The sequence below is a fragment of the Rattus norvegicus genome, chromosome 19 (assembly GCF_036323735.1).
Source record: "Rattus norvegicus strain BN/NHsdMcwi chromosome 19, GRCr8, whole genome shotgun sequence".
Classification (NCBI taxonomy): Eukaryota; Metazoa; Chordata; class Mammalia; order Rodentia; family Muridae; genus Rattus; species Rattus norvegicus.
In genome coordinates this window covers 49,780,746-49,842,711 of record NC_086037.1, presented here as the reverse complement: position 1 = coordinate 49,842,711, position 61,966 = coordinate 49,780,746, and the positions used below count along the sequence as shown (strand labels likewise).

The 61,966-nt window shown below is 40.3% G+C and overlaps 1 protein-coding gene and 2 pseudogenes across 1 annotated transcript; 2 read left to right on the top strand and 1 right to left on the bottom strand.

Annotated features, from left to right (window-relative positions):
- Positions 1-9,702: 9,702 nt before the first annotated feature.
- Positions 9,703-10,332, bottom strand: Rasd2-ps1 (RASD family, member 2, pseudogene 1; annotated as a pseudogene).
- Positions 10,333-10,407: 75 nt separating this feature from the next.
- H3f3al2 (H3.3 histone A like 2) lies at positions 10,408-21,954 on the top strand. The gene is made up of 3 exons (XM_039098334.2): positions 10,408-10,518; positions 20,994-21,108; positions 21,508-21,954. The coding sequence occupies exons 1-3, from the start codon at positions 10,408-10,410 to the stop codon at positions 21,927-21,929; spliced, it is 648 nt and encodes a 215-aa protein (XP_038954262.1). The 3' UTR covers positions 21,930-21,954.
- A 20,961-nt stretch (positions 21,955-42,915) lies between these two features.
- LOC120098734 (small nucleolar RNA U3) lies at positions 42,916-42,990 on the top strand (annotated as a pseudogene).
- Positions 42,991-61,966: the final 18,976 nt, after the last annotated feature.

Genomic DNA, 61,966 nt, shown 5'->3' with positions numbered 1-61,966 from the left:
ACCATCCTTTGGGCTCTCTGCTGGAAAAGTAGAATCAAGTCTCAAATAATGCCTTTTAAATTGTATCCTCTAGTATTATAGATGTAGGACAGTACTGTATCATACCTCTGTGGATGTAAAATAGCTTGTACCTGCTTTATGATACGTAGTAGTGACCGTGCTTTATCAGAGCTGTTTTTAATGATGTTGCTCAGAATGTTTTCTTTCCAGATGATGATTGAGAAGCTAATTAAAAAAAAATGGTGCCAGGTACCACAAGAGTAACAGAACTGTGCTGTTTTCTCGGGTTTTGTTTTTTTACTTTTTTTTTTTAATGGAGTGTGCTGGATGTCTCTACAGTTTTGTTCAGATGACTGCAGAACCTGGAAAAGCTGTTGCTGCTGTTGATGCATAACACACTGCTATTATTGGTCTTTTTATATAAATATAAATATATATATACAGATATATAATTTGAATTTTTTGAAACTTTACCTGTGCTGTCAACTTTCGAAAAAAGTATCCCCGTTTACTGTGTTGAGTTGGCACTGTACAGAAATTAACAGCCATATTGGTCTAGAAATGTTGAACTTAAGTTTTTTCCATTTGTACAGGGGTAACACACTGTATTAAATATGTAAGGTCTTATATACGTGGGTTTGATTACAAAAACTAATAAAGTATTCTCTAAATAAAAAAAAAAGAAGTTAAAAAAAAGATATAGCATCATTTTAACGAACGGAATGTAAGTATCATGGTGAATTCAGTAGGTTCCCAATAGGATTCGCATGTAATACAGGTACTATTCAAGATACAGCAAAATTTTAACGAACTGAAACACAGTTTCTTTGTTAATTCAGGTAGTTCCCATTAGCAGGCTCTAGTAATATGTGTACTTTTAAAGATTTATCAAAATTTCGCGAGCTGAATCTAAGTTACTCGGTGAATTACATTAGTTCCCAGTAGGCCGCAGTAGTAATAAGTGGACTTTTCGGGATATAGAAAAATTTTCACGAATGGAATCAGAATGTCTAGGTGTATTCAGTGAGTTCCCAATGGGACATGCTTGTATAAGTGTACTCTTCAAGATATAGCAACATTTTCACGAAAGGAATCTAAGTATCATGGTGAATTCAGGAGGTTCCCAATAGAATTCGCATGTAATAAGGGTACTAATCAAGATAGAGCAAAATTTTAAGGAATTGAAACACAGTTTCTTTGTTAATTCAGGTAGTTCCCATTAGCAGGCTCTAGTAATATGTGTACTTTTAAAGATTTATCAAAATTTCGGGAGCCGAATCTAAGTAACTTGGTGAATTGAGTTAGTTCCCAATAGGCCGCAATAGTAATAAGTGGACTTTTCAGGATATAGAAAAATTTTCACGAATGGAATCAAAAATTCTAGGTGAATTCAGTGAGTTCCCAATGGGACATGCTTGTATAAGTGTACTCTTCAAGATATAGCAACAGTTTCACGCATTGAACCTAAGTATCATGGTGAATTCAGTAGGTTCTCAATAGGATTCGCATTTAATAAGGGTACTATTCAAGATACAGAAAATTTTAACGAACTGAAACAGTTTCTTTGTTAATTCAGGTAGTTCCCATTAGCAGGCTCTAGTAATATGTGTACTTTTAAAGATTTATCAAAATTTCGCGAGCCGAATCTAAGTAACTTGTTGAATTACGTTAGTTCCCAATAGGCTGTAATAGTAATAAGTGGACTTTTCGGGATATAGAATTATTTTCACGAATGGAATCAAAATTTCTAGGTGAATATAGTGAGTTCCCAATGGGACATGCTTGTATAAGTGTACTTTTCAAGATATAGCATCATTTTAACGAACGGAATCTTTTAAGTATCATGGTGAATTCAGTAGGTTCCCAATAGGATTTGCATGGAATAAGGGTACTATTCAAGATACAGCAAAATTTGAAGGAACTGAAACACAGTTTCTTTGTTAATTCAGGTAGTTCCCATTAGCAGGCTCTAGTAATATGTGTACTTTTAAAGATTTATCAAAATTTCGCGAACCGAATCTAAGTAACTTGGTGAATTATGTTAGTTCCCAGTAGGCCGCAATAGTAATAAGTGGAGTTTTCGGGATATAGATAATTTTCAAGAATGGAATCAAAATTTCTAGGTGAATATAGTGAGGTCCCAATGGGACATGCTTGTATAAGTGTACTTTTCAAGATATAGCATCATTTTAACGAACGGAATCTAAGTATCATGGTGAATTCAGTAGGTTCCCAATAGGATTCGCATGTAATACGGGTACTATTCAAGATACAGCAAAATTTTACGAAGTGAAATACAGTTTCTTTGTGATTGCAGATAGTTCCCTTTAGCAGGCTCCAATATTAAGTGTACTTTTAAAGATTTATCAAGTTTTCACAAGCCGAATCTCAGTAACTTTGCAAAATCAGTTAGTTCCCAATAGTCCGCCATAGGAATAAGTGGACGTTTCGTGATATAGGAAAATTTTCACAAATTGAATGAAAATTTTTAGGCGAATTCACCTAGTTCCCAATAGGCCATGCTTGTATAAGTGTACTTTATAAGATATAGCATCATTTTCACGACCCGAATCTAAGTATCATGTTGAATTCAGTACAGTCTCATTGGATGCGCTTGTAATACAGTAATCTTCACGATACTGCAAAATTTTAACGAACTGAAACACAGTTTCTTTGTGAATTCAGGTAGTTCCCATTAGCAGGCTCCAGTAATAAGTGTACTTTTAAAGATTTATCAAATTTTCACGAGCCGAATCTCAGTAACTTGGCGTAATCAGTTAATTCCCAATAGTCCGCCAAAGGAATAGGGACGTTTCGTGATATAGAAAAAAAATTGCACTAATGGAATGAAAATTTCTATGCGAATTCAGTGAATTCCCAAGGACTTGCTTGTATAAGTGTACTTTTCAAGATATAGCATCATTTTCACAAACCGAATCTAAGTATCATGTTGAATTCAGTAAGTTCCTAATAGGATGCGCTTGTAATACAGGTACTCTTCACGATACTGAAAATTTTAACGAACTGAAACACAGTTTCTTTGTGAAAGCAGGTAGTTCCCATTAACAGGCTCCAGTAATAAGTGTACTTTTATAGATTTATCAAATTTTTACGAGTCGAATCTCAGTTTCTTGGCGAAATCAGTTAGTTCCCAATAGTCCGCCATAGGAATAAGTGGACTTTTCGGGATATTGAAAAATTTTCACAAATGGAATCAAAATTTCTAGGCGAATTCAGTTTGTTCCTAATAGGCCATGCTTGTATAAGTGTACTCTTTAAGATATAGCATCATTTTCACGAACCGAATCTTAGTATCATGTTGAATTCAGTACGATCCCAATAGGATGCGCTTGTAATAAGGGTAGTATTCAAGATACAGCAAAATTTTAACGAACTGAAACACAGTTTCTTTGTGAATGCAGGTAGTTCCCATTAGCAGGCTCCAGTAATAAGTGTCCTTTTATAGATTTATCAAATTTTCATGAGCCGAATCTCCGTTACTTGGCGAAATCAGTTAGTTCCCAGTAGTCCGCCATAGGAATAAGTGGACTTTTCGGGATATTAAAAAATTTTCACAAATGGAATCAAAATTTCTAGGCGAAATCAGTAAGTTCCCAATAGGCTATGCTTTTTAAGTGTACTTTTCAAGATATAGCAACATTTTCTCTAGTGGAATCTTAGTTTCTTCGCGAATTCAGTTACTTCTCAATAGGAGCCCTTGTAATAATGTTCTTTGAAAGATTTAGCAAAATTTTCACTAACAGAATCTCAATTACTTGGTGAATACAGTTCATTCTCAGGTGGACATGCTGTAATTAGTGTACATTTGAATATATAGCAACATTTTCACAAACAGAAACTCAGTTTCTCCGCAGATTATGTTAGTTCCCAATACTTTATTCTTGTAATAAGTGTACTTTTTAAGATTTAGCAACATTTTCACTAATGGTATCTGAGTATCTTGTGAAATCAGTTAGTTGCCAATAATACATGCTTGTTATAAGGGTACTTTTCAAGATATAGCAACATTTTCACGAACTGAATCTAAGTATCATGGTGAATTCAGTACGATCCCAATAGGATGCGCTTGTAATAAGGGTAGTATTCAAGATACAGCAAAATTTTAACGAATTGAAACACAATTTCTTTGTGAATTCAGGTAGTTCCCATTAGTAGGATCCAGTAATAAGTGTAATTTTCAAGATTTATCAAATTTTCACGAGCCAAATCTCAGTTACTTGGCGAATTCAGTTAGTTCACAATAGGCCGCAATAGTAATAAGTGGACGTTTCAGGATATAGAAAAAATCTCACAAATGGAATGAAAATTTCTAGGCGAATTCAGTTTGTTCCCAATAGGCCATGCTTGTATAAGTGTACTTTTTAAGAAATAGCATAATTTTCACGAACCAAATCTTACTATCATGTTGAATTCAGTATGGTCTCAATAGGATGCGCTTGTAATACAGGTACTCTTCACGATACAGCAAAATTTTAACGAACTGAAACACAGTTTCTTTGTAAATGCTGGTAGTTCGCATTAGCAGGATCTAGTAATAATTGTACTTTTAAAGATTTATCCAAATTTCATGAGCCGAATCTCAGTTACTTGGCGAAATCAGTTAGTTCCCAATAGTCCGCCATAGGAATAAGTGGACGTTTCATGATATAGAAAAAAATTTCACAAATGGAATAAAAATTTCTAGGCAAATTCATTGAGTTCCCAATAGGACATGCTTGTATAAGTGTACTTTTCAAGATATGGCAACATTTTCACTAGTGGAATCTTAGTTACTTTGCGAATTAAGTTACTTCTCAATAGGAGCCCTTGTAATAATGTTCTTTGAAAGATTTAGCAAAATTTTCTCTAACGGAATCTCAGTTACTTGGTGAATTCAGTTCATTCTCAGGTGGACATGCTGTAATTAGTGTACATTTGAATATATAGCAACATTTTCACGAACATAAACTCAGTTTCTCCGCAGATTCTGTCCGTTCCCAATACTACGTTCTTAGAATAAGTGTACATTTCAAGATTTAGCAATATTTTCACTAATGGGATCTCAGTATCTTCCGAATTCAGTGAGTTCCCAATAGGACATGCTTGTATAAGGGTACTTTTCAAGATATAGCAACATTTTCACGAACCGAACCTAAGTATCATTTTGAATTCAGTACGTTTCCAATAGGATGTGCTTGTAATAAGGGTACTATTCGAGATACAGCCAAATTTTAACGAAATGAAACACAGTTTCTTTATGAATTCAGGTAGTTCCCATTAGCAGGTTCCAGTAATAAGTGTACTTTTAAAGATTTATCATAATTTTCATGAGCTGAATATTAGTTACTTGGCGAATTCAGTTAGTTCCCAATACGCCGCAATAGTTATAAGTGGACTTTTCAGGATACAGTAAAATTTTCACAAATGGAATCAAAATTTCTGGGCGAATTAAGTGAGTTCACACTAGGACAATCTTGTATAAGTGTACTTTTCAAGATATAGAAATATTTTCACTAGTGGAATATTAGTTTCTTCACCAATTCAGTTACTTCTGAATAGGAGCCCTTGTAATAAGTGCACTTTGAAAGAGATAGCAAAATTTTTGTGAATGGAATCTCAGTTACTTGGTGAATTCAGTTCATTCTCAGTTGGACATGCTTGTAATTAGTGTACATTTGAATATATAGCAATATTTTCTGAACAGAAACTCAGTTTCTCCACAGATTCTGTTAATTCCCAATACTATGTTCTTGTAATAAGTGTACTTTTCAAGATTTAGCAATATTTTCACTAATGGGATCTCTGTATCTTCTGAAATCTGTTAGTTCACAATAGGATGTGCTTGTATAAGTGTACTTTTCAAGATTTAGCAACATTTTCACTAATGGGATCTCAGTATCTTCCGAATTCTGTGAGTTCACAATAGGACATGCTTGTATACGTGTAATTTTCAAGATATAGCAACACTGTCACTAGTGGAATCTTAGTTTCTTCGCGAAATCAGTTACTTCTCAAAAGGAGCCCTTGTAATGAGTGTACTTTGAAAGATTTAGTAAAATTTTCACGAACAGTATCACAGTTACTTTGTGTATTCATTTCATTCTCAGTTGGACACGCTTGTAATTAGTGTACATTTGAATATATATCAACATTTTCAAGAAGAGAAACTCAGTTTCTCCTCAGATTCTGTTAGTTCTCAAAACTACGATCTTGGAATAAGTGTACTTTTCCAGATTAGTTATATTTTCACTAATGGGATCTCAGTATCTTCCGAATTCAGTGAGTTCCCAATAGGACATATTTGTATAAATGTACTTTTCAAGATATAGCAACATTTTCATTAACCGAATCTAAGTATCATGGTGAATTCAGTAGGTTCCCAATATGATGCGCTTGTAATAAGGGTACTATTCAAGATACTGTGTTTCAGTACGTTAAAATCTTTCTGCACTTATACAAGCATGTCCTATTGGGAACTCATTGAATTCGCCTAGAAATTTTGATTCCATTTGTGAAAATTTTACTGTATCCCGAAAAGTCCACTTATTACTATTGTGGCCTATTGGGAACTAACTGAATTCGCCAAGTAACTGAGATTGAGTTCATGAAAATTTTGGTAAATCTTTAAAAGTACACTTATTCCTAGAGCCTGCTAATGGGAACTATCTGAATTCACAAAGAAACTCTGTTTCAGTTCATTAAAATTTTGCTGTATCTTGAATAGTACCCTTATTACAAACGCATTCTTTTGGGAACCTACTGAATTCACCATGATACTTAGATTTGGTTCGTGAAAATTTTGCTCTATCTTGAAAAGAATACAAAGTGTGTGCAACCACAAGCTTACAGAGAGAGAGAGAGAGAGAGAGAGAGAGAGAGAGAGAGAGAGAGAAGAGAAGAGAAGAGAAGAGGAGAGGAGAGAGAGGGAGACTTTAAGCCTTGAAATTGCCTGTCAGTTTGTACCCAAAGAGTAAGTAATCTATGTATATTTATTATGTACCTTCTAGATATCCCTGCTTCCAGTTGAGAACTCTAATCCTGTATCAAGGCTGGACCCCAGAATTTCCCAGACAAATCATGGTTCCAGTCAGGTATGCCTCTTGGACAAGCAGTTGAGCACTGTGCCAAGTTAGAACACATGGGTCACAAGGTGTACCATGGAAATGGACAAGAGGGTGTTTGAGATGGGTTAGCAGCAGTCATCTATCTTCCCCTCTGCTCAGCAGGGGGCACCCAGGCACATGAAGTACCACTTCTGGGGTCATTCCAGCTCCAGGATCCAGTGTCCCTGCCTCAGACATCCCTGCCTCCAGGTGCTGTCCCCAACTACATCCCATCCCTTCTCATTTTGAAAGACTCTTCTTGCCATTCAGAAAGCTGCCTGCCTGTTGACGGATGCTAACCTTGTTCCAAACTGGCCTTCTAGGTGACACTGCCCACCATCCCTATGGAGTGGCTGTCCTGTGTCTTGAAAGGTGAGAGCAGAATCTCTGCCTCCTCCCAGCAAAGATTTGGCATGATCCCATCTTTTCCATTATGTAGATACAGCAGACTCATGTTGCCAGGCTGGTCACTATATATGCCTTCTGCCACAGCTGTTAAGTAGTCAGGACAACAGACACATGCCACAATGCCTGGCTCCTCAGCCAGTCTTGATGATCAATGATCATTGCAGACACTGCTGCTAATAAGCACTCTAGGCACACACACACTAACAGGTCAGGCCCAATCTCCTTATTTGGGTTTCATCCTCCAAAGTTTCCACTGTTGTATATAAGGAGGCCTTGGCTCAGGGAGAGGCCCATCCCATGGAAATACAGGAAGTAAGCATCAAAGGCATAGCTGCTAACAAACCAACTTTAACTGATAGTGTACACAGAGGTCTAGACTTGACTGGATGGGGACAGGCCAAACACCTGCCTGGACAAGTACCTGGTATACTCTCAGGGTTGAAGCTGGGGTCACTGCAGGACAGAAGCAGGCGCTAAAGCAATTGTGCTGAGCAGCAGGTGTTGAGGTATGTATGGAGTCAGGGCTGGGCCTGGGTTTGGTGTGTAGAGATGAATCTGGTGTGCATTAAGGATGGGAATGCACAGCATCCACAGATAACCTCAGTGATTGCTCTGAGGGAGGGGTGTGTAACATGATCCAAATCCCTGCCACCTGGAGCTCCAGTGCAGGGCATGACATGTTGTGTATGGAAGGCCCATGGCTGACCCAGCCTGCAGTGAGTGACCTGGGCTTTGAGAGAATGCACTAGTAGATTCCTATGTTTTCTGATAACCATCAGCATCACTACTCTGTGTGCATGCATGGAGGTCAAAGAATGACTGACAAGTTACTTCTCTCCTTCCTCCACTTGGGACCCTAGGATCAAACTCAGGTTGAAAGCTTGGCAGTAGGTGTCTTTGCCCATGGAGCCATCTCAGTTGGCCAGCTGCAGTACTATTAAGACTAAAGCACAAATGTATTAAGAGGTGGTGAACAGGACCTTTGGTTTTCATGGTCATAGTCATCCCTCACCCCTACTTCTGTGTACATAGCCTGAACACTAGAAGTCCCACCATAAGTCTTCCTTCCAACATGTCCTGGACTCAGCTCTGGCTCTCAGCTGTTCCACTTCCTCTAACAGCTGTGTGTACAGAAGGGGCACCATGGGTGGGCAGAGGCTAGAGCTGGGGACATACGGGACCCCTTGCCTTCTGTTGCCTAGCACACAAGGGACCCAGTATCCAGTAGGTGCTCAGCAGATGTTTGAAGAACTACAGCAGAAGAAAGCTGCATCTTGTCAGAGCTCTGTCCTGAACTAGTTAGAAGAGGGGTTTAGAGTCACTTTCTCAAATTCCAGCCATCCTCTCCTGAGGGCAGGAGAGTCCTGCCGTGACTATGGCACTGTGAGCCCTCTGTAAGCTGATGAACAATGGGCAGCACCCAGCTGCACAGCCTGCCTGGGAGCAGGGAGGGAGACCCAAGCCAAAGCAATGGATTTGAATTGGGAAGCCCTGTCAAAGACAAGGCACTGGACTCTTACATACTTCATGTCTACTGGAAACAGAACAAGAAACACACTTCAAAACAAAGAGAAATGTCATATGGACGAGCCTGGGAATATTGCCAAGAGGCAGTGATCTAAGGGATACAGGCACATGTCTCTCTGTCTCTGCCTCTCTCTCTCTCTCTCTCTCTCTCTCTCTCTCTCTCTCTTTCTCTATCTATCTATCTGTTGGCTGAAGGTCATAGTGGCCAGGGGCTAAGTTGGAGGGCAGGGGATACACAGCTGGGCCAGAAAGCAGGAGCTGAAAACCCAGGAGGGTGGTTTCTCCAGAGGCATAGAGGCTAAGCTGGTCAGCACAGAGGGAGCAGAGGCCACCAGGGAACCTGGCTGGGACATCTGGCTAAGATATTCTTATCCTGTGGCTTGTACTGAGCATCTTGCTTTGATGCAGGATTCCTGGCCTTTTCCCATCCCTCCCACTCTAAGGACACTGGGAGATTGTCTTGGCACGAGTGCTGACATGCCCCCAGACATGCCTCTGTCCTCCCACAAAGGAACCACATTCATAGCTCACAGGTGGTGGCCAGGAATCAAGAGAATGGGCACAATATACACATCTAAGGCCCTCCTTGTTATGTAGGCAGTGGGAATCCTCAGTCACCTCCCTTAAAGTACTGCCCAAGTCCCATCCCCAAAGTTCTTGCCTCTCATTGAATGCTACACTTGTTCCTCTCTCAGGCCTGACCCTCCCTTATGATCTTGGCTTTGATATACTTGAGATCACTGTTGACACTGGGGCAGTGTGTTAAAGGTGAGACCATGCCATAGGCACCTGCGACCTTGGTGTGGTGCATGCAGAAGTGCCGGGGATGGAAGGCGTCACTGTACTGTAGAGAGATCTTATGGTGCAGTGCAGGGCTCATCTCATGGGGCAGCTTGGCCATGCTGAACAGCACATAGAACATCTCATTCACATTAGTGTTCTTCTTGGCTGACACCTTGAAGTAGGCATAGTTTTCATCACCAGATACCAGTAGCTCTGCCTCCATGAAAGGGACCTGGCAGCACAGCTCACTGTGGTTATTCTTGTTCTCACACATCACCATGGGCAGTTCTGCTGCCTCCTTGGTCTTATTCTTCAAATAGAACTTGACCTCCAGGATCTGTTTCTGGAGGTGCTTGACCTTGTTGAAGGACTCCCGGCTATCCAGGCTAAACACTAGGATGAAGGCATCTCCTGTGAAGAGGATGAAGCAAGTGAACAAGGCACACTCAACACAGGTCCCATCAGCTTCCAGGAAGCCTGCAAACTCTAACCTGAAGGCTCTTCCAGGCATCTGCTAACATTGTCCCTACTTCTCAAAAAATGGAGCCAAGGTTCAGGGGGTTTGTGAGTAGTGAGGCATACTATGATGGACTCATCTGCGGTCAGTCCCTGTCCTGTATTCTACAGGACTGTGAAGGACCAAGTCATCCCTATGGGGATGCACAATAGCTATCAGAGAACTCCTGTGCACATGGAGGTGTGGCCATCCTTACTCAGCCACATCACCAGAGCCTTCACCAGTACCTTGTCCACAGTAGAAGTTCAGCATGTGCTGGGGTCTCAGTGTGGCAGATGATGTTGGTAAGAGGGGGCTTGGGTTTGTATCTTATCTCAGCTTACTAACCGTGTGTCCTTAAGGTCTATGGAATCTCTGAGCTCCTCAATGTCCCCTCCAACATCATGCCAATTAGACTGCCTTGCAGGAGGGTGATTAGAGCTAATGAACATAGTGCAGCATGCACTCAGCCATGTCAGGTATCAATCAATGCTCACAAGAACAGGCACCTGCTGAGAGCAGAGCACTGAGAATACTTGCTGTTTCCTGGGCACACATAATACCCCATGGGGAAGGCTTTATTAATCTCTTGTTACTCGTGAACCAGCTAAGGCCCTGGAAGGGCAAGTAACATGCCCAAGGTCACATGATTCAAATGTGGCTAGACTATGCAATCTTATGTGGTCCTCACCCAGCCCAGGTCTAGCATACAAGATTTACTCTCTGACTCTAGGACAAACCATGGGGTAAGTAGAAAACTACAGCCCATATTATATCTACTTGAGTCTAATTATTAGGCTGCACCCTGGAAGGTCTGCAGATATGTGAACCAGCTTCCAGTCACAGTCCCAAGCCAGTCACCCAAGAGAAACAATTTCATCTTCCAAAACCGTTCTCAACTTTGCTCTCAACTTTACAGCCCAGAGAGTGGGTCTGAGGTCCCTGATTTGCAGACAGAGTGCCAGGCACTGGGTCAAGCCAAACATCAGAGTTTGGAAGTCCAGAAAATTCATTGAGAAAGTTATAGTGTTTTCATGAAATTCTTCTTATATCTTTAAAAATGCACTTGAATCAAGCAACACCAATGTAGAACTTACAGAATTCATTGAGAAAGTGATATTGTTTCTTTGATATTCTTCTTATATCTTTAAAGACACAGTTGAATCAAGCAATGCCAATGTAGAACTTACAGAATTTATTGAGAAAGTGATATTGTTTCCCTGAAATTCTTATATCTTTAAAAACACACTTGAATCAACAAAACCCAATGTAGAACTTACAGAATTCATTGAGAAAGTGATATTGTTTCTGAAAAATTCTTCTTTTATCATTAAAAAAGACACTTGAATCATGTAACACCAATGTAGAATTTCCAGAATTCATTAAGAGGGTGATATTATTTCCCTGAAATTCTTCTTATATCTTTAAGATCACACTTGAATCAAACAACACCAATGTAGAACTTACAGAATTCATCGAGAAAGTGATATTGTTTCTGTGAAATTCTTCTTGGATCTTTAAAAACACACTTGAATCAACAATGCCAATGAAGAACTTACAGAATTCATTAAGAAAGTGATATTGTTTTTGTGGAATTCTTCTTGTGTCTTTAAATAGAAACTTGAATCAAGCAACTACAATGTAGATCTTACAGAATTCATTGAGAATGTGAAATTATTTCTGTAAATATCTTCTATTGTATTTAGGAACATATGTGAATCAAGCAATGCCAAAGTAGAACTTACAGAATTCATTGAGAAAGTGATATTGTTTCCTTGAAATTCTCCCTATATATTTATACAAAGCAATGCCAATGTAGAACTTACAGAATTCTTTTGGAAAGTAATATTGTTGCTGTGAAATTCTTCTATATAGTATAAAAAAACACACTTTAATCAGGCAACACCAATGTAGAACTTTCAGAATTCAATAAGATATTATTTCTGTGAAATTCTACTTATACCTTTAAAAACACACACGGATCAAGCAACTATAACGTAGAACTTAAAAAATTCTTCATGTATCTTTAAAAACACACTTGAACCAAGCAATGCCAATGTAGAACTTATAGAATTCATTGAAAAACTGAAACTGTTTCCGTGAAATTCTACCTGTATCTTTAAAAACGCATTGAATCAAGCAGTGTCAAGCTACTCCTTACAGAATTCATTGAGAAAGTGATATAGTTTCCATGAGTTCTTCTTGTATCTTTAATAACACACATGAATCATGCAACGCCACTGTAGAACTTACAGAATTCATTGAGAAAGTGATTTACTTTCCATGTATTCTTCTTGTATCTTTAAAAACGCACTTGATGGGGCACTCAACGTTGTGGTCCAGACACCACCCAGATCTGAAAGGACCCGGTCAAACAGCTCCCTGCACCCAAATCCCATGAGAGGGAGAACTAGACCTTCAGAGGGCAGACATGCCTGGGAAGCCAGATGAGACTACTCTCTGCCCACATTTCAGACCCTAGAGGAAAACACCTAGCGCCATCTGGGCCCCCTGTGCACAGGGTCCTGAGTGAAGGTGGGGCAGGCCCTTCTAGTTGCTGACCTCACAGATAGCTGAAACCCAGCTCTAAGGAGAGATTCCAGTCCGGAGACCAGAGGTAAGACCAACTTTTCTGCTCCAAGTGACCTGCCTGCTGGACTCAGGAAACCAGATCCAAAATTCCTCCAGGATGGGGCACTTCTGGTTTCTAGCTGGGGCCCAAACCTTGCTGATCCCAGCCCACAGTTCCCTACTCCCAAACCCCATGGGAGAGAGAGCCCATCCCCCAGACAGGTGTGCACTCCTGAGACTGCAGGGCAGGGGAGACCGCCAGTACTGCCCACCCTTCCCACCTCCCTGGCCCAAGAGGAAACTGTATAGGGCCTCTGGGAACAGGAAGATATGGGCACTCAACGCTGGGGTCCAGACAATGCCCGGATCTGGAGGGACCCAGTCAAACAGCTCCCTGCACCCAAATCCTGTGGGATGGATAGCTAGAACTTCAAAGAGGCAGACACGCCTGGGAAGCCAGAGGAGACTACTAACTGCCCACAGTTCTGACTCTAGAGGAAAATGCCTAGTGCTTTCTGAGCCCCATGTGCACAGGATCCCAAGAGAAAGCGGGGCAGGTCCTTCTAGTTGCTGCCCTCACGGAGAGCTGAAACCTGGCACTGAAGAGCGACTTCAGGTCCGAGACCAGAGGTAAGACAACTTTTCTGCTCCAAGTGACCTGCCTAGTGGACTCAGGACACACACCCACAGGAACACCTGAAGACAAGTAGACAGGAACCACTAAACACCTGGAAGCAGAACACTCTGTTCCTATAACTGGCTGAAAGAGAACAGGAAAACAGGTCTACAGCACTCCTGAAACACGGGCCTATAGAATGGTATAAGCACTGTCAGAAATAACAGAACAAGGTAACACCAGAGACAATGTGATAGAATGAGACAAGCACAGGAACTCAAGCAACAAAAAACAAGACTACATGGCATCATCGGAGCCCAATTCTCCCAGCAAAGCAAACACTGAATGTCCAAACACACCAGAAAAGCAAGATCTAGATTTAAAATCATATTTGATCATGATGATGTAGGACTTCAAGAAAGACATAAAGAACTCCCTTAGAGAAATGCAGGAAAACATAAATAAACAAGCAAAAGCCTCTAGAGGAGAAATGCAAAAATCCCTGAAAGAATTCCAGGAAAACACAATCAAACAGGTGAAGGAATTAAAAATGGAAAAAGAAAGCACAAAGGGAGACAACCCTGGATATAGAAAACCAAAGGAAGAGATAAGGAGTCGTAGATACAAGCATCACCAACAGAATACAAGAGATAGAAGAGAGAATCTCAGGAGCAGAAAATCCATAGAAATCATTGACTCAACTGTCAAAGATAATGTAAAGCAGAAAAAGCTACCGGTCCAAAACATACAGGAAATCCAGGACTCAATGAGAAGATCAAACCTAAGGATGATAGGTGTAGAAGAGAGTGAAGACTCCCAGCTCAAAGGACCAGTAAATATCTTCAACAAAATCATAGAAGAAAACTTCCCTAACCTAAAGAAAGAGATACCCATAAGCATACAAGAAGCCTACAGAACTCCAAATAGATTGGACCAGAAAAGAAACACCTCCCGTCACATAATAGTCAAAACACCAAATGCACAAAATAAAGAAAGAATACTAAAAACAGTAAGGGAAAAAGGTCAAGTAACATATAAAGGCAGACCTATCAGAATCACACCAGACTTTTCGCCAGAGACTATGAAAGCCAGAAGATCCTGGACAGATGTCATATAGACCCTAAGAGAACACAAATGCCAGCCCAGGTTACTGTATCCTGCAAAACTCTCAATTAACATAGATGGAGAAACCAAGATATTCCATGACAAAACCAAATTTACACAATATCTTTCTACAAATCCAGCACTACAAAGGATAATAAATGGTAAAGCCCAACATAAGGAGGCAAGCTATACCCTAGAAGAAGCAAGAAACTAATCATCTTGGCAACAAAACAAAGAGAAGAAAAGCACACAAACATAACCTCACATCCAAATATGAATATAACAGGAAGCAATAATCACTAATCCTTAATATCTCTCAACATCAATGGCCTCAACTCCCCAATAAAAAGACATAGATTAACAAACTGGATACGCAATGAGGACCCTGCATTCTGTTGCCTACAGGAAACACACCTCAGAGACAAAGACAGACACTACCTCAGAGTGAAAGGCTGGAAAACAACTTTCCAAGCAAATGGCCTGAAGAAGCAAGATGGAGTAGCCATTCTGATATCGAATAAAATCGATTTTCAACTAAAAATCATCAAAAAAGATAAGGAAGGACACTTCATATTTGTCAAAGGAAAAATCCACCAAGATGAACTCTCAGTCCTAAATATCTATGCTTCAAATACAAGGGCACCTACATACATAAAAGAAACTTTACTAAACCTCAAAGCATACAGTGCACCCCACACAATAATAGTAGGAGATTTCAACACCCCACTCTCATCAATGGACAGATCATGGAAACAGAAATTAAACAGAGACGTAGACAGACTAAGAGAAGTCATGAGCCAAATTGATTTAACAGACATTTATAGAACACTCTATCCTAAAACAAAAGGATATACCTTCTTCTCACCACCTCATGGTACTTTCTCCAAAATTGACCATATAATTAATTGGTCATAAAACAGGCCTCAACAGATACAGAAAGATAGAAATAATCCCATCCGTCCTATCAGACCACGACGGGTTATAGCTGGTCTTCAATAACAGTAAGGAAGAATGCCCACATATACATGGAAGTTGAACAATGCTCTACTCAATGATAACCTGGTCAAGGAAGAAATGAAGAAAGAAATTAAAGTTCTTAGAATTTAATCAAAATGAAGGTACAAATACCCAAACTTATGGGACACAATGAAAGCTGTGCTAAGAGGAAAACACATAGCTCTGAGTACCTGCAAAAAGAAACAGGAGAGAGCATATGTCAGCAGCTTGACAGCACAACTAAAAGCTCTAGAACAAAAAGAAGCAAATACACCCAGGAGGAGTAGAAGGCAGGAAATAATCAAACTCAGAGCTGAAATCAACCAAGTAGAAACAAAAAGGACCATAGAAAGAATCAACAGAACCAAAAGTTGGTTCTTTGAGAAAATCAACAAGATAGATAAACCCTTAGCCAGACTAAGGAGAGGACACAGAGAGTGTGTCCAAATTAACAAAATCAGAAATGAAAAGGGAGACATAACTACAGAATCAGAGGAAATTCAAAAAATCATCAGATCCTACTACAAAAGCCTATATTCAACAAAACTTGAAAATCTGCAGGAAATGGACAATTTCCTAGACAGATACCAGGTATCGAAGTTAAATCAGGAACAGATAAACCAGTTAAACAACCCCATAACTCCTAAGGAAATAGAAGCAGTCATTAAAGGTCTCCCAACCAAAAGAGCCCAGGTCCAGACGGGTTTAGTGCAGAATTATATCAGACCTTCATAGAAGACCTTATACCAATATTATCCAAACTATTCCACAAAATTGAAACAGATGGAGCACTACCGAATTCCTTCTATGAAGTCACAATTACTCTTATACCTAAACCACACAAAGACCCAACAAAGAAAGAGAACTTCAGACCAATTTCCCTTATGAATATTGACGCAAAAATACTCAATAAAATTCTGGCAAACCGAATCCAAGAGCACATCAAAACAATCATCCACCATGATCAAGTAGGCTTCATCCCAGGCATGCAGGGATGGTTTAATATACGGAAAACCATCAACGTGATCCATTATATAAACAAACTGAAAGAACAAAACCACATGATCATTTCATTAGATGCTGAGAAAGCATTTGACAAAATTCAACACCCCTTCATGATAAAAGTCCTGGAAAGAATAGGAATTCAGGCCCATACCTAAACAGTAAAAGCTATATACAGCAAACCAGTTGCTAACATTAAACTAAATGGAGAGAAACTTGAAGCAATCCCACTAAAATTGGGGACTAGACAAGGCTGCCCACTCTCTCCCTACTTATTCAATATAGGACTCAAAGTCCTAGCCAGAGCAATCAGACAGCGAAAGGAGGTTAAAGGGATACAAATTCGAAAAAGAAGTCAAAATATCACTATTTTCAGATGATATGATAGTATATTTAAGTGATCCCAAAAGTTCCACCAGAGAACTACCAAACCTGATAAACCACTTCAGCAAAGTGTCAGGGTATAAAATTAACTCAAATAAATCAGTAGCCTTCCTCTACACAAAAGAGAAACAAGCCGAGAAAGAAATTAGGGAAACGACACCCTTCATAATAGTCCCAAATAATATAAAATACCTCGGTGTGACTTTAACCAAGCAAGTAAAAGATCTGTACAATAAGAACTTCAAGCCTCTGAAGAAAGAAATTGAGGAAGACCTCAGAAGATGGAAAGATCTCCCATGCTCATGGATTGGCAGGATTAATATAGTAAAAATGGCCATTTTACCAAAAGCGATCTACAGATTCAATGCAATCCCCATCAAAATACTAATCCTATTCTTCAAAGAGTTAGATAGAACAATTTGCAAATTCATCTGGAATAACAAAAAACCCAGGATAGCTAAAACTATCCTAAAAAATAAAGGGACTTCTGGGGGAATCACTATCCCTGAACTCAAGCAGTATTACAGAGCAATAGTGATAAAAACTGCATGGTATTGGTACAGAGACAGACAGATAGACCAATGGAATAGAATTGAAGACCCAGAAATGAACCACACACCTATGGTCACTTGATTTTTGACAAAGGAGCCAAAACCATCCAATGGAAAAAAGATAGCATGTTCAGCAAATGGTGCTGGTTCAACTGGAGGTCAACATGTAGAAGAATGTAGATCGATCCATGCTTATCACCCTGTACAAAGCTTAAGTCCAAGTGGATCAAGGACCTCCACATCAAACCAGATACACTCAAACTAATAGAAGAAAAAAAAAGTGGGGAAGCATCTCGAACACATGGGCACTGGAGAAAATTTCCAGAACAAAACACCAGTGGCTTATGCTCTAAGATCAAGAATCGATAAATGGCATTTCATAAAACTGCAAAGCTTCGTAAGGCAAAGGACACTGTGGTTAGGACAAAACGGCAACCAACAGATTGGGAAAAGATCTTTACCAATCTTACAACTGATAGAGGGCTTATATCCAAAATATACAAAGAACTCACGAAGTTAGACTGCAGGGAGACAAATAATGGGGTTCAGAGCTAAACAAAGAATTCACAGCTGAGGAATGCCGAATGGCTGAGAAACACCTAAAGAAATGTTCAACATCTTTAGTCACAAGGGAAATGCAAATCAAAACAACCCTGAGATTTCACCTCACACCAGTGAGAATGGCTAAGATCATAAACTCAGGTGACAGCAAATACTGGCGAGGATGTGGAGAAAGAGGAACACTCCTCCATTGTTGGTGGGATTGCAGTCTGGTACAACCATTCTGGAAATCAGTCCGAGGTTCATCAGAAAATTGGACATTGAGCTACCTGAGGACCCAGCTATACCTCTCTTGGGCATATACCCAAAAGATGCCCCAACATGTAACAAAGACACATGCTCCACTATGTTCACAGCAGCCTTATTTACAATAGCCAAAAGCTGGAAGGGACCCAGATGCCCTTCAACAGAGTAATGGATACAGAAAATGTGGTACATCTACACAATGGCATATTACTCAGCTATCAAAACCAATGACTTTATGAAATTCATAGGCAAATGGATCGAACTGGAATATATCATCCTGTGTGAGGTAACCCAATCACAGAAAGACACACATGGTATGCACTCATTGATAAGTGGATATTACCCCAAATGCTCGAATTACCCTAGATTCACAGAACACATGACAGTCAAGAAGGATGACCAAAATGGGAATGCTTCACTCTTCTTTAAAAGGGGAACAAGAAAACCCTTGGGAGGGAATAGGGAGGCAAAATTTAGAACAGAGGCAGAAGGAACACCCATTCAGAGCCAGCCCCACATGTGGCCCATGCATATACAGCCACCAAACTAGATAAAATGGATGAAGCAAAGAAGTGCAGGCCGACAGCAACTGGATGTAGATCTCCCGTGAGAGGCACAGCCAGAATACAGCAAATACATAGGCGAATGCCATCATTAATCCACTGAACTGAGAACATGACCCCTGTTGAAGGAATCAGAGAAAGGACTGAAAGAGCTTGAAGAATCTTGAGACCCCATATGAACAACAATGTCTACCAACCAGAGCTTCCAGGACTAAGCCACTACCCAAAGATGATACATGGACCGACCTTGGGCTCCAACCTCATAGGTAGCAATAAATAGCCTAGTAAGAGCACCAGTGGAAAGGTAAGCCCTTGGTCCTGCCAAGCCTGAAACCCGCCCCCCCCCCAGTGAATGTGATTGTTGGGGGGAGGGTGGTAATGGGGAAGGATGGGGAGGGGGAGGGGTTAGGGGGATGTTTGCCCTGGAAATGGTGATAGGTTGTAACAATTGAAATGTAAATAAGAAAAACTCAAGTTAATAAAGATGAAAAAAGAGAAAAATTCCTGAGTCTAAGCTCTTTTGTTCCCTCCCTATTAAGACCATAATTATTTGAAATCATTCCTTAAAATGTCAACACATCAATAATTCATAAAGTGATGAATACCATCTACCCCAACTTTAAGGGACTGGGAGTACCAGACATCTTCTATAACTGCTTCCCAAAATACCAACTTCCAACCCTATTGCCTGGTCTGAAGTTTTCTGTGCATTTGTTTCCCTTTGGTTCAGGACTCTGCAGTAGTTTCTGATTCTTTTATTGATAGGGAGGGGCTGATTGTAGGAAAATCCCGTGACTTTTATGCTCCCGAACTGGTGTTGTCTGAAAGTAAATTTACATCACTGTGGGTATTGGTGGCCATATATCCTTCTTTCTGCTTCTGCCTTCCCACTTGCCTGGAATCAAGCTGGTTGAGAAACCACTTCCATCTTCATAAATATGTAGGAAGAAACTCCCATTTGTCTCTATTCAGAGACCCTGGCATGCTGTTTTTGTCTGTTTGTCTCTTCATGACATTAATAACTCTCTTAATAAATTCTCCAACGATCTGTCTCAGTGTTCCTCTTTTTTTAAAAAAGGATTTATTTATTTATTTTTAATCTATTTGTGCATGCAGTACGCACAGAGGCCAGAAGAGGGCACCAGATTCATTAGAACTGGAATTACAGGCATTTGTGAGGCACAGTGTGCGTGGGTATGGGCAAGAGCCGCAACTGCTCTTAAAGTGGTAAGAGTCATTTCTCTAGAGCCCCCATCTGTGACCTTCCGGTTTCTCCCCCAGTGAACTGATGTCTAGTTCTGAATTTCCCCCCTTGGGCTTCAGTGATCCACAAAGAGTAACCGACTAACTATTCTCATTAGGGTTTTCTGACTTTTGTCTGTTTATTTTTGTTTTTACTTTATCAGATATAATTTCTAGCTGTCCTGGAAGTCACTGTGTAGATCAGACTGACCTCTGCCTCCTGCCTCTGAGATGCTGAGGTTAAAGGCATGGGCCACCACAGCGGGCTGGCTTCTCCTGTCTTAACAGATATGCGATGGACTGAAAATGCTCTGCTCTCAGCTGATGTATATGGATCGTTCAGGTTCTTGTTTTGACTGAAGAGCTGAAGGTTGGCTTTAGACAACCCAACCAGTTAAGAAGGAAGGCTGTGGCTGTGTGACGCCCAATGCTAGCAGTTGCTGCTCTTTTAGCGTCCAACTTTTCACCAATAGGACTTGTCATTAAGCCTGTCTGGATCAGGCATTTTCAGGTTCTTGCTTATTCAAAGAATTGAAAAAACAGCCAGCCACGGTGTGACACATCTTTAATCCCAGAGCTAGGGAGGCAGAAACAGGAGGATCTCGGTGAGTTTGAGGCCAGCCTGCTCTACATAGGTAGGTCCAGGCAAGCCAGGGCTGCACAGTGAGACCATGTTCTAAAAAGACAAAACAAACAATTGAAAAAAGGAATTTCCCCTACCCCCCGAATTCTCAGCTCTTGATTAGCTTCCATGAGCAGGCTGCTGTTCCCTGGACCTCCACTGTCCAGTCACCTCTCTACCGACCCCACCCACTAATTCCCTTCCTCTTGTGTCCTCAGGGGCACAAACAACTGCTGGAAGACTTGCACCACTCCCTGAGTCCCTTTGTTCAGCCCAAGAATACCGACCAGAAGCCTGATCATCTTAGGCCCCCTCCTAATATCTGCTACAACGGTAACATCCAGGGACAACCAGATGGCTAAAGTCTCACAAAAAACCCCACAACCAACAAAATCTAGGGCAACACGGCGCCTTCAGAGCAGAGCTACCACAGCAAGCCCTGGTTAGTCTCAAACAACTGAAGCACATGAAAATGACCTTAAATCCAATCTTTAATGAAGACAGAAGTCTTTAAAGAGGAAATGAAGAAATCCCTTTAAAAATACAGGAAGATAAAATCAAACAGGTAAAGGCCTTTAAAGAGGAAACCTATAAATCCCTTAAGAATTACAGGGATTTTTCAATTGTGTTTGCAGCTTCTGTCGCGCTGAGGCTCTCTAATGCCAAGCACCGCCTCTCGCTTGCTGAGCTCCTGCCGAAGGAAAAGGGGAAGGGGTGGTGGTAAGTAAGGAGGTGTCCATACCGTGGCTCATACAAAGCAGACTGCCCTCAAATCCACCGGTGCTAAAGCACCCAGGAAACAACTGGCTACAAAAGCTGCTTGCAAGTGTGCGCCCTCTACTGGAGGGGTGAAGAAACCTCATCATTACAGGCCTGGTACTGTGGCACTCTGCGAAATCAGATGCTATCAGAAGTCCACCGAACTTCTGATACGCAAGCTCCCCTTTCAGCGTCTGGTGAGAAAAATTGCTCAGGACTTCAAAACAGATCTGTGCTTCCAGAGTGCAGCTACTGGTGCTTTGCAGAGGGCAAGTGAGGCCTATTTGGTTGGCCTTTTTGAAGATACCAATCTGTGTGCTATCCATGCCAAACGTGTAACAATTATGCCAAAAGATATCCAGCTAGCAAGCCGCATAGGTGGAGATCATGCTTAAGAGTCCACTATGAGGGGAAACATTTCATTCTTAAAAATTATTTTTTCTCTTCTTCCTGTTATCAGTAGTTCTGAATGTTAGATATTTTTTCTATAGGGTCAAAGGTACCTAAGTATATGATTGCCAGTGAAAACATAGAGGACAGAATCAGGAATTGGCAGTTTCTCCACGTTCATTTGTGTGTGAATTTTTAATATAAATGCAAGATGTAAAGCATTAATGCAAGCAAACTGTTTCAGTGAACACATTTTAACAGCTCAATTTTATAACAATTATAAATAAGCCTGTTAAAATTTTCTGGACAATGCCAGCATTTGGATTTTTAAAAAATAAGAAAATTTCTTACTGACAGCAACTAAATGGTATGTGTAGCATTTTATCATACAGTAGATTCCATCCATTCACTATATTTTTCTAAAGGAGTTGTTCTACTTGCAAGTACATGTTTTTAATGTTGTCTATCTTCTGTGCTGTAAACTATAAAAAGAATATAGAGGAAAATAATAAATAAATAAATAAATAAATAAATAAAAAAAACCGTTCAAGACCTGAAAATGGAAATAGAAGCACTAAAGAAAGCACAAACTGGGGGACTCCTGGAGATAGAAAACCAAGAGAAGAGAACAGAAACAACAGACACAACTATCACCAACAGGATATAGGAAATGGAAGAGAAATCCTCAGGTGTATAAGATAAGATAGAAGAAATTGATACATCAGTCAAAGAAAATGTTAAATCTAAAAAATTCCTTACACAAAACATCCAGGAAATTTAGGACGTCATGAAAAGATCTAACCTAAGGATAAGAGGAATAGAAGAATAGATAAAAAGTCCCAACTCCAAGGATCAATCAAACAAAATCATAGAAGAAAAAAACAAAAAAGAGATGCATGTAAATACACAAGAAGCTTACAGAACACTAATTAGACTGAAACAGAAAAGAAGACTTTTTTTTCTCCTACCACATAACAATCAGATCATTAAATCTAGAGAACAAAGAAAGAATATCAAAAACTGCAAGGAGAAAAGGCCAGGCAACAAAGGCAGACCCATCAGAATTATACCAACTTCTCAACAGAGACTCTAAAAACTAGAAAGGCCTGGAAAGATATCTTGCAACCTCTAAAAAAGCCTTAGATGCCAATCTAGACAACTTTATTCAGCAAAACTCTCACTTGGAGAAAACAAAATATTTCAAGACAAAACCAAATTTAAATGATATCTATCCATAAATCCATTTCTACAGAAAATACTAGAAGAAAAACTTCAACCCAAGGAGGATAAGTAACTACACCCAAGAAACATAGGAAATACATAATTCCATACCAGCAAAAACAAAATAAGGGACACGCACATACACTCACACACACACACAGGCACACGCGCGTGTGCACACACTAATATCACCAACATCAAAACAACAAGAATTAACAATTACTAGTCATTAATATCTCTTGACATGAGATGAACTCAATTCCCCAATAAAAATAACACATAAACAGAATCCACCATTCTGCTGCATACAAGAAGCACACCTCAGTCATGAACATAGTCATTACTTCACATTAAAGGAATAGAAAAATGTTTTCTAAGCAAACAGACCCAAGAACCAACCTGGAGTAGTCATTCTAATATTTAATAAGATAAATGTTCAATTTACTTTTAACTTTTAATTAAGAGAGACATGGAAGGATACTTTATACTCATCAAAGAAAAAAGCTACAAAAATGATATCTCAATTCTGAACATTTATGCTTCAAACATACACCCACATCTGTAAAAAGAAACATTGCTAAAGCTTAAATTGCACACCAAACCCCATACATTAAGAGTGGGAGACTTGAACCCCCAACTCTCACCAATCAATAGGACATCCAGACAAAAAATAAACAGTGAGATAATTAAGTGACATTATAAATCAAATGGACCTGACAGATATCTACAGAATATTTCACTCAAACACAAAAGAATATATCTTCTTTCAGCACCTCCTGGAGCCTTCTCTAAAGTTGACTATATAGTCAGTCACAAAACAAGTCACAACAGATACAAGAAAATTGAAATAACTTCTTGTTTTTATCAGACTACCATGGATTAAAGCTGGACCTTCCACAAAACAGAAACATCAGCTTCAAAGTCATGGAAAATGAACAACTCTCTACTAAATGACCACTGGGTCAGGAGAGAAGTAAAGAAAGAAGTTAAAGACTATCTAGAATTTAATGAACATGAAGGTGCAACATACTCTAATTTATGGGACACAATGAAAGCAACACTAAGAGGAAAGTTCATAACACTCAATACCTCCATAAAGAAATTAGAAACTTACCAGTGATTTAGAAGTACATTTGAAAGTTCTAGAAAAACAAAGAAGCAAACACAGTCAAGAGGAGTAAAAGGCAGGAAATAATCAAAATCAGGGCTGTAATCAATCAGTTAGAAACAAAGAGAACAATACAAAAAAAAAAATCAAGAAACCCATAGCTGGTTCTTTGAGAAAATTAGCAAGCTAGAAAAATCCTTGGCCTACCTAACTAAAAGATAGAGAGAGTATCCAAATAAATAAAATCAAAAATGAAAAGGGAGACATAACAACAAACGGGAGATTCAAAGAATCATTAGGTTTTACATCAAAAACCTGTACTCCACAAAATTGGAAAATCTTAATGAGATAGACGATTTTCTAGACAGATACCAATTACCAAAGTTAAATCAAGATCAGGGAAAGTATAAGCTCTAAGAAAATAAAAGCAGGCATTAAAAGTCTCCCAACCAGGGCTGGAGAGATGACTCAATGTTTAAGAGCAAAGTCTCATGGGAAAGTACAGTGGCCTCTAGTTGTGTCCTTATAAACTCTTGCAACATGCAATACCTGGTCATTTCAGCTGAGAAATTCTAGGGTATGGCCCTAACTAAAGTCCATCTCTTGGTCAGTACTTAATATTTAATAAGAGGTCCTGGTAAGATGGCTCAGTGGATAAGAGCACTGACTGTTCTTCCAGATGTCTTGAGTTCAATTCCCAGCAACCAAATGCTGGATCACAGCCATTTGTAATGGAATCTTATGCCCTTTTCTGGTGTGTCTAAAGACAGCTACAGTGTACTCACACATATAAAATAAATAAATTAAAAAAATGTCTCCCAATCAAAAAAACTCAGGACCAGCTGGTTTTAGTGCAGAATTCTATCAGACTTTCAAAGAAGAGGTAATACCAATACTCCTCAAACAATTCCATAGAATAGAAACAGAGGGAACACTGTCAAACTCACTTAATGAGGCTGTAGTCACCCTAACACCTAAACCACACAAAGACTCTACAAAGAAAGATAGTTTCAGACAGTTTCTCTTATGAACATAGATTCAAAAAAACCTCAATAAAATACTCTCAGGAACACACACACACACACAATCATCCACCATGACCAAGTAGGCTTCATCCTAGGGATGCAGAGAAAGCTAAATATATGAAAATCCATCAATTTAACCTACCATATAAAAACAAACTGAAAAAAAAATGATCATCTCATTAGATTTTTGAAAAAGTCTTTGAAAAAGTCCAGCACTTCTTTTAACGTGAAGTTAAAAGTCTTAGAGAGATCAGAGATACAAGGCAAATGTCTAAACATAATAAAAACAATATACAGCAGGCCAATAAACCAAATCAAATTTAATGGGAAGAAATTTAAATCAATTCCACTAAAATCAGGGACAAGAAAAGGCTGCCCACTCTCTCTGTATTTAGCCAATATATATAGCTCCTAAAGTTCTAACTACATCAAAAAACAACTAAAGGAGATCAAGAAAATATAAATTGGAAAGGAAGAAATCAAAGTATCACTATTCTTGAATGATATGATAGTATACATAAATGATTAATGGGTCAAGAAAGAATTTAGGGAAACAACACTTTTAAAATAGTTAGAATGATTTAAAATGTTTTTGTGTAACTCTAACAAGCAAGTGGAAGGCATGCATGCCTAGAACTTCAGGTCTCTGAAGACAGAAATTAAGGAAGGTATCAGAAGATAGAAAGATCTCACGCTCACAGGTCGGTAGGATTAACATAGTGAAAATGGCCATCTTAAGCAGATTCAAGGCAATTCCCATTGAAATTCCAATGCAATTCTTTACAGACCTTGAAAGAGCAATTCTCAACTTCATATGGAAAAAGAAAAAATCCAGGATGCCCAGAATAATCCTGAAAAATAAAAGAACTTCTAGAAGTATTGCCATCCCTAACCTCAAACTGTACAATAGTAATAAAAACTACATGGTATTGGTATAGGAACAGACATGGTGATCAATAGAATCAATAGAATCAAATAAAACCCCAGAAATAAATCCACACACCTACAGACACTGGATATTTGATTAAGAAGGCAAAAGCATACAATGGGAAAGAGAGAAAACATCTTCAACAAATGGTGCTGGGTTTACTGGATGTCATCATGTCATCATGTAGAAGAATGAAAATAAATCCATATCTATCACCCTGCACAAAATTCCAGTCCAAGTAGATCAAAGACCTCAACCTAAAATGGGATACACTAAATCTAATAAAACAGAAAATAAGGAATACTCCTTAGTCAGGAAGTATGTCCAGAAGAGGGAGGGAGACATCAGTCCACCCACAAAATGGGTTGAAATTCAACCCAAAATTTTCTTGCATACAAAATGTGCAGGAATAAAGATGGATCAGAGATTGAGGGAACAACTAACCAACGACTGCCCAAACTTGAGACTGATCCCATGTGGGGGAGCCAACCCCTGACGCTATTAATGATACTGTGCTATGCTTGCAGATAGGAGCCTAGCATAACTGTCTCCTGAGACAGCAGGGATGGAGGCAGATGCAGAGACCCACAAACACCAGGCTGAGCCCAGGAAGTCTTGTGGAAGAGTGGGGGATAGAAACGGACAAGACATAGGGGTCTAGGAAACGAGAAGACAGAGTCAATTAACCAGGACCATAGGAGCTCACAGAGCCTGGGCCACCAACCAGGGAGCATGCAGGAGCTGGACCCAGATCCTTTATTCATCTGTAGCAAATGTGCAGCTTGGTCCTCATGTGGTTCCTCTAACAAGTGGAATGGGGGCTGTCTCAGTCTCTGTTCCCTGCTATTGGATCCCTTCCCCCTTCCTGGACTGCCTGGTTGGGCCTCAGTGGGAGAGGAAGTGCCTAAATCTGCTGGACTAGAAGCCCCAGGGTGGGGTGGTACCCATGGAGAGTGAAAGGGTGGAGGCATTGGGAGAAGGGATTTGTAAGGGTGGGAATGTGAAGAGAGAAGGGAGGGGAGCTGTGATGTAAAGTGAATAAAACAATTAAAATAAAATAGAACTGGAAAAAACACAAATATCAAAACAATAAGAAGTCTTATTTAAAGAGACAGTACAGGACAGATTGAAAGTGAGGAGAGAGTTGCTTGAGCAAAGGTGCACAAGAGCCTCACCTGTTTGAGGCTTCCGTAAAGCCAAGCCAGGAGGATGGTTCTCTATCTTGATTGATAGACTTGTGTTACATTCGTCATATAAGCGTTTCCCAGGATACATCTGATTTTAACTATATGCATGTCCAATGATGTTTATGGATAAGAGAGTAAATTAGCAATTTCTGCCCTAAAAGTTCACTCAGAGGGAAAAAAAAATCTTACCTCACCGCTTAAGCATGTAAATCCATTCAGGCTGCAAAGAACCTGAAGTTCGCAGACATGTTCAGGGCCGTAGTCGAATGTGAACCAACTACAGAGGGAAATTACTGAAGGGCTTCAAGGGGAGACCTGGACTGTTGTATTGTTTGGAGCAATACAATTGTATTGAAGGTGTTTATCAGGTTTGGTAGTTCTCTGGTGGAACTTTTGGGATCACTTAAATATACAATCATATCGTCTGCAAATAGTGATATTTTGACTTCTTCCTTTCCAAACTGTATCCCTTTGATCTCCTTTTTTTGTCTGATTGCTCTGGCTAGAACTTCAAGAACTATATTGAATAAGTAGGGCGAGAGTGGGCAGCCTTGTCTAGTCCCTGAATTTAGTGGGATTGCTTCAAGTTTCTCTCCATTTAGTTTAATATTAGCTACTGGTTTGCTGTATATGCTTTAACTATGTTTAGGCACAGGCCTTGAATTCCTATTCTTTTCAGGACTTTTATCTTGAAGAGGTGTTGAATTTTGTCAAATGCTTTCTCAGCATCTAATGAAATGATCATGTGCTTTTTATCTTTTAGTTTGTTTATATAGTGGATTACGTTGATGGTTTTCTGTATATTAAACCATCCCTGTATCCCTGGAATGAAGCCTACTTGTTCATGATGGATGATTGTCTTGATGTGCTGTTGTATTAGATCCAACAAAGAAAGAGAACTTCAGACCAATTTCCCTTATGAATATCGATGCAAAGATACTCAATAACATTCTTGAAGTGGTTTTTCTTTACTAGGAAAGCCATTACTTCCTCATCCAGTACCATTGGTTAGCTGTCTTGGTAAAGAGCACCAAACAGCCCCGTGCTAAATCCCAGGCCTGCACTCTTTCTCTTTCCTTTTTTCCTGACCCTAGGAAATTGACATGGCTTTCCTGCCTAGAGAATGACCCAAACAACTTGCCTTGCTACAGAGATACCTAGTTCAGCAGGTTCACCGCACCTTCCTTTACTTATGCTTGCCTGGTTCAGGCTGACTCGATTGCCTGGCATATGGGATATATTGTCACTATGCAGCCTACCCATCGATGGTTGAACATGTAGAGGAGTTGCAGAAATCCCCTCTGGTTATTTGGTGTGGATGTATTTGTTGTGGAGTTTGAATCTACTGGGAGAAACCAGAGGTCTAGACTAATTAAAATTTAGATCACTCTTGGTGCTAGCAGAAGGATGGAAAGAGGCCTTAGAGCCAAATGTCACACTGTTGGAAAATGGGGGGCTGCCGGAGTTCTTCAAGCAGACACCAGACAGGTGGGTATTAAGCTATGCATAGCCAGGCAGGAAAATTGTTTTATTTCTTCCAATTGTTTCTTACTTTCCCTCTATCTAGTAATAAACAGACCATCTCATCCTTTCTTACCACCATAAGCAGGTTTTCCATCAACAAAGGCAGATGTTAAGGCCTCATAGCACATTATCCTCTTCGTACCTCACCTGCAGGCCACTAGGAGCTCCAGCAAAAGGTCAACAAGTCCTTAAGAGATACCTGGTTTTGTTAGCCATTACAGAGCAGTCCTGTATAAATTATTACCCAGACCTGAGCACTCCAGTGACTGGGATAGAGTAGCTCATTTCTGGGCAGGGAAAAGCACAATGGTATCCAGTCAGAGCTGCCCACCCACATTCCCACATATCTCTCCAGGAATATCTCTCTAGAAAGAGCCTGGCATATGGCTGTGGTCTCTTTTACTGACTACTATTCCCTATGGCCTTGTTTATGAGTGAACCCTAACCAAAAAAATTTTTTGAGGGCAGTGCTGGGCCAGTGATATTGCTAGAGAAAAGTTCTATAAGAAACCAGGTTGAGCAAGCCACGTAAAGCAAGCCAGTAAGAAGCACTCTTCCTTGGACTCTGCATCAGCTCCTGCCTCTGGTTCCTGTCCTGTTTGAGTTCCTGGTTTGACTTCCCTCAGTGATGGACTGTTACCTGGAAGAATAAGCTGAAATAAACCCTTTTCTTCCTCAAGTTGCTTCGCTAGTTATGGTGTTTCATCACAACAATGGTAACCCCAAGTAGGACAGAAGTTGGTACCAAAAGTGGGGTATTGCTATGATACACTTAATCATGTTGTTTTGGGAAGGATTTTGGAATTTTTTATTTTTATTTTTATTTCGTTTTTGTTTTTGGATACAGGGCTTCTCTGTGTAGCTCTGGCTCTCCTGGAACTCACTCTGTAGGCCAGGCATGTCTCAAACTTAGAGATTTGTCTGTCTCTGCCCCTTGTGTGCTGGGATTAAAGGCATGTGCCATCACTGCCTGGCCAGATTATGGAATTTGTAACTGCAGACTAGAAAAGTAATTGATTGCTGAGAGTTCAATGGACTCTTCTGTAGGAGCTTGCAAGGTAAGAATTTTGAGAACAGAGCAGACAGCGGAGGACTGGCTTGTGAAGTTTCAGAGGAAAACTTAGGGCAGTGTTTCTCAACCTGTGGGCTGAGACCCCTTTAGGGGGAGTGCGATGACTCTTTCTCAGGGGCCACCTGAGACCATCAGAAAATAGTTATTTACATAATGCTTCATAACAGTAACAACATTACAGTTATGAAATAGTCACAAAAATGATTTTATGTTTTGGGGTTACCGCGATACAAGGAACTGTATTAAAGTGTCTTAGCATTAGGGAGGTTGAGAACCACTAGTTTAGAGGATCAAACTCAGGGTGCCAGGTTTGAAAAGTAAGTCCTTTGCACCACTGAGCCATCTGAGTCACCATTCCTTAAACACTGGCATGACCCAGAAGCTCAGGTTAGTTCATTAACACTGGAAAATTATCAGCTATTTTGATTTTAAGTAACATTTGTGTCTTGCCCTATTCTGTGACTCGTGGCTTAAATACTCATTTAGCTTTATCTATTCCCTTTGTTACAGTGGTTTGGCTTTGTTTCCTCTGCTGTAAACTGGGCAGAAATTCTAGAGACCTTTTGTCAGATCCTTTCTGGAGCGTCAGCAGACGAATCCTGGGATTTGTTCAGTGAAGAAGTGTCCTCTGATGACCTCCTCACCTGTGAGATGGTTGTAGTGATTCCAGAACCCAGAAGGATCTGGGCATCTCAGTGTATTTATTCACCTAGGATTCACCTGGAAGTTCCCGCCTTGGTTGCTGCCACCTCCTGGTGAAAGGTGTCAGTTGCACTGGGAAACATGTTGAGGATCTAAGATTTTCTGTTTGTTTTGCTTTGTCTGATATTTTTAGGTATTTATATCTTTAATAATTTGTTCCAAGTGGCTTTCCAAGTGTCAGTCAACACCTGTCTAATCATGTGCCTCACCCCAAATTCTTTGTGTTAGATTACAGCCAAGTAATGTGTAGGGGCTGTGACCATAGTACTTCCATTCATTGGCTTGAAGGGATGTTTAATGTATAGAAGGAAAACAAAACACAACCAAACTGTAGAGGACTTTGTAACATGTACAACACTCTAAGAAATGACAGAGGCTTATGAACATCAATAAATAATTAAGAGAGGCTTGAAAACATGCTAGCTGAAGGACATAATCTACCTATGTTACCAGATCAACAATTCAACCTCACCAACCTTCATTTCAAATAGTTCTTCAAAGTTCTTCTAATTTGTGTGTTTAGCCTGTTCCTGGGTCTGTAACAAAATATCTTCTATATGACTCAGCTGAAACATCAGGTCATTTTATGTGGTTTGGTGAGTCCATACCTGGGAAGTCCAGGCTGAAGATTTGGTGTTGACTGGGCATCTATTCCTTCTTGGTGTGTCCTCATGTTGTAGAAGAGGGGGAAGACAAGTGAGCACACTCCCTCCACTCTCTCTTAGAAGGGCCCTGATACTTTCATGTAAGTCCAACACTTGAGACTTACAAAATGGGGCCACTACTGTGAGTTTGGGCTGTGATGTCACTACCCAGGTGTTAACAGTATGTTAGTAGCATGAAGAAGTGTGCCCCAACCCATTCTGATTAATACCTACCCTGAGAATGTCAACAGACTGCCTACAGGTTTAGAAAAGTAAATTCCAGGTTTGAGCCACTTCTTTCTGATTCCCTAAGATACATTTTAGATAAGTGGGATATTGAGACTATCTAGTCTTATTTTTGGCTTTAAAACTGGGGAGACTGCCCATCTGGGGATTCATCCCATATACAAACACCAAACTCAGATACTATTACTGATGCCAAGAAGTGCACGCTGACAGGAGACTGATATAGTTGTCTGCTGAGAGGCTCTGCTGGAGCCTGACAAATACAGAGGCAGATGCTTACAGACAACCATTGGACTGAGAATGGGGTGCCCAATAGAGGAGTTAGAGACAGGATTGAAGGAGCTGAAGGGCTTTGCAACCCCATAAGAATAACAACAATATCAACCAACCATATCTCCCAGAGTTCCCAGGGACTAAACCACCAACCAAAGAGTAGACATGGGGTGACTCATGGCTCCAGCCGCATATGTAGCAGAGGATGGCCTTGTGGGGCATCAGTGGGAGGAGAGGCCCTTGGTCTTAGGAAGGCTTGATGCCCCAGGGTAGGGGAACGCCAGGGAGGGGAGGCAGGAGGGGGTGGGTGGGTGGGTGAGTAGGGAGCACCTTCATGGAAGCAGGGGGTGGTGGTGGGATAGGGGGTTTCCAGAGGGGAAACCTGGAAAGAGGATAACATTTGAAATATAAATAAAGAAAATATCCAATAAAAAAAAGTAACATCAAATGAAACCTTACATCAGTGATATAATTCACATGGAGGATACTACTTCCCTTCACATCAGTAATATCCATAGAAGAATGATTTTATTAGTTGAACTTCTATGATCCCAAGATGACTTTATTTCAACTTCATTTATATGTAAGGGCCTTTTCAACCTTGCAAAGGTTTAATTTCACTTACTAATGTTTTATATCTGTTTTTCTTTTAGTTATTTGCATGTATATGTCTCTCTCTCTCTCTTTGTGTGTGTGTGTGTGTGTGTGTGTGTGTGTGTGATATCATGCATGCCTGTTCCCTTGACCTTCTGAAGTAAGGAGCAGTCAGACTCCTTAAAGCTGGAGCTGCACTTTGTTGTGAACTAGGCAATGTGAGTTCTGGAGCCTATCTGGACCTCTGCAAGAATAGCAAGTGCTCTTAATCCCTATCTATCTCTTCAGTCCCCAACATTGGGAACACATAAACACATTGAGAAAAATCACCATTGGATATCATGCAGCTTGTATGAAAATGGAATAGTTTACTAGATTGATTGAGCTTATTTTCAGGTAAGAATAGAAAAAAATTCATTCGTCAAGATAATATATAGTAAATCACTGTGATATAATTGTTATTTTAGAACAATAAGAAAAAGGACATAAAACATTTACATTTAACTCTTTAAAAAACAGTGGGAAATAAAAGCTGATCATTATGCCTCCTCTTTAATCCCAGCACTCAAAAAGTTAGGGAGGCAGGCAGATTCCCAAATTGGATGGGTAGCCTAGTCTACACAGTGAATTTGGGACAGCCAGGTCTACACAGAGAAGCCATGTGTCCAAAACCAAAACCAAAGCCAAAGCCAAAACCAAAAATCAAAACTAAACAACAACAAAAAAAGTTGAGGATAAACTCAGACAGCTCTTGCTTCTGTTATTGATTATTGTTTTATTATTTATTGGTTGTACTGGGTATTGAACTGAAAGCCTCACAATCTTAGACAAGTGTTCTACTGCAGGCCGCATCCTTGTCCCTCTCTTTATATTTTGAAGCAAGGGCTCACTAAATTGTCCAGGTTGGCCTTGAAGTCATGGTCATCCAGGCAGGATTTGAACTTGTGAATTTTCTACTATAAACTCCTGAATAGTTGGGGTTGTAATCTTGTACCACCAGGCCTAGTGAGACGCTGTGTGTGGCTGTTTTGCTTTAGTTTGGTTTTGGTTTTTAAGTAATATAGCATAAATTTTCAGTTAAGCTCTTATTTTTGCTATATTTAAGGTTTTAAAATTTGTACTGTGTAAATCACTCCGGTATGTGCTTATGTGACAAGTATACACACCATCTGTGTCACGTCTGTCTTTGCATTACTAGACTTTGATAAACTTCAAGATATCAAGAAAAAAAATCCTAACTTTTTATTATTGGCATTTCCCAGAAGTCTTTCGCAATTACTGATCATTTGTGCATGAGTGTGTGTACATATGAGTGTGTCAAAGGACAACTCTGAGGTGTCAGTTCTCATTCTGTCATGGGGTTTCTGGGGGAGGAGACACAGGCCAGACTTGAGGGCAAGTGCCATTCCTCATGGAACCAGTAGGGCTTGTTTGAAGTTGGTAAGGGCATTTCCTCCTTTGAGGTAGGCTCCTGGCTTCTAAATATGTGATTTTTGGAAAGTTGTTTAACCTTCTGAACTTCAGATGTCAATTGTGAAATTGGGGTAATTAAGCTAGAAAATTAAGGTCTAGATTGCTGGGATTGGGCTTATGCATTGTATATTCAGATGCTTAGCTCTATGCCCCGAGATCAGGTTGCAGTCTGGACATAGACATTGTATTGACCGATGTGATATGAAGAATGCCTCCCCGTAATATCTGACTGGGTGATAAAAGGCTTTAGTCTACGGCTGGGCAGGAGAGAGAGAAAGGCAGGGCTTGAGATCAAGTGGTGGGTCTCAGGTAGGGTCCTTGAGGGAGGAAAGAGGAGGTAAAAGAAGGAGGTTGCTTTGAGGCAGGATAGACCTTGAGGATGGCCCATGAACACATGACCAGAAGAACTCACCCTGAAGACTCATATGGATCAGAGCAAACAGAGCCATACTCAGTAACCAAGCAGTGGGAGAATTTATCTGGTTATTAATAGCCTAGGGGTGTCATAATAGTCTCAGAACCTGTCCAGTTTAGGTTGGTAGCTTGATAATAAATTCCAGTGTCTTGGTGTTGTTTCCTTGGGAGCTAAATGGGAAAGAGTGGGGCAGAAACTTCCTGTAAACTTACTTCAGTACCAGAGAGATGACCCAACCTAACGTTGTGAGCACATATTGCTCTTCCAGAGGACTTGAGTTTGATTCCACTTAACACTAGGGTTAAGTGGCTCAAAATGGCCTGTGACTCTAGCTCCAGGTGACCTTAGCCTAACATATGGTATATGCATACTCACAAACACACTTTTAAATAAATAAACTGTAGGATTAAATTGGAGGTTTTTAAAAATTCAATAATAGTGTGCATTTTGTATTAAATATATACTTCAATAAAAATAGCTGCAGATGAGATTTAGCCTTTAGGCTACAAAACTAATTTTTTTTTCATTTTCTGAATTTTTATTGTTTTCTTTTGCCTGTACATTTTACTATCAGAAATTTTGAATTTCTTTTTTTTTTTTTTAACTTGAGTGTTTCTTATTTACATTTCGAGTGCTATTTCCTTTCCCGGTTTCCAGGCAAACATCCCCCTAATCCCTCCCCTTCCCCTTCTTTATGGGTGTTCCACTCCCCAGCCTCCCCCCATTGCTGCCCTCCCCCCAACAATCACGTTCACTGGGGGTACAGTCTTAGCAGGACAAAGGGCTTCCCCTTCCAATGGTGCTCTTACTAGGATATTCATTGCTACCTATGAGGTCAGAGTCCAGGGTCAGTCCATGTATAGTCTTTAGGTAGTAGCTTAGTCCCTGGAAGATCTGGTTGCTTGGCATTGTTGTTCATAAGGGGTCTCGAGCTCCTTCAAGCTCTTCGAGTTCTTTCTCTGATTCCTTCAACAGGGGTACTATTCTCAGTTCAGTGGTTTGCTGCTGGCATTCGCCTCTGTATTTGCTGTATTCTGCCTGTGTCTCTCAGGAGCGATCTACATCCGGCTCCTGTCGGCCTGCACTTCTTTGCTTCATCCATCTTGTCTAATTGGATGGCTGTATATGTGTGGGCCACATGTGGGGCAGGCTCTGAATGGGTGTTCCTTCTGTGTCTGTTTTAATCTTTGCCTCTCTATTCCCTGCCAAGGGTATTCTTGTTCCCCTTTTAAAGAAGGAGTGAAGCATTCACATTTTGATCATCCATCTTGAGTTTCATTTGTTCTAGGCATCTAGAGTAATTCAAGCATTTGGGCTAATAGCCACTTATCAATGAGTGCATACCATGTGTGTTTTTCTGTGATTGGGTTACCTCACTCAGGATGATATTTTCCAGTTCCAACCATTTGCCTACGAATTTCATAAACTCATTGTTTTTGATAGCTGAGTAATATTCCATTGTGTAGATGTACCACATTTTCTGTATCCATTCCTCTGTTGAAGGGCATCTGGGTTCTTTCCAGCTTCTGGCTATTATAAATAAGGCTGCGATGAACATAGTGGAGCACGTGTCTTTTTTATATGTTGGGGAATCTTTTGGGTATATACCCAGGAGAGTATAGCTGGATCCTCAGGCAGTTCAATGTCCAATTTTCTGAGGAACCTCCAGATTGATTTCCAGAATGGTTGCACCAGTGTGCAATCCCACCAACAATGGAGGAGTGTTCCTCTTTCTCCACATCCTCGCCAGCATCTGCTGTCACCTGAGTTTTTGATCTTAGCCATTCTCACTAGTATGAGCTGAAATCTGAGGGTTGTTTTGATTTGCATTTCCCTTATGACTAAAGATGTTGAACATTTCTTTAGGTGTTTCTCAGCCATTAGGCATTCCTCAGCTGTGAATTCTTTGTTCAGCTCTGAACCCCATTTTTTTTATTAACTTGAGTATTTCTTATATACATTTCAAGTGTTATTCCCTTTCCCGGTTTCCGGGCAAACATCCCCCTCCCCGCTCCCCTTCCTTATGGGTGTCCCCCTCCCAACCCTCCCCCCATTGCCGCCCTCCCCCCATAGTCTAGTTCACTGGGGGTTCAGTCTTAGCAGGACCCAGGGCTTCCCCTTCCACTGGTGCTCTTACTAGGATATTCATTGCTACCTATGGGGTCAGAGTCCAGGGTCAGTCCATGTATAGTATTTAGGTAGTGGCTTAGTCCCTGGAAGGTCTGGTTGCTTGACATTGTTGTACTTTTGGGGTCTCGAGCCCCTTCAAGCTCTTCCAGTTCTGTCTCTGATTCCTTCGACGGGGGACCTATTCTCAGTTCAGTGGTTTGCTGCTGGCATTCGCCTCTGTATTTGCTGTATTCTGGCTGTGTCTCTCAGGAGCGATCTACATCCGGCTCCTGTGGGTCTGCACTTCTTTGCTTCATCCATCTTGTCCAATTGGGTGGCTGTATATGTATGGGCCACCTGTGGGGCAGGCTCTGAATGGGTGTTCCTTCAGTCTCTGTTTTATTTTTTATTTTTTTTTAATGTAGAGAATACTTTATTAGTTTTTGTAATCAAACCCACGTAGATAAGACCTTACATATTTAATACAGTGTGTTACCCCTGTACAAATGGAAAAAACTTAAGTTCAACATTTCTAGACCAATATGGCTGTTAATTTCTGTACAGTGCCAACTCAACACAGTAAACGGGGATACTTTTTTCCAAAGTTGACCGCACAGGTAAAGTTTCAAAAAATTCAAATTATATATCTGTATATATATATATATTTATATTTATATAAAAAGACCAATAATAGCAGTGGGTTATGCATCAACAGCAGCAACAGCTTTTCCAGGTTCTGCAGTCATCTGAACAAAACTGTAGAGACATCCAGCATACTCCATTAAAAAAAAAAAAAGTAAAAAAACAAAACCCGAGAAAACAGCACAGTTCTGTTACTCTTGTGGTACCTGGCACCATTTTCTTTTTTTAAATTAGCTTCTCAATCATCATCTGGAAAGAAAACATTCTGAGCAACATCATTAAAAACAGCTCTGATGAAGCACGGTCACTACTACGTATCATAAAGCAGGTACAAGCTATTTTACATCCACAGAGGTATGATACAGTACTGTCCTACATCTATAATACTAGAGGATACAATTTAAAAGGCATTATTTGAGACTTGATTCTACTTTTCCAGCAGAGGGCCCAAAGGATGGTGTGACACAGCTTTGTAAAGAAACATACTCTAGACAGGATTTCCTTTCACTAGTGGCACAGTTCTAAGGATTCATTCTCTCCATGAATGTCAGCTAAAACCGTTATTAAAAAAATGAAATATCCCTAGAACAAAACCGTATAACCACCGGATTCACATGAAGATGACCTAGTGGAGACAAGCTGGACCTCACCTTACCAACAAGCTATCAAATCTGTTATGTTTAAACAGTGAGACCGCCAAGGAAGGAGATGCCAAGTAGTGCTTCAAAGCTTCGGACCACAATCAAACACAGCATCCTTTTCAACAGAAGCAGAAGCTCATCTGAATATGCTCATGGATGCTGACATCAACATTTAATCATCTCCTCACCCATCCAGGAAGAGCGGGAGATCAGTTACTACTGTACTTTATTGTGTTCAACCAAATCACCATGTTACAAAAATAGCAAGCTGCCATAATAAAAAATAAGGCTCCTCTATCCAGCACCAGATAGCATCATTTTACTTTCAAGCCTAGAAATTGCACACTTGTATATAAACCAATCGAAGATGAGGATTGAGAGTTCATCTTGGTGGATTTTTCCTTTGATGAATATGAAGTGTCCTTCCTTATCTTTTTTGATGACTTTTAATTGAAAATTGATTTTATTTGATATTAGAATGGCTACTCCAGCTTGCTTCTTCTGACCATTTGCTTGGAAAGTTGTTTTCCAGCCTTTCACTCTGAGGTAGTGTCTGTCTTTGTCTCTGAGGTGTGTTTCCTGTAGGCAGCAGAATGCAGGGTCCTCATTGCGTATCCAGTTTGTTAATCTCTGTCTTTTTATTGGGGAGTTGAGGCCATTGATGTTGAGAGATATTAAGGAATAGTGATTATTGCTTCCTGTTATATTCATATTTGGATGTGAGGTTATGTTTGTGTGCTTTCATTCTCTTTGTTTTGTTGCCAAGACAATTAGTTTCTTGCTTCTTCTAGGGTATAGCTTGCCTCCTTATGTTGGGCTTTACCCTTTATTATCCTTTGTAGTGCTGGATTTGTAGAAAGATATTGTGTAAATTTGGTTTTGTCATGGAATATCTTGGTTTCTCCATCAATGTTAATTGAGAGTTTTGCAGGATACAGTAACCTGGGCTGGCATTTGTGTTCTCTTAGGGTCTGTATGACATCTGTCCAGGATCTTCTGGCCTTCATAGTTTCTGGCGAAAAGTCTGGTGTGATTCTGATAGGTCTGCCTTTATATGTTACTTGACCTTTTTCCCTTACTGCTTTTAATATTCTTTCTTTATTTTGTGCGTTTGGTGTTTTGACAATTATGTGACGGGAGGTGTTTCTTTTCTGGTCCAATCTATTTGGAGTTCTGTAGGCTTCTTGTATGTCTATGGGTATCTCTTTTTTTAGGTTAGGGAAGTTTTCTTCTATGATTTTGTTGAATATATTTACTGGTCCTTTGAGCTGGGAGTCTTCACTCTCTTCTATACCTATTATCCTTAGGTTTGATCTTCTCATTGAGTCCTGGATTTTCTGTATGTTTTGGACCAGTAGCTTTTTCTGCTTTACATCATCTTTGACAGTTGAGTCAATGATTTTTATGGAATCTTCTGCTCCCGAGACTCTGTCTTCCATGTCTTGTATTCTGTTGGTGAAGCTTGTATCTAAAGCTCCTTGTCTTTTCTTTTGATTTTCTATGTCCAGGGTTGTTTCCATGTGTTCTTTCTTGATTGCTTCTATTTCCATTTTTAATTCCTTCAACTGTTTGATTGTGTTTTCCTGGAATTCTTTCAGGGATTTTTGCGATTCCTCTCTGTAGGCTTCTACTTGTTCTCTAAGGGAGTTCTTTATGTCTTTCTTGAAGTCCTCCAGCATCATGATCAAATATGATTTTGAAACTAGATCTTGCTTTTCTGGTGTGTTTGGATATTCCGTGTTTGCTTTGGTGGGAGAATTGGGCTCCGATGATGCCATGTAGTCTTGGTTTCTGTTGCTTGGGTTCCTGCGCTTGCCTCTTGCCATCAGATTATCTCTAGTGTTACTTTGTTCTGCTATTTCTGACCGTGGCTAGACTGTCCTATAAGCCTGTGTGTCAGGAGTGCTGTAGACCTGTTTTCCTCTTTTTCAGTCAGTTATGGGGACAGAGTGCTCTGCTTTCGGGCGTGTAGTTTTTCCTCTCTACAGGTCTTCAGCTGTTCCTGTGGGCCTGTGTCTTGAGTTCACCAGGCAGGTTTCTTGCAGGGGAAAAGTTGGTCCTACCTGTGGTTCCAAGGCTCAAGTTTGCTCGTGGGGTACTGCCTAAGTCCTCTCCGCGGCGGCAGCAACCGGGAAGATCTGCGCCGCTCTTTCCGGGAGCCTCTGTGCACCAGGGTTCCAGATGGCCTTTGGTGTTTTCCTCTGGCGTCTGGATGTGCACAGAGTGCAGTCTCTTCTGGTTTCCCAGGCGTGTCCGCCTCTCTGAAGGTTTAGCTCTCCCTCCCACGGGATTTGGGTGCAGAGAACTGTTTATCCGGTCTGTTTCCTTCAGGTTCCGGCGGTGTCTCAGGCAGGGTCCTGCCGCTCCTGGGCCCTCCCCCTCGGGAGCCCAAAGGCCTCATACAGTTTCCTCTTGGGCCAGGGATGTGGGCAGGGGTGAGCAGTGTTGGTGGTCTCTTCCACTCTGCAGCCTCAGGAGTGCCCACCTGACCAGGCGGTTGGGTCTCTCTCTCACGGGGTCTGGGAGCAGAGAGCTGCTGCGGGCCGGGATCCGCGGGTGTGGGACTTCCGGTAAACACAGAACGTGCCCGGTCCTACAGGAATTCTGCTTCCGTGTGTCCCAAGCTCACCAGGCAGCTTTCTTGCAGCAGAAAAGTTGGTCTTACCTGTGGTCCCGAGGCTCAAGTTCGCTCGTGGGGTGCTGCCCACGGGCTCTCTGCAGCGGCAGCAACCAGGAAGACCTGTGCCGCCGTTTCCGGGAGCTTCAGTGCACCACGGTTCCAGATGGTCTTTGGCTTTTTCCTCTGGCGTCCGAGATGTGTGTGCAGAGAGCAGTCTCTTCTAGTTTCCCAGGCTTGTCTGCCTCTCTGAAGGTTTAGCTCTCCCTCCCACGGGATTTGGGTGCAGAGAACTGTTTATCCGGTCTGTTTCCTTCAGGTTCCTGGCGGTGTCTCAGGCAGGGGTCCTGCCGCTCCTGGGCCCTCCCCCACGGGAGCCCAGAGGCCTTATACAGTTTCCTCTTGGGCCAGGGATGTGGGCAGGGGTGAGCAGTGTTGGTGGTCTCTTCAGCTCTGCAGCCTCAGGAGTGCCCACCTGACCAGGCGGTTGGGTCTCTCTCTCCTACAAAACTAATTTTATTTTATTTTATTTTTTTTGGTTCTTTTTTTTGGAGCTGGGGACCGAACCCAGGGCCTTGCGCTTCCTAGGTAAGCGCTCTACCACTGAGCTAAATCCCCAGCCCCCAAAACTAATTTTATTCATGTGATAGCAAAGATCTGAATATGTCACTCCCACTTAACAGAGCCTCAGTTATTATAACTATAAAATAGAATATGGTGATTTTAGTAATCAATTTTTTTGACACACAATTTTTGGATTTTAAAATTTAATTTTGTGAATTTGGGGTTATTTGATTCTTTGTATTTCATACCATACAAGAGTAAAATATTTCACCTGAAGGGAAAAATTCCTAAACACACTAGAAACCTCACAGCTTCAGACTGAAGAGGTTTCACAGACTCCATGTCAATGGGTAATAATAAACTTTCTTTTTCTTGTATGTTTAATATTTTCCAAGACAGTAGGATTATTTCTTGATACAACGGTAGATTAATGAATCCAGCCCAAGAAGGTTGGAAGCCCATAAAAATATCAACATGTTACTAGCTATCGTATTAAATCTATCATCTTCCTATCATGGATGCTAGGAAGATGGCTCAGTGGGTAAGAGCACTTGCTGCTCTTCTAGAAGGCCCAAGTTTGATTCCTTCCACCTACACGATAGCTTATAACCAGCTCTAAGTGCATTCAATGTCCCCCTTTGGCCTCCAAGTATCAGGCACGAATGTGATGCACAAACATATGTGTGGAAAAAACATTAATACGCATTAAATAAAACTAGTTTTGTCAAAAATTACAATTTTTACCTTTACCCGATATCAGTCACTCAGTGGTGCAGGTACCTAAGGATTACTCACTGAGATATGCACCCCAAATGCACTTTAAATTAGTGTATATGGCTAGAGAATCTGGAAGAGCATATTGAACATGCCACTTATATTTATCCAAAATTAATTCCCACTCATGTCAAATATGCTGAATAGAATGAAGTCTTCGCTGAGTCTGCTTGTCATGCAGACTCACATGCTGTGAAAGAAGAAAGTTTGGGAACTCACAAATAGTTCGCACTGGTTTCTGGGACCTCTTTTTATTTTTTATTTTGGTTTCAGTGAGACCTGTTTTTGTGTCTGGTAAATAGATCTTTATAATATAATCCCCAAATAACTTAAAGATAATAATTCAAGCCCAAGTAACTCACCACTGATGAGTAAACTGATGCTTCTAGATTCCATCTAAGTTGTGGTTGCAACGTATGTAAAAACTAAAACCGTACTCAGATCTGACAAGCAGTGTAGTCCCTAAATTAAAAATGACCACTGATGGGCCGGAGATATGGCTCAGCAGGTAAGAACTTTGCAACAGTGAGAGTGCAAGCTGAGTTTTCAGAATCTATTAGAAAGTCTGGCATGGCCAGGGACCAGCCTTCACCCCACAGATGTGCAAGACAGATAAAAGAGGATCACTTGGCTTTACTGAATGTCAGTCCAGTTTCAGGTTCAGTGAGAGATCCTGTCTCATAGCAATAAGACAGAAAACAATAGCCAGGACACCTGATGTCTTCTTCCTCTAGCTTTTGTGTATATGTGCATCTCATACATCCTTATACTTTTGTCTGCCCACACATGCACACAGATAAATACATACATATATGATTATAAATGCTATGTAAAACATAAATTTACATGTAGTACAGTTAAAATGTAACCTTCTTCTGGGGGATGCATTTTCTGGTCTTTTATAGAGTCATACCATGAAAGTATCAAATAGCAAGACATTTGAAAAGGAAATGTTTCTATATTTTTAAGTGGTTTTCCCTTGTGATGTTAAACAGTTTTAGGTGATTCTTGTATTATAGTCCTTCACACACTATGTTGACTAGCCAACTGAGTTTTTTTTTTATGCACTCTAAATCACTTATTTCTTTACTATTTCTATTTGAAAAGCATATTGTAGGAAGAACAGATTATCCTGCAAAAATAAATAGGTCTTCAGTCCCAATAATAAGCAAATGATTTTTGGAAGGTCAATGCTTCACAGTTAAAATATCACGTGTTACAAACCACCCCAAAAGACTATACTTTCAGGGATCATTTCTATAGTTCGTTACTAGAGAAGTTTCTCTGACTGTGTAGAGCACAAACCACCCCAAAACTCACAGAACTCTAACCCACAGAAATCCTTCTGCCTCTGCTCTTCAGATGCTGAGATTAAAGGTTTATGCTAACACACCTCATATAGAAAGTGCACATTCTAATAACCCTTACTCTTGATTTGGAGACAGCATATTAAGATAATCTGGTTAGATAAGTGTTTGCTTCCTTTATATCTGCTCAAAAAACTCTTTCTTTTTAACTTGATAATTATCCACCACTCTGTTTAGAGTAAGGTCCCAATATTTGTCAGCAGTTCCGTAGTCAAGGTTAAGTCTCCATCTCTTGGACAAAATGAAACAGGGCTCCTATTTTGCCAGTGTCATCACCAACATTTATTTTCACCCACAAATGGCTATGTCATGACTCGAAACACTAATACTGAGCTCATTTTGAACTCCTTGTTGCTGATTTCCCCCTATTCTTTCCTCAGATCATTTCCCAGATAAAATTCTTTTCCAACAGAAATCACTAAAAACTCCTCCCACTTCTTACCTAAAGATAGAAGAAAGTTTATCATGGTCCTTTGATCTTAAGAACATTGGGTCTCACCCTACCTTCACTGAGCGAATCATAGTCAATTTTGAAGCAATTCTGATAATTCTACTTCTTTTACCTAGTGATTAGTCTGCTAAGTATTAGTTTCAACTGCTGCTCTAACAAGTTATCCAAAGTTTAAAGTTCAGCACAGATGTACTCTTCTATAGTTCCATTGGCCAGAATTTAGGAGTTGTTCCATTGGTTTTTCTGCTCTAAGTTTAATAAAGATAAAACAAGATGCTGGCCTGAGACATTTTTATCAAGATTCTCTGAGAAGGTTCTGCTTTTACATGTATTCAGGTTGATGGCAAGATAAAACAGTTGTCATTGTCAAACTCTGTCCCTTTCCCCTCTTGGTTATTGATGTGGCTCCCAGGTCACTAGAGACTTCTTTTGCAAGGAGCCTTTCATCTCTCCAACAGAGTGTTGAGTTCTCCATGGCTAGAGTCATTCTAATTACTTTTCATCCCTCTTGTTTCAGCTAGAGTAAATGCTTGCTTTTAATACTTTAATCCTTGAACACATCTATGATATATTATAAATAAGGGTGATTTAAGTATATTGTGTTCACAGATTATAGGAATTAGAATATGGATGGCCAACTGGCCTGCTATTTTGTCTCTTACAGTATGCAGTATTGGTGTATTATTGTTGGTGTTGTGATAAAATAAACTGGCAAAAAATCTTAGGGGAGAAAAGGTTTATTTTAGTTCACAATTCCAGATTAAAGTTCATTATAGCAAGGAAGTTAAGGTGGCAAGAACTTAAAGCAGCTAGTTATGTATCTTCAACAGCAGAGAGAAATGAATGTGTGCATGGTTCTAGCACTTATTTTGCACTTTCTACTGTCATACAGTTCAAGATCCTAACTTGATGATGCCCATGGTGGACTTTGTCTTCTCACATCAATAACAAAAGCAAGACAATTGCCCTCCCTTCTACCTGACAACCACAGACTAACCTGATCTACATAATCCTTCATGGAGATCCTGTTTCACAGTGTATGAAATTGACATTTAAAGACAATGTACATCCACATGAAAACCCCCTTCCCACCCTTGTTCACCCTGAATAAAATATGTATGCACAAGTGTGTCACTGAATATCGTCTAATAGAGCTGTTTCATTGAATAACATCTAAAAGAGCTGTAACATTGAAATCCTTGGAGAAGGCTACCCAACACATTTCTGTACACACAGCTAAACCAAGATCCTGTCAACCCATCCTCACAAAGCTCAGATTCATTCTTTCCCTCCTGGTATGCATCCTGGACACCCCAAAGGAGGATGTAGAACACAGAAGAACACTGCAGTAGTTTGTAACCAGGTGTACTGACTGGTTTTGTGCATCAAAAGACATGAGCTAGAGTCATCAGAGATGAAGGAGCCTGAGTTGAGGAAATGCCTTCATGAGATCCAGCTGTAATGCATTTTCTCAATTAGTATTCAAATATGGGAGGGTCCAACCCATTGTGAGTGGTGCCATCCCTGGTGGTCCTGGGCTCTATAAGAAAGCAGGATGAACAAGTCAGGTGAGGCAAACCAATAAGCAGCACCCTCAGAGGCCTCTGCATCAGCTCCTGCTTTCAGGTTCTAGTCCTGCTTGAGTTCCTGTCCTGACTTTCTGATCTGAAAGTGTAAGCCAAATAAACCATTTCCTCTCCAACTGGCTTTCTGGTTATGGTGCTTCTTTGCAGTACTAGAAACTCTAAGACACCAGGAGACAGTAAGAATGAATATAAGTTGAGAATGTTAGCATATGCCTTCAATCCTGGCATCCAGCAGGCAGAGGCAGACAGATTTCTGTGACTCTGAGGCCAGATTGAACTACATAATGAGTTGCAGGACAGCCAGGGCTACACTGATATGCTGTCTCTAAAAAAGGGGTGGGGAGAGGAGTAGTATAAATGGGACAGTGAGGTGCCTCAGTGGGTAAAGGCACTTGTCACCAAAGCTGGTGATCTGAATGAATCTGTGTTGTAGGAGAGAACTGACTCCCACACTGTCTTCTGACCTCCATATGCATATCTTTCTAACCCACTTACTCACTCACTCATTCACTCTATATAAACAAACAAACAAACAAACAAACAAACAAATAAAGTGTTTATGAGAGGCTAGAGAGATGACTCAGCATTTAAGAGCATTGATTGTTCTTTCAGGTTCAATTCCCACCACCCACATGGCAGCTCACAACTGTCTGTAACTCCAGCTTTAGGGAAATCTACCACCCTTATACAGACATACATGCAGAAAAAACATCAATTCTCATAAAATTAATCATTAAAAAAAGAGTTGAAAAATCCACCTTAAAAAAAGGATACAAACGAATACACCACCAGGTAAACATTGTGTGGGTTCTTGACCTTAGTGAGCAGCAGAAACAATGTAATTCCCTTTGTTTGCTTGGCTTGACATTATAAAAAATAAATTTGTGTTCTGTTCTTGGCAATTAAAACTTGTGCTAAATGATATGTTTCTCTTTGCTTTAGTTTCTGGAAATTTTTTTTTCAGGAATTAAAATGTAGAGTTTGCTAATCTGACTCAATTGGGTTGTACTTCATTTATGCTATGCTATAATCCATAATAAATATAGTCAGTGCAGGCCCAAATATAGCTTTTCCTTGGGATGGTGCTCTCAATTACAGACCTTTAAAGGTTGGCAAACTATAGTGTGACAAGTGAGGACAGTGCAGGGCTTCCTCCATCTTGTATTCTTGCTGAGACCATGTCAGGTTTAACTGGAATTTCATCTCCTTGATGGGGAAATCCCATAGGAAATGACCAAGCTCTATTCTAGGAGCCCAAGGTCAAGAGGCTTATCACAGCTTCTGTTAAAGGATTTGCTTCTTCTAATGTCCCCTGCATCTGATGAGAGAAATGCCAAGATGTGGATTTTGCCTTCAAAACTCAGTGCTCTGAACACCTGGGGCTACGCCTGGATCCCTGAATACCCAAGCCAGCTGGAATAAAGACTTTCAACTGGTTATAAACTGTGTCTGAATGGTTATTTTTGATGGGCTCCCTGTTAATAGCTCATTGGCCAAAACTTGGCAGAAAAAGAAAAAGTAGGATGAACTAAGAAAAGGTTTTTATGTTTTTAAGGCCTGTGTGTGTGTGTGTGTGTGTGTGTGTGTGTGTGTGTGTGTGTGTGTGTGTGTGTGTTGCTGTGTATTGACCCCAAGGAGCAGGTTAGGCAAGTATTCTACTATTGAGTAACACTGCTCATCATCTTTAAAGGTTTTGTTTAAAAAGAAAATAAAAGTAAAAGAACACATAAACATAAAGCAGCAGGAAATACTATCTTATCATTTATAGAAAATTTTTGCCAGTTCTTGCAAAGTCACACAGTGATATCATCTAATGAAGATGACATTAAAGTTTTACTAAGGAAAGTACTCTTAGGTTAGCATTTTAATATCTTTGAAAGGTAAACATATAAAGGTTGCTTTGTAAAACTTTTTCCACTGAGGAAGATGAGTTTTATTTTTAAATTCATTCCCCTTTGACTACAGTTCAGTTTATTACATTTTATTGTTGAAAGGAAACGGATAGTATGAATTAGGCAGGGTCTCAGTGCAGTTGAAATCTATGCAGGGAGTCAACTCTCCATGCAATACCCCAATAAAAGATAAGGGCCTGTATACATAGGATTGTACGAATGTGTGTGTCGTGTGTGTGTGTGTGTGTGTGTGTGTGTGTGTGTGTGTGTGTGTGTGTGTGTGGTGTTGGAGATAGAACCCAGAGTCTCTGGAATACCAGGTAAGTTCTATGTCTCAGATATATGTAACCAACACTTAAAATTTTACATGTATCCTCTTCTTTCTAGAGAGGACAGGACAGTAGGTGGTTGCAAATGTATGCCAGGAATTCAAGAGAAGACAAAAGGAATGAGCAAGCAATAGCCACTTTCTATTTTTTATTTTATTAATTTATCATTCCAAATGTAGGTGCTGTTTGTTGTCCCTCAGTGCTAAGATTATAGTCTACCATATCCAGACAGCTTTCCTTTTCTGCACAAAATGGAGGACTTTTTTCCTAGTGGAGCTTTCTCTTCTCCACCTAATCTGAGGAGCCTGACACCCAGTCTTCTACCTGAGGAATGTTGTGTAATCCCTAGAGAAATTACAGGTTCAACTTCCTGGAGTGCCTCTCCATGCAAGTGAGGTATTCCTGGCACCTTAAGCCTCAGCCAATGAAACATCACTGTCTTAGAGTTTTCATAAAGGATTTCAATTGGGTATAACGTGTCTGAATGGTCATTGCTGTGAAGAGACACCATGACCAAGGCAACTCTTATAAGGACAATATTTAATTGGGACTATCATACATATTCACAGGTTCAGTCTATTATCATCAAGCCAGAGACATGGCAGGCATATTGAGAGAGGAGCCGAGAATTTTATATCGTGATCTGAAGGCTGATAGAAGAGTGGCTTCCAGATAACCCACTCCCTCAATGACAACTTTCTTCCAATGGGGCCACACCTACTCCAATAAGGCCACACCTCTTAATAGTGCTATTCCCTGGGCCAAGTATATTTAAACCACCAAAATTACCCTAAGAAGAACCCCTACCTAGTCTCCAAGGTTCATATATATAGTCCTTGATTCACCCCATATAATAAAAGTTGGTTCATTAAATGTCATCTGAAAGAGCTGTAACACTGAATCTTTGGAGAAGACCTTCTCCTAGCATTTACTGAGGGACTTGAATCCTGCTGACCCACCCATTCTGGACTTTGTTTCACTCTTTCCTGCTCAGTGTGCATTGGTGCCTGGGCACCCTGATGCATCAGGGTTGGACTGTGGAATTCAGTTGTACCTATCCTCCCTGCCTAGACATCCCAAGGGAAGAGGGGAAAATAGGATCTACAGCTGTTTTGTAGCTTCTACTTTAGGCTTTATTCTGGCCAGTATGCTTTGAACAGGGAAGTCAGGGCCAAAAGTGAAGACTAGGAAATGACTCACAAATGCTTTCACAGTTGGTGAGGATAGACAAGAAGAGAAAAAGGTCAAATACAAAGCCCAAGAGACTGTCAAGGGAGAAGAGGCAAACAGTGAAAGTCAGGTTTCATGAGGCTTAGAACTTTTGAAAAGCTTCAGCACCTTAAAGGAGGGCACAAACCAAAGTGAAAAAGATGAAGCAATTGAACTGCAGCAACAGGATAAAGGGTATTTAATAGTTTTGTTCAGTTTGGTAGTCAATAGTAATACATGGATTGTTTTAACCTAATTAAGAGTAAGTAAAACATTTACAATTCAAGATTTCTTTGTTAAATTGTATTAGCTATATTTAAGATGCAAGAGACACCAACCTGGTATCCTCCACACTGGACAGCTCAAGGTATGAAGCATTTTATGTTTGCAGATCATTATTGGTGTATAGTTTTTGTGGTTGTTGTTGTTTTAGACTTTTTTTATCGAATATTTATTTATTTACATTTCAAATGTTATTCCCTTTTCTGGTTTCCTGTCCATAGCCCCCGATTCCCTCCTCCTCCCCTCCTTCTATAAGGGTATTCCCCTCCCCATACACTCCCCCTTACTGCCCCCAACATTCCCTTACACTGGGGGTCCAACCTTGGCAGGAAAAAGGACTTCTCCTTCCATTGGTGCCCAACAAGGTCATCCTAAGCTACATATGCAGTTGAGCCATGGGTCAGTCCATGTATAGTATTTGGGTAGTAGTTGAGTCCCTGGAAGTTCTAGTTGGTTAGCATTGGTGATCTTATGGGTTTACAAGCCCCTTCAATGGGGGTCCCACTCTCAGTTCAGTGGTTTGCTGCTACAATTTGCCTCTGTATTTGACATGTTCTGGCTGAGTCTCGCAGGAGAGATCTATATCCAGTTGCTGTTAGCATGCTTTTCTTAGCTTCATCAATCTTATCTAGGTTTGGTGGCTGTATATATATATATATATATATATATATATATATATATATATATATATATATATGCCATTCCTTCAGTCTCTGCTCTAAACTTTGCCTGCATATCCCTTCCTATGGATATTTTTGTTCCACCTTTAAAGAAGGAGTGAGGCATCTGCATTCTGGGAATCCTTCTTCTTGGTCTGTGGCTTGCATTTTGGGTAATACAAGCTTTTGGGCTAATATCCACTTATCAGTGTGTGTTTTTCTGTGATTGGGTTACCTCACTTAGGATGATATTTTCTAGTTCAATCCATTTACCTGTGAATTTCATGAAGTCATTGTTTTAGATAGCTAAGTAGTACTCCATTGTGTAGGTGTACCATATTTTGCCTATCTATTCCTCTGTTGAAGGGCATCTATCTGGGTTCTTTCCAGCTCCTGGCTATTATAAATAAGGCTGCTATGAACACAGTGGAACATGTGTGTTTGTTGTATGTTGGAGCATCATTTGGGTATATGGCCAGGAGGGGTATAGCTGAGTCCTCAGGTAGTGCAATGTTCAATTTTCTGAAGAACCTTCAGACTGATTTTGAGAATGGTTGTGCCAGTTTGTAGTCCCACCAACAATGAAGGAGAGCTCCTCTTTCTCCACATCCTCGCCAGCATCTGTGTCTCCTGAGGAATTTTTATCTTAGCCATTCTGACTGGTGTGAGGTAGAATCTCAGGGTTTTTTTTAATTTGCATTTCCCTGATGACTAAGGATGTTGAGCATTTCTTTAGGTACTTTTCAGCCATTGGATATTCCTCAGCTGAGAATTCTTTGTTTAGCTCTGTACCCCATTTTTTTTTTATTAACTTGAGTATTTCTTATATACATTTCAAGTGTTATTCCCTTTCCCGGTATCCGGGCAAACATCCCCCTCCCCCCTCCCCTTCCTTATGGGTGTTCCCCTCCCAACACTCCCCCCATTGCCGCCCTCCCCCCACCAGTCTAGTTCACTGGGGGTTCAGTCTTAGCAGGACCCAGGGCTTCCCCTTCCACTGGTGCTCTTACTAGGATATGCATTGCTACCTATGAGGTCAGAGTCCAGGGTCAGTCCATGTATAGTCTTTGGATAGAGGCTTAGTCCCTGGAAGCTCTGGTTGCTTGGCATTGTTGTACATATGGAGTCTCGAGCCCCTTCAAGCTCTTCCAGTTCTTTCTCTGATTCCTTCAACGGGGGTCCTATTCTCAGTTCAGTGGTTTGCTGCTGGCATTCGCCTCTGTATTTGCTGTATTCTGGCTGTGTCTCTTAGGAGCGATCTACATCCGGCTCCTGTCGGTCTGCACTTCTTTGCTTCATCCATCTTGTCTAATTGGGTGGCTGTATATGTATGGGCCACATGTGGGGCAGGCTCTGAATGGGTGTTCCTTCAGTCTCTGTTTTAATCTTTGCCTCTCTCTTCCCTGCCAAGGGTATTCTTGTTCCCCTTTTAAGGAAGGAGTGAAGCATTCACATTTTGATCATCCGTCTTGAGTTTCATTTGCTCTAGGGATCTAGGGTAATTCAAGCATTTGGGCTAATAGCCACTTATCAATGAGTGCATACCATGTATGTCTTTCTGTGATTGGGTTAGCTCACTCAGGATGATGTTTTCCAGTTCCAACCATTTGCCTACGAATTTCATAAAGTCGTTGTTTTTGATAGCTGAGTAATATTCCATTGTGTAGATGTACCACATTTTCTGTATCCATTCCTCTGTTGAAGGGCATCTGGGTTCTTTCCAGCTTCTGGCTATTATAAATAAGGCTGCAATGAACATAGTGGAGCACGTGTCTTTTTTATATGTTGGGGCATCTTTTGAGTATATGCCCAAGAAAGGTATAGCTGGATCCTCAGGCAGTTCAATGTCCAATTTTCTGAGGATTCTCCAGACTGATTTCCAGAATGGTTGAACCAGTTTGCAATCCCACCAACAATGGAGGAGTGTTCCTCTTCCTCCACATCCTCGCCAGCATCTGTTGTCCCCTGAGTTTTTGATCTTAGCCATTCTCACTGGTGTGAGGTGAAATCTCAGGGTTGTTTTGATTTGCATTTCCCTTATGACTAAAGATGTTGAACATTTCTTTAGGTGTTTCTCAGCCATTCGGCATTCCTCAGCTGTGAATTCTTTGTTTAGCTCTGAACCCCATTTTTTAATAGGGTTATTTGTTTCCCTGCGGTCTAACTTCTTGAGTTCTTTGTATATTTTGGATATAAGGCCTCTATCTGTTGTAGGATTGGTAAAGATCTTTTCCCAATCTGTTGGTTGCCGTTTTGTCCTAACCACCGTGTCCTTTGCCTTACAGAAGCTTTGTAGTTTTATGAGATCCCATTTGTCGATTCTTGATCTTAGAGCGTAAGCCATTGGTGTTTTGTTTAGGAAATTTTTTCCAGTGCCCATGTGTTCCAGATGCTTCCCTAGTTTTTCTTCTATTAGTTTGAGTGTGTCTGGTTTGATGTGGAGGTCCTTGATCCACTTGGACTTAAGCTTTGTACAGGGTGATAAGCATGGATCGATCTGCATTCTTCTACATGTTGACCTCCAGTTGAACCAGCACCATTTGCTGAAAATGCTATCTTTTTTCCATTTGATGGTTTTGGCTCCTTTGTCAAAAATCAAGTGACCATAGGTGTGTGGGTTCATTTCTGGGTCTTCAATTCTGTTCCATTGGTCTATATGTCTGTCTCTGTACCAATACCATGCAGTTTTTATTACTATTGCTCTGTAATACTGCTTGAGTTCAGGGATAGTGATTCCCCCTGAAGTCCTTTTATTGTTGAGGATAGTTTTAGCTATCCTGGGTTTTTTGTTATTCCAGATGAACTTGCAAATTGTTCTGTCTAACTCTTTGAAGAATTGGATTGGTATTTTGATGGGGATTGCATTGAATCTGTAGATTGCTTTTGGTAAAATGGCCATTTTTACTATATTAATCCTGCCAATCCATGAGCATGGGAGATCTTTCCATCTTCTGAGGTCTTCTTCAATTTCCTTCTTCAGTGTCTTGTAGTTCTTATTGTACAGATCTTTTACTTGCTTGGTTAAAGTCACACCGAGGTACTTTATATTATTTGGGTCTATTATGAAGGGTGTCGTTTCCCTAATTTCTTTCTCAGCTTGTTTCTCTTTTGTGTAGAGGAAGGCTACTGATTTATTTGAGTTAATTTTATACCCTGACACTTTGCTGAAGTTGTTTATCAGCTTTAGTAGTTCTCTGGTGGAACTTTTGGGATCACTTAAATACACTATCATATCATCTGCAAACAGTGATATTTTGACTTCTTCTTTTCCAATCTGTATCCCCTTGACCTCCTTTTGTTGTCTTATTGCTCTGGCTAGAACTTCAAGAACTATATTGAATAAGTAGGGAGAGAGTGGGCAGCCTTGTCTAGTCCCTGATTTTAGTGGGATTGCTTCGAGTTTCTCTCCATTTAGTTTAATGTTAGCAACTGGTTTGCTGTATATGGCTTTTACTATGTTCAGGTATGGGCCTGAATTCCTATTCTCTCCAGGACTTTTATCATGAAGGGGTGTTGAATTTTGTCAAATGCTTTCTCAGCGTCTAATGAAATGATCATGTGGTTTTGTTCTTTCAGTTTGTTTATATAATGGATCATGTTGATGGTTTTCCGTATATTAAACCATCCCTGCATGCCTGGGATGAAGCCTACTTGGTCATGGTGGATGATTGTTTTGATGTGCTCTTGGATTCGGTTTGCCAGAATTTTGTTGAGTATTTTTGCATCGATATTCATAAGGGAAATTGCTCTGAAGTTCTCTTTCTTTGTTGGGTCTTTGTGTGGTTTAGGTATAAGAGTAATTGTGGCTTCATAGAAGGTATTCGGTAGTGATCCATCTGTTTCAATTTTGTGGAATAGTTTGGATAATATTGGTATGAGGTCTTCTATGAAGGTTTGGTAGAATTCTGCACTAAACCCGTCTGGACCTTGGCTCTTTTTGGTTGGGAGACCTTTAATGACTGCTTCTATTTCCTTAGGAGTTATGGGGTTGTTTAACTGGTTTATGTGTTCCTGATTTAACTTCGGTACCTGGTATCTGTCTAGGAAATTATCCATTTCCTGAAGATTTTCAAGTTTTGTTGAATATAGGTTTTTATAGTAAGATCTGATGATTTTTTAAATTTCTTCTGAATCTGTTGTTATGTCTCCCTTTTCATTTCTGATTTTGTTAATTTGGACGCACTCTCTGTGTCCTCTCGTTAGTCTGGCTAAGGGTTTATCTATCTTGTTGATTTTCTCAAAGAACCAACTTTTGGTTCTGTTGATTCTTTCTATGGTCCTTTTTGTTTCTACTTGGTTGATTTCCGCTCTGAGTTTGATTATTTCCTGCCTTCTACTCCTCCTGGGTGTATGTGCATCTTTTTGTTCTAGAGTTTTTAGGTGTGCTGTCAAGCTGCTGACATATGCTCTTTCCTGTTTCTGCAGGCACTCAGCGCTATGAGTTTTCCTCTTAGCACAGCTTTCATTGTGTCCCATAAGTTTGGGTATGTTGTACCTTCATTTTCATTAAATTCTAAAAAGTTTTTAATTTCTTTCTTTATTTCTTCCTTGACCAGGTTATCATTGAGTAGAGCATTGTTCAATTTCCAAGTGTATGTGGGCATTCTTCCTTGATTGTTATTGAAGACCAGTTTTAGGCCGTGGTGGTCCGATAGCACGCATGGGATTATTTCTATCTTTCTGTACCTGTTGAGGCCCGTTTTTTGACCAACTATATGGTCATTTTGGAGAAAGTACCATGAGGAGCTGAGAAGAAGGTGTATCCTTTTGCTTTAGGATAGAATGTTCTATAAATATCCGTTAAGTCCATTTGGCTCATGACTTCTCTTAGTCTGTCTACATCTCTGTTCAATTTCTGTTTCCATGATCTGTCCATTGATGAGAGTGGGGTGTTGAAATCTCCCACTATTATTGTGTGAGGTGCAATGTGTGTTTTGAGCTTTAGTAAGGTTTCTTTTATGTATGTAGGTGCCCTTGTATTTGGGGCATAGATATTTAGGATTGAGAGTTCATCTTGGTGGATTTTTCCTTTGATGAATATGAAGTGTCCTTCCTTATCTTTTTTGATGACTTTTAGTTGAAAATTGATTTTATTTGATATTAGAATGGCTACTCCAGCTTGCTTCTTCTGACCATTTTTGGAAAATTGTTTTCCAGCCTTTCACTCTGAGGTAATGTCTGTCTTTGTCTCTGAAGTGTGTTTCCTGTAGGCAGCAGAATGCAGGGTCCTCGTTGCGTATCCAGTTTGTTAATCTATGTCTTTTTATTGGGGAGTTGAGGCCATTGATGTTGAGAGATATTAAGGAATAGTGATTATTGCTTCCCGTTATATTCATATTTGGATGTGAGGTTATGTTTGTGTGCTTTCATTCTCTTTGTTTTGTTGCCAAGACGATTAGTTTCTTGCTTCTTCTAGGTTATAGCTTGCCTCCTTATGTTGGGCTTTACCATTTATTATCCTTTGTAGTGCTGGATTTGTAGAAAGATATTGTGTAAATTTGGTTTTGTCATGGAATATCTTGGTTTCTCCATCTATGTTAATTGAGAGTTTTGCAGGATACAGTAACCTGGGCTGGCATTTGTGTTCTCTTAGGGTCTGTATGACATCAGTCCAGGATCTTCTGGCCTTCATAGTTTCTGGCGAGAAGTCTGGTGTGATTCTGATAGGTCTGCCTTTATATGTTACTTGACCTTTTTCCCTTACTGCTTTTAATATTCTTTCTTTATTTTATGCGTTTGGTGTTTTGACTATTATGTGATGGGAGGTGTTTCTTTTCTGGTCCAATCTATTTGGAGTTCTGTAGGCTTCTTGTATGCCTATGGGTATCTCTTTTTTTTAGATTAGGGAAGTTTTCTTCTATGATTTTGTTGAAGATATTTACTGGTCCTTTGAGCTGGGAGTCTTCACTCTCTTCTATACCTATTATCCTTAGGTTTGATCTTCTCATTGAGTCCTGGATTTCCTGTTTGTTTTGGACCAGTAGCTTTTTCTGCTTTACATTATCTTTGACAGTTGAGCCAATGATTTCTATGGAATCTTCTGCTCCTGATATTCTCTCTTCCATCTCTTGTATTCTGTTGGTGAAGCTTGTATCTACAGCTCCTTGTCTCCTCTTTTGGTTTTCTATATCCAGGGTTGTTTCCATGTGTTCTTTCTTGATTGCTTCTATTTCCATTTTTAATTCCTTCAACTGTTTGATTGTGTTTTCCTGGAATTCTTTCAGGGATTTTTGCGATTCCTCTCTGTAGGCTTCTACTTGTTTATTAATGTTTTCCTGTGTTTCCCTAAGGGAGTTCTTCACATCTTTCTTGAAGTCCTCCAGCATCATGATCAAATATGATTTTGAAACTAGATCTTGCTTTTCTGGTGTGTTTGGATATTCCATGTTTGTTTTGGTGGGAGAATTGGGCTCCGATGATGCCAAGTAGTCTTGGTTTCTGTTGCTTGGGTTCCTGCGCTTGCCTCTCGCCATCAGATTATCTCTAGTGTTACTTTGTTCTGCTATTTCTGACAGTGGCTAGACTGTCCTATAAGCCTGTGTGTCAGGAGTGCTATAGACCTGTTTTCCTGTTTTCTTTCAGCCAGTTATGGGAACAGAGTGTTCTGCTTTCGGGCGTGTAGTTTTTCCTCTGTACAGGTCTTCAGCTGTTCCTGTGGGCCTGTGTCTTGAGTTCACCAGGCAGCTTTCTTGCAGCAGAAAAGTTGGTCTTACCTGTGGTCCCGAGGCTCAAGTTCGCTCGTGGGGTGCTGCCCACGGGCTCTCTGCGGCGGCAGTAACCAGGAATACCTGTGCCGCCTCTTCCGGGAGCTTCAGTGCACCAGGGTTCCAGATGGCCTTTGGTGTTTTCCTCTGGCGTCCGAGATGTATGTACAGAGATCAGTCTCTTCTGGTTTCCCAGGCTTGTCTGCCTCTCTGAAGGTTTAGCTCTCCCTCCCACGGGATTTGGGTGCAGAGAACTGTTTATCCGGTCTGTTTCCTTCAGGGTCCGGCGGTGTCTCTGGCAGGGGTCCTGCCGCTCCTGGGCCCTCCCCCACGGGAGCCCAGAGGCCTTATACAGTTTCCTCTTGGGCCAGGGATGTGGGCAGGGGTGAGCAGTGTTGGTGGTCTCTTCCGCTCTGCAGCCTCAGGAGTGCCCACCTGACCAGGCGGTTGGGTCTCTCTCTCACAGGGTCTGGGAGTAGAGAGCTGCTGCGGGCCGGGATCCGAGGGTGTACCCCATTTTTTAATAGTATTATTTGGCTCTCTGAGGTGTAACTTCTTGAGCTCTTCGTATATTTTGGATATTCGCCCTTGATCGGATATAGGATTGGTAAAGACCTTTTCCTAATCTGTTGGTTGCCGTTTTGTCCTAATGACAGAGTCCTTTGCCTTGTAGAAGCTTTGCAGTTTTAAACGGCCCCAGTTGTCGATTCTTGATTTTAGAGCATAAGCCATTGGTGTTTTGTTCAGGAAATTTTCCCCAGTGCTCATGTGTTCAAGATTCTTCCCCACTTTTTCTTCTATTAGTTTGAGTGTATCTGGTTTGATGTGGAGGTCTTTGATCTACTTGGACTTAAGCTTTGAACAGGTCAATAAGAATGGATCAATTTGCATTCTTCTACTTGCTGACCTCAAGTTGAACCAGCACCATTTGCTGAAAATGCTATCTTTTTTCCATTGGATGTTTTTAGCTCCTTTGTCAAAGATCAAGTGACCATAGGTGTGTGGGTTCATTTCTGGGTCTTCAATTCTACTCTACTGATCTATCTGCCTGTCTCTGTACCAATATCATACCGTTTTTTTTTTTTAATCACTATTGCTATGTAATAATACCTCTTGAGGTAAGGGATGGTGATTCATCCCTCAGAAGCTCTTTTATTATTGAGTATAATTTTCGCTATCCTGGGTTTTTTGTTATTCCAAATGAATTTGCAAATTGCTCTTTCTATCTCTATGAAGAATTGAGTTGGAATTTTGATGGGGATTGCATTGAATCTGTAGATTGCTTTTGGCAAAATGGCCATTTTTACTATATTAATCATGCCAATCATGAGAATGGGGGTTCTTTCCATTTTCTGAGATCTTCTTCAATTTCTTTCTTCAGATACTTGAAGTTCTTTTCATACAGATCTTTCACTTGCTTGGTTAAAGTTACACCGAGGTTTTTTATATTATTTGTGACTATTGTGAATGGTGTCCTTTCCCTAATTTCTTTCTCAGCCTGATTATCCTTTGAGTACAGAAAGCCCATTGATCTGTTGACTTCATTTCAGCATCTAATGAAATGATCATGTGTTTTTTTTCTTTGAGTTTGTTTATATAATGGATTACGTTGATGTTTTTCTCTATATTGAACAATCCCTGCATCCCTGGGATGAAGCCTAATTGATCATGCTGGATGATCGTTTTGATGTGTTCTTGGATTCAGTTTGCAAGAATTTTATTGTGTATTTTTGCATTGGTATTCATAAGGGAAATTGGTCTGAAGTTCTTTCTTTGTTGGGACTTTTTGTGGTTTAGTTATAAGAGAATTGTGGCTTTGTAGAAGGAATTTGGTATGCTTCGTCTGTTTCTATTTTGTGGAATAGTTTGGGCAGATTAGTATTAGGTCTTCTATGAAGGTCAATAGAATTCTGCACTAAGTCCATGTGGTCCTGGGCTCTTTTTGTTTGGGAGACTTTTAATAACTGCTCCCATTTCTTTAGGAGTTATGGGGTTGTGTAGATGGTTCATTTGTTCTTGATCTGACTTTGGTACCTGGTATTTTTCTAGAAAATTTTGTTTCCTCCTGATTTTCCAGTTTTGTTGAATATAGGCTTTTGTAGTAGGATCTGATGATTTTTTTAATTTCCTCAGATTCTGTTGTTATTCTCACTTTTCCTTTCTGATTTTGTTAATTTGGATACACTCTCTGTGCCCTCTGCTTAGTCTGGTTAAGGGTTTATCTATTTTGTTGATTTTCTCAAAGAACCAGCTCCCAGTTTTGTTGATTCTTTGTATAGTCCGTTTTGTTTCTACTTGATTGATTTCAGCCCTGAGATTGATTATTTCCTGCCTTCTACTCATATTTTGTGTATTTACTTCTTTTTGTTCTAGAGCATTTAGGTGTGCTGTCAAGCTGCTGATGTATGCTTTCTCCTGTTTCTTTCTGCAGGCACTCAGAGCTATGAGTTTTCCTCTTAGCACAGCTTTCATTGTCTCCCATAAGTTTGAATATGCTGTGCCTTCATTTTCATTAAATTCTAAGAAGTCTTTAATTTCTTTCTTGACCAAGTTGTCATTGAGTAGAGCATTATTCAACTTCCATGTACTCGTGGGTGTTCTGTCATTATTATTGTTATTGAAGACCAGCCTTAGTCCATGGGATCTGATAGGACGCATGGGATAATTTCTAGCTTCCTGTATCTGTTGAGCTCTGTTTTGTAGCCAATTGTATGGTCAGTTTTTGAGAAGATACCATGAGGTGCTGAGAAGAAGGTATATCCTTTTGTTTTAGGATGGAATGTTCTATAAATATCTGTTAAATCCATTTGGTTCATAACTTCTGTTAGTTTCTCTATGTCTCTGTTTAATTTCTGTTTCCATGTTCTGTCCATTGATGAAAGTGGGGTGTTGAAATCTCCTACTATTATTGTGTGAAGTTCAATGTGTGATTTGAGGTCTAGTAAGGTTTCTTTGATGAATGGAGCATGCATATTTTGGATTGAGATTTCATTTTGGTGGATTTTACTTGTGAAAAATATGAAGTGTCTTTCATTATCTTTTTTGATGACTTTTGGTTGAAAGTTGATTTTATTTGCTATTAGAATGGCTACTCCAGCTTATTTCTTCAGACAATTTGTTCAGAAAGTTGTTTTCCAGCCTTTTACTCTGAGTTAGTGTCTGTCTTTTTCTCTCAGGTGTGTTTCCTGTATGTAACAAAATAATGAGTCCTCTTTACGTATCCAGTCTGTCAGTCAATGTCTTTTTATTGGGGAATTGAGTCCATTTATGTTGAGAGATATTAAGGAATAGTGATTGTTGCTTATTGTAATTTTTTGTATTTAGAGGTGGAATTATGTTTCTCTCTCTCTCTCTCTCTCTCTCTCTCTCTCTCTCTTTAGTAGAGAGATCACTTTCTTGCTGTTTCTAGCATTTCCTTTTCCTCCTTGTCTTGGAGTTTTCCATGTATTATCCTTTGTAGGGCTGGATTTATACAAAGTTATTGTGTAAATTTGTTTTTTTCATGGAATATCTTGGTTTCTCCATCTATGTTAATTGAGAGTTTTGTTGGATATAGTAGCCTGGCTGGCATTTGTGCTCTCTTAGGATCGTCTGGCTTTCATAGTCTCGGTGAGAAATCTGGTGTAATTCTTATAGGTCTGCCTTCATATGTTACTTGACCTTTTTCCTTACCTCTTTTAATAGTCTTCCTTTGTTTGTGCATTTGGTGTTTTGACCATTATGTGATGGGGGGAATTTCTTTTCTGTTCCAATCTATTTGGAGTTCTGTAGGTCTCTTTTATGTTTATGGCATCTCTTTATGTTAGGGAAGTTTTCTTCTATAATTTTGTTAAAGATATTTACTGGCCCTTTAAGTTGGGAGACTTCACACTCTTCTATTATCCTTAGGTTTGATATTCTCATTGTGTCCTGTCTTTCCTGGATGTTTTAGGCTAGGAGCTTTTTGCATTTTACATTATCTTTGACGGTTATGTTGACATTTTCTATGGTATCTTCTGCCCTGAGATTTTCTCTTCTATCTCTTATATTCTGTTGGTGATTGTTGCCTCTATGACTCCTCATCTCTTCGCTAGGTTTTCTATCTCCAAGTTTGTCTCCCTTTGTGCTTTCTTTATTGTTTCTGTTTCCATTCTTAAGTCCTGGATGGTTTTGTTCAGTTCCTTCACCTCTTTGGTTGTGTTTTCCTCTACCTCTTTTTTTTCACATGGTTTTTGTATTAACTTGAGTATTTCTTATTTACATTTTGAGTGTTATTCCCTTTCCCGGTTTCCGGGCCAGCATCCCCCTAACCCCTCCCCCTCCCCTTCGTTATGGGTGTTCCCCTCCCCACCCTCCCCCCATTGCCGCCCTCCCCCCAACAATCACGTTCACTGGGGTTTCAGTCTTGGCAGGACCAAGGGCTTCCCCTTCCACTGGTGCTCTTACTAGGATATTCATTGCTACCTATGAGGTCAGACTCCACGGTCAGTCCATGTATAGTCTTTGGGTAGTGGCTTAGTCCCTGGAAGCTCTGGTTGCTTGGCATTGTTGTACATATGGGGTCTCGAGCCCCTTCAAGCTCTTCCAGTTCTTTCTCTGATTCCTTCAACGGGGGTCCTATTCTCAGTTCAGTGGTTTGCTGCTGGCATTCGCCTCTGTATTTGCTGTATTCTGGCTGTGTCTCTCAGGAGAGATCTACATCCGGCTCCTGTCGGTCTGCACTTCTTTGCTTCATCCATCTTGTCTAATTGGATGGCTGTATATGTATGGGCCACATGTGGGGCAGGCTCTGAATGGGTGTTCCTTCTGTGTCTGTTTTAATCTTTGCCTCTCTCTTCCCTGCCAAGGGTATTCTTGTTCTCCTTTTAAAGAAGGAGTGAAGCATTCACATTTTGATCATCCGTCTTGGGTTTCATGTGTTCTAGGCATCTAGGGTGATTCAAGCATTTGGGCTAATAGCCACTTATCAATGAGTGAATACCATGTGTGTTTTTCTGTGATTGGATTACCTTACACAGGATGATATTTTCCAGTTCCAACCATTTGCCTACGAATTTCATAAAGTCATTGTTTTTGATAGCTGAGTAATATTCCATCGTGTAGATTACCACATTTTCTGTATCCATTCCTCTGTTGAAGGGCATCTGGGTTCTTTCCAGCTTCTGGCTATTATAAATAAGGCTGCTATGAACATAGTGGAGCACGTGTCTTTTTTATATGTTGGGGCATCTTTTGGGTATATGCCCAAGAGAGGTATAGCTGGATCCTCAGGCAGTTCAATGTCCAATTTTCTGAGGAACCTCCAGACTGATTTCCAGAATGGTTGTACCAGTCTGCAATCCCACCAACAATGGAGGAGTGTTCCTCTTTCTCCACATCTTCACCAGCATTTGCTGTCCCCTGAGTTTTTGATCTTAGCCATTCTCACTGGTGTGAGGTGAAATCTCAGGGTTGTTTTGATTTGCATTTCCCTTATGACTAAAGATGTTGAACATTTCTTTAGGTGTTTCTCAGCCATTTGGCATTCCTCAGCTGTGAATTCTTTGTTTAGCTCTGAACCCCATTTTTTAATAGGGTTATTTGTTTCCTTGCGGTCTAACTTCTTGAGTTCTTTGTATATTTTGGATATAAGGCCTCTATCTGTTGTAGGATTGGTAAAGATCTTTTCCCAATCTGTTGGTTGCCGTTTTGTCCTAACCACAGTGTCCTTTGCCTTACAGAAGCTTTGCAGTTTTATGAGATCCCATTTGTCGATTCTTGATCTTAGATCGTAAGCCATTGGTGTTTTTTTCAGGAAATTTTTTCCAGTGCCCATGTGTTCGAGA

Bases quoted from the DNA above. Each gene is read 5' to 3' on its own strand.
- H3f3al2 (XM_039098334.2), top strand. From the start codon at position 10,408: ATGGACTCATCTGCGGTCAGTCCCTGTCCTGTATTCTACAGGACTGTG. The intron at 10,519-20,993 runs GTGTGGCCATCC...TTGTGTCCTCAG, and splicing joins GAACTCCTGTGCACATGGAG to GGGCACAAACAACTGCTGGA. The intron at 21,109-21,507 runs GTAACATCCAGG...GTAAGTAAGGAG, and splicing joins TCCTAATATCTGCTACAACG to GTGTCCATACCGTGGCTCAT.